General features: G+C 40.6%; 5 protein-coding genes across 8 annotated transcripts in view; 3 read left to right on the top strand and 2 right to left on the bottom strand.

The window, feature by feature from the left end:
* Positions 1–4,374, top strand: part of LOC118225472 (tripartite motif-containing protein 16-like) — a 5,258-nt gene extending 884 nt beyond the window's left edge. Inside the window, exons 1-6 of one of the 2 annotated variants that reach the window (XM_035413928.1) lie at positions 1–221; positions 691–786; positions 1,159–1,392; positions 1,538–1,678; positions 1,893–1,971; positions 2,281–4,374. The exon at positions 1–221 is cut by the window's left edge and continues 884 nt beyond it. In XM_035413928.1, the coding sequence (XP_035269819.1) occupies positions 1–221; positions 691–786; positions 1,159–1,392; positions 1,538–1,678; positions 1,893–1,971; positions 2,281–2,807 (1,298 nt within the window). In that variant the 3' untranslated portion in view covers positions 2,808–4,374. Of the gene's footprint in view, positions 222–690; positions 787–1,158; positions 1,393–1,537; positions 1,698–1,892; positions 1,972–2,280 lie in introns of both variants that reach the window. The other variant, XM_035413927.1, reaches the window with a different exon arrangement.
* gpx7 (glutathione peroxidase 7) lies at positions 3,850–7,935 on the top strand. Its single transcript, XM_035413970.1, has 3 exons — positions 3,850–4,144; positions 6,653–6,914; positions 7,385–7,935. Exons 1-3 carry the CDS (start codon positions 3,881–3,883, stop codon positions 7,546–7,548), a joined length of 690 nt encoding a protein of 229 aa, XP_035269861.1. The 5' UTR covers positions 3,850–3,880; the 3' UTR covers positions 7,549–7,935.
* A 2,004-nt stretch (positions 7,936–9,939) lies between these two features.
* On the bottom strand, positions 9,940–12,540 carry LOC118226440 (protein shisa-like-2A). Of its 2 annotated transcripts, XM_035416047.1 has the most exons (4): positions 12,213–12,540; positions 11,181–11,317; positions 10,670–10,805; positions 9,940–10,311 (listed from the first exon to the last, which is right to left on the bottom strand). In XM_035416047.1, exons 1-4 carry the CDS (start codon positions 12,392–12,394, stop codon positions 10,164–10,166), a joined length of 603 nt encoding a protein of 200 aa, XP_035271938.1. In that variant the 5' UTR covers positions 12,395–12,540; the 3' UTR covers positions 9,940–10,163. The 2 variants fall into 2 exon arrangements, with proteins under 2 accessions (XP_035271938.1, XP_035271939.1); XM_035416048.1 differs by having other exon boundaries at positions 10,215–10,805.
* A 10,450-nt stretch (positions 12,541–22,990) lies between these two features.
* LOC118226460 (excitatory amino acid transporter 5-like) lies at positions 22,991–50,412 on the top strand. The gene is made up of 11 exons (XM_035416088.1): positions 22,991–23,134; positions 29,867–29,946; positions 37,751–37,966; positions 42,986–43,028; positions 43,397–43,631; positions 43,891–43,990; positions 44,244–44,477; positions 45,946–46,140; positions 47,492–47,626; positions 48,015–48,114; positions 49,099–50,412. The coding sequence occupies exons 1-11, from the start codon at positions 22,991–22,993 to the stop codon at positions 49,357–49,359; spliced, it is 1,743 nt and encodes a 580-aa protein (XP_035271979.1). The 3' UTR covers positions 49,360–50,412.
* On the bottom strand, positions 50,063–62,080 carry podn (podocan). Of its 2 annotated transcripts, XM_035416087.1 has the most exons (11): positions 61,947–62,080; positions 59,997–60,031; positions 59,332–59,730; positions 59,075–59,168; positions 58,778–58,842; positions 58,134–58,243; positions 57,872–58,028; positions 57,401–57,516; positions 56,309–56,966; positions 55,333–55,481; positions 50,063–53,284 (listed from the first exon to the last, which is right to left on the bottom strand). In XM_035416087.1, exons 3-11 carry the CDS (start codon positions 59,599–59,601, stop codon positions 53,119–53,121), a joined length of 1,785 nt encoding a protein of 594 aa, XP_035271978.1. In that variant the 5' UTR covers positions 59,602–59,730; positions 59,997–60,031; positions 61,947–62,080; the 3' UTR covers positions 50,063–53,118. The 2 variants fall into 2 exon arrangements, with proteins under 2 accessions (XP_035271978.1, XP_035271977.1); XM_035416086.1 differs by lacking the exon at positions 59,997–60,031.
* Between the last annotated feature and the right edge of the window lie 8,407 nt (positions 62,081–70,487).

The following is a 70,487-nucleotide window of genomic DNA, read 5'->3' as shown; positions in this document are numbered from 1 at the left end:
GTGAAACTCACCTCCTGCCTCACTATGAATCTCCTGCCTTTGAGAAGCACAAACTGATAAATGTCACTGGAAACCTGCAGGAGAAGATCTGCTCTCATCATGGCAAACTGCTGGAATTTTTCTGTCGTACCGATGAGCAGTTTATCTGTCATCTGTGTGTGATGGATCAACACAAGGGCCATAGAAAAACCACTACTGAAGCAGAAAGAAATAAGAAACAGGTAAGGACTGAAACTCTTACACATGACACTCATGCTTTGTTACAGTTATGACAGAAAATTTGTTATAATTAGCTTATAACTGCAAAGTGAAGAATTATGGCCTGTGTTTTTTTGAATTTCCTATATTTATTGATTGCATTTTGAAATCTTTAATACATTTGAAAAAGTAATTTAAAAAGGCAGTGGTCCCCAGGTCCATAGAGATAAAGCAGTATGATCTGGAAATGAACCCAAGTCAGCTCGCTGTGGCAGCTCTGTTCACACCCCTCACCCCCCTGTTCACTTCCTTGAATGGGAATCAACATGGCTGGAGCAGCTAATTCACTCACTATCTGCAAGCCCAGTACACTTCTACACACTGACCTGGCTGTATATCAAAAAAGACAGAGTATTCAGTTTAATTTGTAACATGATAATAGTTGAAAACTTAATACATTGCAATGTGAAATAAAAAATTATCAATTTATAGAAGCAGCTGGGGGCGACCCAGAGCGAATTCCAGCAGAGCATACAGGAGAGAGAGAAGGAGCTGCAGGATCTGAGACAGGCTGTGCAGTCACTCAAGGTGGGTACCGACCAGAGGAAAATACAACAGCTGGCTGCTGGAAGAGCTGCGGGGGCGACATAGCTCAGGAGGTAAGACCAATTGTCTGGCAGTCGGAGGGTTGCCGGTTCAAACCCCGCCCTGGGCATGTCGAAGTGTCCTTGAGCAAGACACCTAACCCCTAACTGCTCTGGCGAATGAGAGGCATCAATTGTAAAGCGCTTTGGATAAAAGCTCTATATAAATGCAGTCCATTTACCAAGAGCCATTTCTGGGCTCAGCTCAATCCCACTGAGCCACACTGCCGGGGAATAGGTTGTGGAGTCCCAGTAAGAGCTGAGTGAACGGCCCAGTTAAAATGCACAGCCCTTCTTTTTCTGTGTCTCCTAACAGCGCTCTGCACAGGCAGCAGTGGAGGACAGCGAGAGGATCTTTACTGAGTTGATCCACTCCATTGAGAGAAGGTGCTCCGAGGTGAAAGAGCTGATCAGAGATCATGAGAGGGCTGAAGTGAGTCGAGCTGAAGGACTCCTGGAGCGACTGGAGCAGGAGATTGCTGAGCTGAGGAAGAGAGACGCTGAGCTGGAGCATCTTTCACACACAGAGGATCACATCCACTTCCTCCAGGTAACATCACTGGCTCTCTGTCAGTCTGCACTAGGTACTCTGTCCATACATGGTCAGACATGTACGTCATTTAAAATGATCTACTCCTGGCATCTGCACAATAATCTATATTGAGACTGTCCTCTGTCTGTCTGTCTGTCTGCAGAACTTTAAGTCTCTCTGTGTCCCTGCTGGACCTAGAGACTTACCCAGCTTCACTGTTAGTCCACACATCTCTTTTGAAGCTGTGAGTAAATCTGTCTCTGAACTGAAAGAGCGACTGGAGGACATCTGCAAAGTGGAATTGGTCAAAATTCCTGAATCAGGTTGTAACAAACTTCAAGGAGCAAAATCCATTTTCCAGTTCTTATTAAAAACAAATTCAATGGCCAGATACAGTGGAGTGAATATAATTGTCAGTTACACAATAAATACTCAGAATATTCGTAATCCATCTCAACGTCAACATTATCCTCCATCCTCATCATCAAATTTCTCTCCCTCTATAGTTATATTTATAGTTATTTTTGTCCCTTTCTGTCTCTGCAGTGAAAAAAGTCCATACTCTAGAGCCAATGACCAGAGAGGATTTCTTACAGTGTGAGTGCTCGCTCTGAAATTTCCAGCTGAGACACACAGACGCACAATAAAATCTCTCTGTAAAACATATAATATTTTTTAATGACTTTGGAACAAAAATAGAAAACTACTACTCCTTCATGAAAAAAAATAACTTCTTTTATTCTTTTGCTCCATAATTGTAAGTCTGTTTTATCTGAAACAATCAAAAACACACATGCAGATGAAAAAAAATCACACTGTATAGTATGTATGGAGAAAATAATGAATTATTGACAGACCTTAGTAGGACATGTACTCATAGTAAATCTTTACCTTGTCCTCCATCAGATTCCTGTCAACTCACTCTGGAACCCAACACAGTGAATCAGCGCCTCCGTCTGTCCGAGGGGAACAGAATGGTGACCCACGTGAGAGAGATCCAGTATTATCCTGATGATCCTGATAGATTTGACTGTTTCCAAGTGCTGTGCAGAGAGGGTCTTTCTGGACGCTGTTACTGGGAGGCTGAGTGGCATGGGGATGAAGGGGTTTATATAGCAGTCTCATATAAAGAGATCAGCAGGAAAGGTGAGGGTGATGGCTGTTTAATGGGACATAATGACAAGTCCTGGAGTTTGGACTGCTCTTCTTCCAGTTACTCTTTTTGTCACAACAACACAATCACTAAAATCCCTGTTCCCCCTTCCTCCAGAATAGGAGTGTACCTGGATCACAGGGCAGGAAGTCTGTCCTTCTACGGTGTCTCTGACACAATGACCCTGCTGCACAGAGTCCAGACCACATTCACTCAGCCCCTCTATCCTGGGTTTTGGGTTGGGCCAGTGGGATGTTCTGTAAAACTTTGTAATCTGTAATGAGAGAGAGAGGGAAGATGAGCTGTATTCAAAGTGATTTATGAAATGTATTCAAGCTCTTAAACATGTGATCAAGTAAATCTGTAACCTGCAAAACAGACAATATAGCAAGCTATAAATACTGGCATAAAACAATACAAAACCTTGGGGACTCAGTGAAATCCTCTTCACTTCAAGAGCAATCAGAGTGAACACAGAGCTCTAATCAATTATTATGAATGAACGAATGAATGAATGAATGAATGAATAAATAAATGAATGAATGAATGAATGAATGAATGATGAATGAATTCATTCATTCATTCATTCACTCACCAATTATTATAGTTACACTATCATAGTTCAGGTATTTTCATTTATCAAACTTAGGGTTTTTAATCCATGTTACTACTCGCTATACAGTGAGTAGTAACAGAACAGCTTATATCATAAACACAAAAATCATATCATATATTTCTTTCAGGGAAATAGGGTCATGTAATAATCTTTGTTATTGGCAGAGGTTCACTCAAATGAATTCACTCAAGTGAAGTGCTGAAAACAGTGTGAGTGGTAAAATAGCAGAGGCCAGTGTTTCACACATATTCTGAGAAAATGAACTCTGAACTAAAATTATTCTCTGTCACTTTGAGCAGTGAAATGGCACAAGAGGGGGTTGAATGAGGTGTGCTTTGTTTGGGTTCACGTGAAAACTTAAAACTTACAACGGTAAATCTCCAGGAACAGAGTTGGTAATCACTGACATACAAATATATAAATGTGGGATCTTATACTTAACTAGGCTACTTTGTCATGGTTTTTCCGCATAAGCCACTATTTTAGATACAATTTGTATAAGCCCGTATAAAGGTCTCCGGAATGCAACTCGTCTGGACGTTGCTATAGTTAATGAGAACCGTGAAAAAAACATTTTGGTAGGCTATATATTTCCATTCCTTATTACTGCAGTTTAGGAATGTGTTCAACGTTGCACACAGGACCCAACTTGAACTGGGCCCGTTTCTAGCTTCCTACTGGATTTAATCGGTATGGCTCGTCTATTGGCTCGCTGAATCTTTGTAGTCAGACCGGAAATGGGAAAGGCGGAGAAATGGTTCTGTTCCTTTGGCGTGTTGCTAACTAGTAACAGTGTGTCGTATGCACAAGAAAGCGGCATCATCTGGAGAAGGAATTCGGTCAGCCCCAGTACCACTAGCGCTTTTAAAATGCTTTTCGCTTTGCTCTCATTCATACCCTTCCTGTTTAGTTTCGCTGAAACCAAGCAAAAAGATTTTTATACTTTTAAAGTTGTAAACAGTAGAGGGAGATTAATATCCTTGGAAAAATACAGGGGTTCGGTAAGTTTGTAACTTTTCTAATGGGCGACAACTACAAACTTAAGAGAGCTGGTCATATAGCCCCAGCCTACAGTATACTGGGCATCCAACATCTGTGCACGGGTGTTGCATGTTCCTCTTGTCAGTTAAAATGTTGCATTTATTTTAACAACCATGCATGTCCAGTATTATATGTGCTATTTTATTAACGTCAATTTCTCTCTCAGTTTAATAAAATACTAATGATACCTTTTGTTCGTTGTGTCTGGATTCTTTGTCCCCGCCGTTTGTATACGTGGCAGGGATTTTGCAGCTATCAACGGACCGGCTGCATTACGCATGAATGAAATGTGATCGAGATTACGTTGATGGCGACTTAATATGTTCAACGTGGTAATGCCAGACTTAGCTGGACTGAAATATGTAAAAACTGCTCATTTAGTTATCGCGTAGGTTATGTCAATATTTTGAATGGGAAAGACTATGTTCGTATAGTTGCAGGCCACGTAATGCTATCTGTGCAGCCTTCTTGTTTTGAAAATCTAAGGCTGCATCCTACTTGAGAAACACTATTAGCATTATGTCAGTTTGGTATTTATTTAAAATAGTTATTGTTCACTATTGACAAAATATTTTTTTTCCAGTGATCTATATACAGATGGCTATCGCAGAAAAATATTTTTTAGACACCCTGCAATTTCAGTGATTGTACACTTGATGTCATGATTGGATAACACTGCCTGAATCATTTTCAAATCGTACAGTCACTTCGCTCCTTAACGCAATATCTTTTCTATTTTTGTAATTATAAATAAATGAATAAACTCGTGCTTTACTATGACCCAGTTTCCTCCTTCAATTTTTACAATTTCACACTTTCCATTTGCATGTGTTCTTTGCATGTATTCTAATCAACTAACAATGCCAACTGTCTGGCGAGAAAATGCTATACTTAAGGCAAAGTTCTTGCACAAATGCACTTGAATTAATGAATATGTGTTTGCATTTTGTTTTTAAAGGAAAGCTGTCAGATTAAATGAACTTCAGTAGAATGTTATAGTTCAGGTTGTAATAGCTAAATTTGTTCCACCCACACGAGATGTAACGTTCAGCACTAGTCAGGGTTTCCCTGCTGATGCTCAACTGCACTTGTGAATGCAAAATGATATTATTTAAGGCATCACCTTGTGCTAAACAAGTACATTTTTCAAATGGAAAAATCTGAGGCCTTGAAGAAGATCAAGTGCACAGTGTTAGTGAAGGGTAAGCTATTCTGGGTAAGAGCCTCCTTTTTTGTATTTACGAATGAATCAGTAAACCGGCATAACAACAGTGCAATGCAGCAGTCAAAGCACTCTCAACCTCCGTAATGATTGGGCCAGTGGGATGTTCAATGTAAACCATCTTCAATGTAAACAAGATGGTCAAATATAGCCGTCAGTCTTAATCATTTGCTTGAAAAAAAGATAATGACATCTACAGTAAGCTCCATAATGCTTGGGACAAATACATTTTTGTTTTGATTTGCTTCTGTACTCCACAATTTTAGATTCTCGGCTTTCTATTAAGGGTATTTTTAATACACGTTGGTTTCACCAGAAATGACAGCACTTTTTATAAATGCCCCCCCCCCCCCCCCCTTTTTTTTTCTTTTTTCTTTTTTTTTTGGGCACTATAACGTTTGGGACAGGCTAATTTTATGTAAATGAAAGTCTCGTTTAGTATTTTGTCACATATCCTCTGCACGTACCGACTGCTTGAAATCTGTGATTACTCTCTGCAGATGCTCTGCCAGGCCTGTACTGCAGCTAGTACCTGTTTGGGAGCTCGTTGCCTGCCGTTTTCTCTTCAGCATGTGCAACATATGTTCATTTGGATTCAGACTGGGTGACCGACTTGGCCAGTCAAGAATTCTCCAGACTATTTTTCAGACTATAGTCTTGCTGTATGACAAAGCACTGTCCAATGTGTTTGGAGGCATTTGCTTGCACTTTAGCAGATAAGATGCTTTTGTACACCTTACTATAAATTCAGCTGCTTTAAGCTTGTACAGTAGCATGTGTTAGAATAGACAGATACTGTAAATTTGGATTAGATGTTTTATGTCGGTATTACTAAAAAATGTGTTTTTATTTTTGGCCCAAAGCAATAACATCTGTGTCAAGCTCATATTCTGTCGCGCATGTTCTCTTGGAGAGGTATCAATATTGAGCCATATCCTAGTGCAGTAGCATGTAATTCTAGATATTCAGGTCTCAATTCCCACAGGTTTTTATAACCTCAGTAAATTATTTGAGTAAATAAAACAAGAAGGTTATAAAGACTTCAGTACATCAAGGAAATTAGCTGTAACAAACAAATTCGTATGTTCGTCTCGCTCAGGATGTGCATATCACATCGGCAGAGTCCTCTCGCTGAGTCTGTATGTTAGAAACAAAATCAACACGAAAAAAACACCAGAGAAAGGGGATTAGATTCGATATTTGTTCGTGAGTGAGTGAGCATCCTATGGTCGTTCCCTTTGTGTAGGTGTCGCTGGTGGTGAACGTGGCGAGCGAGTGTGGCTTTACCGAGCAGCACTACACGGATCTGCAGCAGCTGCAGAGGGACTTCGGACCCTACCACTTCAACGTCCTAGCGTTCCCCTGCAACCAGTTTGGGCAGCAGGAGCCCGGCAGCGACCAGGAGATCGACAGCTTCGTGCGCCGGGTCTACGGGGTGTCCTTCCCTCTCTTCAGCAAAATCGCCGTCACCGGAAACGGGGCTAATAATGTCTACAAGTACCTGTATGGTGAGTGAAAGCGAGGTGGACAAATAAAAGGGAGAATACACACACACGAATACACACGAGCATACAGTTATTGACACCAAGGTTGACTGACAGCATTTATTGCCGCGGTGTAATCTTCCAGACCTGGAAAAAATACGAAAAGGCCGATTGGATAAGATTGGAATTTTACTCAATCGATACAGTTTAATGAGGTGGCCCTCTTATATAGCGTCCTTTTCATATTTTTTATGACAATTGACTATTATCTATTATTTGTGTTTCAAGAAATTAACCTGGGGTTATTTTAATATTATAACAGTGTATGTGCTGTAAGGGTCCGTGCAAAGACTGAATTTTGCAAAAGAGCAAGACTAATGCAAACGGTCAACACAGCCACACATCTAAAATGAACTCAGTGATACATCTGCCATCTAACACCTCACCCAAACTGTTCTTTTGTTTGTTTGTTTGTTTGTTTGTTTTTTTACCAGAGTCTTCTGGGAAGGAACCTGACTGGAATTTCTGGAAGTACCTGATAGATGTGAGTGGGAAAGTGGTGGATGCTTGGGGGCCCACAGTTCCCGTTAAAGAGATCCGACCTCTCATCTCTGACATGGTCCGGCAGATTATCCTGAAGAAGAAAGATGAGCTTTAGTGTGGAACACCTGGAAGCCCAAACCTGGAAGACCCCACGAAAGCCCCTAAATTTCACACCTAAACCCCAGCCAATGGAAAGGGCATTTTTTTTGCCTGGGCAAGGAAATAAAACTTTAAAGTGTGTATTACAGTTCTGGTAAGCCAAATTGGGACCCAGAATATGGGGTAAGGTCCAAGAGCTCCCTTGAGGATTGGGATAATTTCAGATATTAAAGTTTGTAATATTTGGATTTAAGAGCGATCACAGGGTGTTGTCTTGCTTATGCCACTGAAAAGACTTGTGTTAGCCACTTAATTTGCTTTGTAAATGGTTCTATCCATAGTCTGCAAACTCCGGGTACATTTATGAAAAGAAAATAAAGAGGCTTCAAGTCACCTCATTCAATGGCATAGAGTTATTTCTTTACACAACTGCAACAGACTACAAATGCAAATCCCACACCCAGAATCAACTCCAGACTATGACTGAAAGGACTGTAATTCCTCAAATAGATAGCCCTATATGAATGTAAATACCCTCAAATTGAGCTGACAGTCTGTACTTTAAAGACAGGATTTAATGCAGGATTTTTAAAATAATATTTTTTAATTACTATGCTAAGGCATATCTATGATGTTCGGGATGTTTCTCAGTATGGCACTCTTTTCAGTGTGTGTGTGTGTGTGTGTGTGTGTTGGTGTGGCTACAGAGCCTATGGGTGGTTTGGGATCAGATTCCAATGAAGGGTTTGTTGCTAGTTTGCTGCAATGGCAGATGCCAAAAAGCTTATAGACAGCAAAGCAAAAAGACAAGCCAGCAGGGCTTGTTAGAAAACTAGAGTCAACCTTGGAATTACTTTTCTATGGTGGCGTCAGCTGACGTTTGCGAAGGGGATGAAAAGCAATGTGGAGTTGGCCAGTTTTCTGTTGGAACTGTAAGTAAACTTTTTATCTAGTTACCTTATACAGCTAGATGCTCAATGTTGGTTAGCTTTTGTATCAAATTCTGTTCTTCTATCAAGATGTCTTCCCCTCAACAGGTACTGCTTTTACTGTTTATATTTGCAAGTTAGCTAGCTAGGGTTTAGACAGGTTTAAATGACAGGATCATATATGAAATTAATGGCAGCTAATTTATATAAACTTAATTAAATCACCAAAAATTGATATATACTCAGTCACAAACTTGTAGTGTGTCCTATATCCAGGAGGCAAATATGAGTGTAGATGCTTGTTTCAAATTAAGAAGAGCTATGGATGATTTTGAGTTAGATTTGATACCATATTCAAACTGAGTTTTCATCACTCGTAGTATTCTTTGATGTTCTTCCAGATGGCAATGGAACCAGATGGTTCAACATCAAAGGTTACCAAAGTGATTTTGTTTATTATATGATTTTAGTTTATTTCTTGCTTATTTCAGTGATCAAACAAAGATGATTAAAATGGCAGCACCAGAACATCAGAATGAGGTTGTTTCTAGTTGGATCCAAGTCCACATAAAATTTTACAGGCTTGTGGAATATGGACATGCTTCACACAGGCAGAATTACAGTTAGGGTTAGAATTACAGTAGGTTTTGGGTTAGAATTAGGGTTTGGGTTAGGATCAGAGTTTGGGTCAGGGTTGGTGTTAGGGTTAGAAGTGGGGGCCCCTTGGGAAAGATGAGTGTACCGGAGCCTTTAAGAAAGAAGAATTTGGTCCGTTTATGTGGTGGCATTTATTTAGTACTTCTGGGAATCTGGTGTTAAATTTTATGAATCCAGCGTCTTTCTGTCCTGCATCTGTCCTCTCGTGTCCAGTTTACATTTGTTTGCTGATATTTGTAGAGCCTCAAGTCGACGTCGAAGGAAATGAGCCGCTAGGTCTGTGTCCGTGTCTCTTATTTTTAATGTTATATATGTGCTGTGCTAATCTAGTTCTAATCGTATTCCCTGTCTCTCCTAACATAATTTATGCCACGATAAAATATTTCAGATTAGCCTATTATTGATTATTCGACGCTGTCATTTGTAGGTATGGTGTTTTGTATGCAGGCACTGTAAACAGCCTGTGGTAGCCCACAGAATGAATGAATGAACATCTCCATGTCATGTTCTCAGTCCAGTACCCTGACTGAGAACATGACATGGAGATGTTCATTCATCCCCGGATATTCACCCTCCCAACCCTCCCACCCCCCCCCACCCCCCACATCTACCCCAGCTGTAGTATTTTGTGTATGCATGGTTCAATATATCAAAAGCTATATGCATATGCAAAGCAGGAACAGGAACAAGGATTTTTTTTTTTGCTTTGATTTTTTATTTATTTCACCCCATTTACATTGGATTGTTCAATTTATCAGGGCTTTTAATGCAATATAAATGGGCATACAGTATTTACATGCATACAGAAAGTACCCCCCAATCAATCATAGCATTTCAGTAGAAAACTGAAATCAAGTATCAGGAATGTGGTGCTAGCTGTATTAGAAAAATAGTGGTGTTTTTTTTTTTTTGTTTTTTGTTTTTTAAATCAAGAACTTATTTTAAATTCATAAATATCCAGCTGTCGACTGTACACAACAAACAAAACAAAACAACACATCAGTTATGAAAATGTTCTATTATCCTGAATGCTTCCTTAGCTGTATTAGAAAGTACAGCTAAGGAAGAATTCCTCCTTCGCTGTATCTGAGCAGCTTATTGCATGAAGATATAGCAAAATATTATGCTTACGCATGACATTGATTGTGCTGGAGAATGATGAAGGGCACTTCGACGTTGCCTGGCCATTAGCACTGGAATTTCAAACAAGTGAAACATTAATGCGAAAGCACATTTGTAAATCAGTTAACAAATTCAGCGAACACAGTGACTCACAGTGAGTGTATGTTGTAGAGGTAGAGGAAATGGACACAAATCGCATCAGCTGTGTGTTTAAAAAAAAAAAAAAAATTCTACTGTGGAATAGATGGAACACGCGTAAAGTAAAGCCTGATCAAGTGGTCTGATCATTTGATGAGACAGTGGTGAACATCCCTCAGACAGCTTGTCCTGTCTGCAGTGACTAAGAAGGTCCCTCAGACAGCTTGTCCTGTCTGCAGTGACTAAGAAGGCCCCTCCACGTCGACTGTGGTGACCGTGGCCATGAAGCACCTCTGAAAGAGCCGGTCCGGACCCGGGGGTTGGTTGTCACAGTCCAGCTTGTGGTTCAGGAAGTGTTTGCGGAACCCTTGCGGTCCAGCGAGGGCGGTCGAATTACTGGGTCCCTCCACAGCACCCAGATCGGAACCTGGAACACACGGGAAATCCATGCAACACAAGCTTTTTTTTTCTCGAGGCTGTCCCTGCCTGAATTATTTGTTTGCCACTTGGGTTTAAGAGATCAATGGCGCTCCCAGATGGTATGCACAGTCTGCCACAAGATACAAAAAGGTGACTTCATGCTTTTGATGTAGGAGGGCAAGTGATGGATCACACAACAGTACACTGGCAGTAATATGCTACGTTTAAAGTGCATGTTTGTGTCTTTCACAGAGGGTTAACTGCACAAATTGATCTAACTGAACATGAGAATGGTGAGTCACCACATCTTGGGCAAACCTAGACAGTATGTTGGTGGGTCTGTGTCTTGCAATGATCACTCTCTGAATGTGCGGCCACGTACCTGGAGTCCGCAATGGTAGACCGTTGTCCAGCCGACTGGGTTTAGTGGCAATGAACAGATAGCACAGGACACAAAGAGTGATGACGAAAGCCAACAGAACCACAGCTGCAATGGACAGCCCCACCAGCGCCCCCACGCTGTATGAGAGAGAGAGAGAGAGAGAGACACACTTTAGTTTGCAACTCAAACTCTGGAATCTGATTTCAGAATTTTTATGCAATCACTGCTTTTGCATTCACAAGATGATAATAAAACAGGAGTACTCTTGAACACATTTTCCCAAGTACAACTTGTATAGTAAATTAAACATGCCCCCGCCAAGGCGTAACTTGGCGGGATGGCGTACTTGCCACCCCAATTCATCAAAGTAGCCTATTTGATAAAAACTTTTAAAAATTGACCTCAATAAAGGGATTAGTAGACTAGATAGCTAATGCATTTAAGTTTTTACAATATTCCGGACCTGCTGCTGTAAGAGGTTGCAAGGGGAGAGAAATCATTTATTCTACAATATTAGCGTAATCTATTAATGCTGTATTGCAACAGACCACCAACAGATATTGACAAACATTGTGGCAACAATGAAACACCACTGCATCCCCAAACACGAACATGTTAGCTCAAAATTAAACATAATAATTAATATGTGTTGTTCAATATTTGCCTGGACGATTTAATCAACGCTCAAGTCCACAGGCAAGTGCTGTAACCACGTCACCATATATTGCCTCCAATACAATTAGGCAAAATGACACCAGGTTTCAGCTGCCTCTTTCCATGCCAAACACTTTTTCTCTCCTGAAACTTCCTGAATCATTTTTATTCTATACCTTTTTCTGCGCGCCGAATTTAGACGCTTGCTGCATCTTAAACACCCTAATCAACTAATGATCACTTTCACTATTCAGAAATTAACAGCACTTCCGACTTGTCAGCAAAGCAAAATAAAATTACAGAAAAAAGTACGTCGGACAATTAACGGTTAGAGTTTTGAGGAGAGTGCAATGAACATGGATTCACGGAAAGACTTACCTCAGCCACCACATGTACCCATATTCATACGGAAAGAAGCTATTGGGGTCATCACAGCAGTATTTCATATCGTTAAACCCACAACAAAAACCTGCTCTGGCATCGCTATCTTGTTTAGGACACGTAAATCCATTCACGAACACTTTCTCAGCGTTGTAGTAACTCGTGCAGTCCGCAGTCATAATTGATAATAAAACTGGCCAAGCAAGGCAAAGCAACGGCTCAAACAGTATTAATCTGTACTGCAGTTTTATTTCCCATAGCTCGCTGGAAAAAGTCTTAAGGTTGCATGGTTCCGGCTGCCATAGTCCAATAGTGTGTGTCAGAATATCTACACCATATGTTACTCGTATCTTGCAGAATTCCCACGCCGTTTTCTCTCTCTCTCTCTCTCTCTCTCTCTCTCTCTCTCGCTCTCTCTCTCTCTCTCTGTCTGTGTGAAAACCAAAAGAAAAGGACAGCTTAATCTAGATCGGATATTTTTCCTATTGTTTTTCGTTTCTTTTTGTGCTGTGTTTGTTATGAGTAAGTGATAATGGTAATGCATATATCAGACAATCAGACAATACAATATTGTGTATCAGACAATTATCAGACAAATCAGATGTTGTTGGCAGATGTTGCTAAATGTCCAATGGGGGTATTATTGATTGGCATGCATAGCTGTTTCTGACAATGTGGCTAAAGAGGGTAAATAATCCCTCTAAACATTAAAAAAGTAGTTCATAAAAAAATTCTTCAAAATTCTGGGATTGTCAAAATTCAGGGATTTCAATTGTGGTTAGAACAAAAACCAGCATCAACAGGGGAAACACTGGTCTAAACGATCATAATCACAATTTAATATTTGCATTATATATGCACTGTGCATAGGTGTAGGCTACATTGTCTATTATATCAATTCACTGTGTTGCTTTCAAGTTGAGTAATATATAAAAAATATATCAAAAGAGACATTGTCTACTTCAAGCTTGTCATTCCATTTCACTCTTTTGTGCACCTGCAGCTGTGATCATCAGATTGCTTTTCATATATGCAATTCCACAACCAAACCTTTAGAAGAATTAATTCATCAGGATGAATTATGCACAAGTTAACTAATTAATTTATGCCCCAGAGGAGATAAATACATACTTAATTAGTTGGACTCCTCTAATTGAATTCCGACTTGCCATTCTGCTCTCATCCTATGAGAATGCGTACTTACTTCTGTTGGCAATCTTCCTGCAATGTATATCTTATAAACAGGCTGTGAAGCTTGGGATACTTTCAAACAGCTTTAATGTCTGGCCTGTTTCTAAGCAGCTGTGAACGATGAGAGTTTTTCACCTGAAAAAGGTAGTCAATTGACCGTATTCGATAGAGCACTCCAGTAAAAAAAACTGTCAGATAGCGTTTTTCATAAATAATTTTATGTAAACCATTGAAACCATAGCTTCACTTTTAACATGGAGTATCAGGCATGCAGCAGTGCAATCATGTGCACGACCAAGATCCCTGACATTACTGAAGAAAGAAACATTCCTCTCTCAGTGTTCTAATGGTAACCATGCATACACTTGAAGAGCACTTAATCTGTTTTGGTAGCCAATGCACAGCAATGGCGCAAAGTAGATAGAGGTAACTGAACAAATGGTTGCAGATACAGTACTTCACTCCACTGATCCAGCGTAGAACAGGGCCTCCCTACCCCAGGGCTGACTGGGAATACTTTGTGTAGATCCATAGTAGGGTCACTATTGTGGAAATGGGACATTTTCACATCAATATTACAGTATAATGAGCAAACCCTTACAGTATAACCTGTAAACAGTATGTGGCTGTATCTGCAAAGGATTTTGTGCCACTGAAATAACCCTTTCCAGGCCTAGTGAAAATCCAATCTTCTAGCAGCAGGTGGCAGTAACATGAACAAAAGTTTGTTGTGTTATCACAACACATCACACATTACAGATTTATTATGGTCGCGTAATCCGGTCATATTTCAAATTAAAATGCAAATTGGTGCGCAATGTGCGATGTGCGCAAAAATCACAGCCTAATTCAAATTAAAATGCAAAAGTCCAGTTTGCGCTTTCATTTTCGTACGCACTATTTGCAAATTTAAATGCAAACATTTGACTTTTAATTTTCCATACCACACATGACACAACCTTAGCATATTTAAAATGCAAATGGAAACCAATCTGTACATTGTTTTCTTGTAATCACATGATTGATAACAAAAAGGAAATAATTCAATTGGTCATTTTACTTTCCTCGTTTGAAGGCCAGGCAACTTTACACAGTACAAGGCCGACATAAATAAATATCCCCTGTAGTTCAGCTGCTTGCAGTTTCACTTTTGTGCATCAACCCTGACAAAATTCAAATAAAATGTAAACCCTCCCTTTCATTTTCAAAATCAAAAGATCTATAGTCAAAGGACAGGGACATTACAGAAGCAGTTTAAATTCAACCCTACCAAGCAGTCCCCCGTACTGTAAATGTTACAGTGTTCCAATCACAGCGTAGCCTCTGAAACTAAAGTAACAGGAAAGTTCCTCTGCAGCACCAACCTATGGCAACATATCATGGATAAAAATGTGCACTACAGACTATAAACTTTTATAATGGTCAGGCTGGAGAGAGGCACTATACTTCAGATTTTAGGAATGTGTATCACTTACAGAAAGCCACTTTGGTTTAATGAAAAATTGTGCATTTTTTAAAAATGAGTACACTTGGACTTCATTTCCAAAAGTCATTACGGCTCTAAGATCAACAGAACCAGTACCTTCCCACACAAAGACTGCACAAAACACAGAATCAATGAGTTAGACCATGACTCATTCAAACAGTATTCAATTTATAAAGAATTCAAAGATAGCATTAAATAAAAAATAGTACACAGCAGTGCACATTAAATGAATTAATGCAAACATAAAAAATAGGATCGGGCAAAAGGCATTCATTTATTTAATCTTTTATTTAACCTGGGAAAGTCCATTGAGAATACGTTTCTCTTCTTCAAGGACACCCTGGGATAATTTAATGATGTGTGGTGGTTGCCATATACATTTTATTTGATGTATAATTCATATTTTGTATAAGTAAATCATTTGTATTACACCTTAGTGCACTCCCATTCACAACATTGGTGTCAATTACTGTATTTCTTTTATATTTTACTGTATTTTTACTGTAATTAGCACACGGCACCCATAATGATACATTTACCTCCCATCCAGTGATTTACTGTATTGCTGTTTTGGGGAAACATTAGTTGAAATTTCACGCTACCAACAATGCATGGTAAGAAATGTTGTAAAAGCTTATGTTCCATTGTTATCAGGAAGCAGGTGTTGCAAATTTAAGCAATATTAGTAACGTGATATATAATAATATTTGTGTATCTTCCTTTTTTACGCAGGCTTCACTATATTTTATGTTAATTTATTTTACGTGTGTGCTAGAAAAATGTTTTAAATGTCCTTGGTAAGATGGTTTCGCCATTTTTTTAAAAATTAACCAAAAAGTGTGAGGATAATTGTGTTTCTGGTCCCCTGTGCACCTCCAGCTGTCTCTTGCAAATCTTGTCTAAGACTATCCACTGATTGTCTGAATTATATTCCTCATATTACTCTCAGCGAAAAAATTCCTGGTATTCCCTCTAGAACACCCAGTGGAAGAGCGGCATCTTCAAGTGGACAGAACCCCGGGGATGAGGAGTGTCCGAGGTATTCTCATGTTTTATTGATTCAAACTTGTAAAACAGATTGCTAGGTTAGCCTCGGCCAGCTTCTGGCACCCAATGCAGTGTGTGTGTGTGTGTGTGTGCGTGTGCGTGTGCGTGTGTGTGCGTGTGCGTGCGTGTGCGTGTGCGTGTGTGTGCGTGGCACACACACGGAGTGTGGCACAGTGGGTAAGGAACTGGGCTTGTAACCGAAAGGTCGCAGGTTCGATTCCCGGGTAAGGACACTGCCGTTGTACCCTTGAGCAAGGTACTTAACCTGCATTGCTTCAGTATATATCCAGCTGTATAAATGGATACAATGTAAAGTGCCATGTAAAAAGTTGTGTAAGTCGCTCTGGATAAGAGCGTCTGCTAAATGCCTGTAATGTAATGTAATGTAATGCGTGTGCGTGTGTGTGTGTGTGTGTGCGTGTGTGGTAGAAACAGAAGGGTTCCCTTTTAGAAAGCGGTGAGGTGGAGGTGTGGGGGAGATCACCGACTGTGCTGTAAGGTTTGTGTGTGAGCTTGTTTTTTTTTTTTCTTTTCTGAGAAACTGATGCAACGGTGTAATAATCAGTATGCTGAACACGTCGGCTCACCTGCAGGCCACCTGGCGATGGGGAGCAGTTGGGTTTCGAACCTGATGGAAGGGAGGACGGAGCAGCATAGTGGGACATCAGTACGCAGTGTCACAATCAACCCTGTATCACGGCAAGATGTGAAATAGTTCCGTGGCTGTCAATATACCCTGTGTGCCATGTCCCAATTTACTTGTATTACAGCTATCTTGGGAAGCTACCCAGCTGTATACAGCATCGTAATAATAACTCATTCAGAACGTCGCAAAAGATCCCTGGAAAATCCAAAGAACTGCAGGCCTCTGTGTCCTCAGCCAAGGTCAGTGTCCATGACTCCACAATAAGAAAGAGACGGGGCAAAAATGGGATTCATGGGAGAGTAGCAAGGTGGAAACCACTGCTAACTAAGAGAAACATTAATGCACGTATCACATTTGCCAAAAAAAAAAAAGCTCCTGGTTGCCTTTTGGGATAATGCTCTATAGACAGTCAAAAGGTGAACTTTTTGGGTCCCAGTATGTTTGGGTAAAGTAAAGACAGCATTTCATAGTAATGTTTGAAACTCAGTATCGACGTTGGCTTACCTGTATTGATTTGATTGTGAAAGAAAAATGGCTGATTTTTGACTAAGCGACTAAGGGTTACATTTGACCATTAACCGTATGATTGTCAGGGGCGAATTCCCCTTTGTCTTGACTTGACCCATTTGTCCCGCACCATCCCAAGTTAAAAAGAACGTTGCTCAACAGTTTCTCCCAGGACACTCCCGTCAATAGCCGATTAGCCCATACACATGCTGGTGCTAAGCAACTCACTCTTCACCCCAGGAGTACTCTCGCTCTGCTGCGGTCACACTGCTTCATTTTTTTTTTTTTTTAAACCCTCTGGGCATATTAATTTGTTGCCTGGACATACGTCAAACAGTAATCCCGCCTCCTCTTCACAGTGATTGGATTGTACTCTTTGGGGGGCGTGGTCTGCCTCACAGGTAGCACCTGCCTGGAAGTCAATGTTGAGGGTTCGAGACACCAAACGCCACTGCAGTGCCAATTATCTCTAACTGGCTACAGGTGTTCCCCATTTCCTCTACCCCTGTAAAACTCCAACCAATTATAGTCTCTCCGGTGCTGCAGACCTTTCACTCCTGACATAATTAGTCAGGTGGCTGTGACAGTCCAACGCCTGCTGAAGCCCCACCGGGATTAAGATGCTAATGCAAATTGAAATGATTTCGGGTCACATGCGCTAGATTAACCAGAGTCCCAGTAGCAGCTGGGGAATGGTTGTCATAACATTGTGTATGAAGAAGGGTCTGCACCCTACCCAACTGGAAGTCTTGATTTGTGCATCATGCCTTGTCAATCAGAGCAAAATAAACCAGCTAACTGAATTGAATGAATCTCATACATATGTTATATTAAATATTTAACAATTAAATTGTGTCATTCCTACAGCAATGCACATTTAAGATAATAAATTAGCCTCATTGGATTATTTTTTTAACATTTTGTAACACACCATTCTTTTGTATGGTTTAGGTAAGATGGCAGGTGGTGGTCTAAAGGTATAGAAGTTTATTTTACACTTGCAAAGCTCACTAGTCGGTCAGAATAACAGAAAAAATATTGCAATATTGACTTTAGAGCATAATTATATTCAGAGTCGGCTGCTGGCCGTCGTTTAAGTTCACAACCATCCACGGGCTACAAACTTAAAGTTTAAAGAAATATGTATATTTCATAAGGCATTTTAATTTCACGGTATTATTATTAATGTGTCCTGTGGTGATCGGTTCCCCAGTCAACAAATGCTTCCATCGCCAATCCCCCCACCCATTTGCCATTTTGCTTCATAAATGTCAGCTTTCCTATTATCACTTATGCAGTGATCCTCTATATAGCAACGCAAACACAAAATATCTGTTTGAAATTAAGCAGATCTGAGCAATACCTACAGTAAAATAAATTATAAAGGTGTTACAATCATACATGCTTTGTGCTTGTTATTATTTTATTTTTTTTGTCTTTTTTATTTATGTTGTTTCAAGTTAAATGTATTAATCATAAGCCGGTTGTAAAAAAAAATCACTGTGAAATATATATATTTCAAATATGCAGGTATGTGGAAAAAAATGAATACTGAATGTTTGAAAATACAAACATCTTATCCTGTTCATGATTTTTTAGCACATCGTGAAACGTCATGAACTTTTACAGCCTGTGTTTAATTTCTCTGCAGTCTGCCAACATTTTAAAAGGATGGGTAAGTTCAATTTAATAATTTTGAAAGAGCTCTACTAATGAAGCGAGCACCAATCCGGATCAGCCTTGCTCTGCCGGAAAAAATAGGCTACGTGCCAATATTGCAGAGTGAAGGCGATGGATAATCCCACTACTGTCACTCTATTGTTACTCTTGTCATATTTTTTTTTTCTCCCCGGTTGATTTATTTGAGACTGAAATGAGGCTTTCGACCACCTCCATTTCTCCATGGAACTGACTGCCTGCCAAATCGCAGAGCTTTGTCTCTCCTCAGAGAGAAAAGCCATCCGGTTTATTAATATGCTTCAAAACAGCTGACCCCGTCGTGACATAGTGAGACACAACTAGCATTTCAAGATTGCTTTGGCTATTTCACAATTTGAAAAAATAATAATTCAAAATGAATGTAGGATGTTTTGATCCTGACTCAAAAACTCAAAAATCTGCTGTTGTCTGGGCACTGAAGATAGCTTTTAAAACTTTTAAAGTCACTAAAGATACCTGATACCAGTAAGGAAACTACCTAACACCACACTATCCTTGTCAAACTGCATGTGTGTTTGTGTGTGTGTGTGCGTGTGTGTGTGAATGTGAAAGGGCATCAACATGAATGCACAACACATCAAACCTTGAAGCAACAGCAGCAGAAGACCACACGGGGTTCTATTCTTGTCAGTTAAGAACTGGAAAATTAGACTACAGTGGGCTTGTGATCACCATAACTGGACAATGAAAGATTGGAAAAACATTGCCTGCTCTAAACAATCATGATTTCCGGTGTGACATACAGATGGTGGGTTCAGAATTTGGAGTAAAAAAACAGTGGAAACCTTCAGACAAACTTACTGATCATTGGGTGCATTTATTTTTAGGCATATTTTTATTATGTCTAAAAAAACTGACCTTGGACAGTTGAACTGCCTTAATAATAACTGCCACCAGGGGGAGATTTAAATTATTGTTTCATGAATTTCTCACCAAAAAAAATACATGATGGTAAATTATTGGTTTAAATGTGTCCATACATGTCAACTGGAGCCAGGCTTGTGCTCACAAAACATGATTTGAATGAAATTGTGCAGCAATGTAAAATACTGATTATTTATACTAGAATGACATGTTTGAGCAGAGCCCTGTTGAGGACAGTCACTCATTTCACTAATACTGACACCTTGCAGAAGGAATACTATGAAATACCATTAGATATTTAGGTCTTTATGCCTACACCATGCAAAATATATCCTCTTTCTGGTTTCTTTTGACGAAAAAGTATAAACTTATTCTCCGTCTTATTTATGTCTTTTTTCAAAAGTAAATTTACAAGTACATGTCGTGTTTCATGCATTTTATGCGTTTTGCTCATGCGAATAATAGGTACATAAAGTAGACATTATCATTATTAATGAATGATGCATGCTAGCTTCTAGAGGTTTGTCTAATCCCAGATAATCCCAGCCTGATGAATCCAAAAGGAGAAGATACATTGGCCAAAGAGAGGGATTAGTGATGATGGGAAATGGGGATGCATGTGATGACAAGGAAGACATACACGCACACACACACACACACAGAGAGAGAGAGAGAGAGAGAGACATGCAGGCACATCTTTCATTCATTCATGAAACTAGCATGACAAAAACAAGATTAACTGCAAGATGTCCTCAGACTTCTTTGCTGAGTGAGATCTCTCTGAAGTGGTAAACATCCGACTGTATTGTGTGTGTGTGTGTGTGTTTGGATTACACTGTTGAACAGCTCATAGTGAAAGTTAAGTGAAAACAAAAATCATAGTCACACCTTCTGCGAGCGCCTCAATATTGACCTTGCATTGGTTCTCATTCATGACAAAAATCTCTCAAGAAAAGGAAAATCTGACAAACTATATGCGTAATTATGGACCGCGAGAGCTGATTGTTCGCTCTATGGATCACCCAATGAGAACATTGGGATTGCTGTGAGAGGATTTTCGGGCTCTCATCAACCAAATATTGCTATTAGTTTCTCATTTTCCAGTCTCTAATATTGTGGCATTTTTCTGTGTATCTGATTCCTCTTTCGCAGTCCAGTTGAATGATTTAATAACAAATTATTCAAAACTTCAAAATGCTTACAACAATCAGATTTATAATTTATGACCAAATCCAATTTTCTTGAAAAAACAAAATTCTTTATAATTATATGCCCAATATCTGTTGGTAGACCTTTTTCACCTATCATACATGCAGAGATAGAAGTAAGTAATTATTTGAAATACGAAAATAAAAAATTGATTCTCTTCAGAATGGCCACAGAGAAAATGTCCCTTCTTCATGACAGGCAAAGCCTGTGCATTTAGTTTTGGTTCAGACGTGTATTAAATCTCACAACTGAACACACAATGCACAGTAATAATGCTGAATAAAAAGGGAGCCTCCTCATACACTGCATGAAGATACTATGAGACAGGTAGTGTGACTTCAGTCTACAAGTGGTAAACACATCACATTAAGCTTCCCGCGGGAAATTAAGTCTGCGATATTAAATGGATGGTGTTTAAATATAAAATATTACACGCCGAAGGTCAGGATTATGGTTTGTGTGCAAAAGTTTTTGGAAATCTACTCTGCAGCCACCCACAATGGGTGTTTTTAAATTCCTATCACAGCTACAAAATCTAAGGACAACCACAATATGTAACCTGCTGCAGTTCTTCTAGCATTTCCTGTTTTAAAGTAAGAAAATTTTCGAAGTGAACGTGGACTCACTCAGAAGGAATGCACCCTGTAATTTGTTCTTTGCTGTTATCATTCTGATTGTACAGCCATTTCGTATTACCGCTAATCCACTGGAAGCTTTCACGGGCTTGACAATCATTTAGACATACATTGCAGGAATAATTACAAATGCTAAATCCCCGGCACATCTAATGTGCACTTCATTGCAACAAGGTACAGCGCTGCGTGGTTCTTCTTACATTTGTTATGCGCAGATGTGTTTTGACTGAATCAAGATATTCACCCTTCCGAATCACAAAGTCTAGTGCTAATAACGATGTCATATTTCAAGGATTCCAAACAGCAGAGGAATTTCTATTCCCATATCAATGTATATCTTGTGTTAAATTATACATTTAATGTGAAAACGTCCTTGAATGTGAATGTTTAATTGAATTTTAAAATAAGTATAAAAAATAAGAACGTACGTGTTGGGAAATGTTACACAAACGCTATCTTGAATTATTGTAGATTCGAGTAGTAGTGTATGCCTTTAGTTAGGAGAGAATAACCAGAGATAAATGAATGTAACCTTCAGTTTTGGAGAGCGAAATACCTATTCTGGTAGTCACGCAGCCCAGTGAAATGAGTAGAAATTCTTGAGAAGTACCAAGGACACTGGCAGCCAGATAACAAGGGCCTTGTGACATCACCAATTTAATTCTGCTTCTTATTGTGTTCCGACAAATGGTCACTCCAGTATATTAGTTGAAAGCATCACGTCTTCAGTTCTGGCACATCACAACTGCCCATTTAATGTTTTTTCAATGATTCACAATGGTTTTTAAAGACTACTGACTGTACACACAATGTGGATTAATATTTACTAAATGAATGAATCCTTCCCCTTTTGTGTGTATGTACGTATATGATGTCATTGCACCTTCCAGTTCTCAAGTCAAAGCCATTTAATTAAAAGAGTGACTTCCTGTCTACTGTCACCACTTCCCATCTTCCGCCACTCTACTGGCATTGACTTACTTTCACACTGCTTTTTTCACCTTTTCATTGCTCATCCGTGCTTTCTTTTATTGTTTGAAGCAATCCTCTGTTCAATTGAGCTGAGATGCTTAATCCAGCCTCAGACCCCTTTAATGCGGAGTCCCCTAATAGGATTGCTGGTGTTAGGGCCCGCGGACAATACCGCCAGCTGTCACGGGCCCTCTGCTGGTGAGGCAACCGAGCTGGGCGTGGCCCGCTTGTGGGCGGGGTCGACGGAGATGCTTGGAAAGTGTGATGATCTCCTCAGTCCAGTTCAGATAGAGAGCTGTCCGGTTCAAAAGCCAAAAGTGCTTTACACAGAGGGGGAATCTAAGATTGCCGCCTCCACTCGTGCCGGAACTCTACTTTGACCCTCTTTGTTGCCGTTTTCTGTTTTGTTTTTGTTTTTTTCTCCCACCATTTGGATTGTCCTTTTTTTTTATATACATGGGGTATTGATTTTTTTGTTGTTGTCCAGACTGGGTTTTCCATGATGGCGGTGGCACTGGATGCCGTGTGGGGCCGGGTGAAGAACGTGTGCAAGCAGAACGGACTCCTGATCCTCTCCGTGCTCGCCGTGGTCATAGGGTGCCTGCTGGGCTTCTTCCTGCGGACACGGCGTCTGTCTGAGCAGGTCAGTCTGCCCTTGCTTCCTCGGTCCGGTTGCGCCACACACCACCTCTGTTTCTAAAGCTTCCATCGTCCGTCCTCCTAAAAACTCGCCCCTTGCCTTGTTGAGTGGCATTCCTTTCTTTTTCCATTATACTTCCCACTGCATCAACTCAAATTATTATTATTATTATTATTATTATTGTTGTTGTTGTTGTTGTTTTGGTCACTATGGTTTTCCATGAGAGATTACCTTTGGAAGTCGGCACTGAGAGGGCATTCCTGAGGGCTGGGTGTTGTTTTTCCGGCTCTGTCACCCGCAGATTATTTGCATTTATCTTTCTGTGCCCGAGCGTCGGCAGATTGGTGATGACAGCGTGGCACTGGCCTGATTGGAAGCAGGTCATACGTAACACGGAGGCCAGCACAGGCGATGCTGTAACGTCAGCGGTGAAAAAACAGTGCGCTGGTGGAAGATGGACACAGATGTCCGTAGCGAGTGTGACACAGTGCAACTAAGACCCGTTCTCCATGATTTCCAGTGGAGTCGAGCGGTGTGTGTTTTCCTGAGATCTGCTGTGTTCGATGAGCACCTCAAAAAAAAGTGGCTTTTAAATGTTTGCGCCAAAACTTTCATGTTCCAGAATATTTCTAAAAATAAAGAGTAGCCCTTTACTCTAAGTGCCAGGGATTAGCATTCAATCACACAAATGCTCTTAGTAATTGTATATTAACCAAGAGTGGTGCTTAGCCTTAAGCATTTAAAATACATTGAAAATAAAAGGCCTATGTTTTTAAATAAATTGAAATGCCCATTTTTTTATTTTATTTTTTTCGGGCTGGGGGGTGGAGAAAGGAGGGATATTGAGAAAGGAAACAATGCGAAAGGTCAAGGATATTTGTGACACCTGTCTAGTTGACTATCAGTCGAGGAACCAATGGGAACCAAACACTCTTCAGCGCTTTTCATGTCAATCATTCTCATGCTCATTGTAATTATATAATTGTAACAATAATCCCATTACATTCCATTACATTGCGACCATTTGGCAGGTGCTCTCATCCAGAGAGATGGACAGTAGTGGAGAACATCAGCGTTACTTTCAGAAACATAAAATGGATGTCATGGATGACACTGGAAAGCTGCCAGCCTTACTTCCAAATCTCAGGATGAAGATACATGTTGATTTTTTGGACACGGCACAAACAGACAGCAGACTTGGCATAGTCCCACGCTGTCTGGATTAAAGCTGTGACCTACCCACCTATAGTAAAAAAAAATGTTTTTAAAAATATTTTCTTACAAGTGTTCAAATCTTTGCCAAAGTATTCAAGGTAAATTTTTATCCTCAGACCTTGCTGAGGGCACAAGGCCTAGCATTGAATTCATCATTTTCTTGAAGTTGTCCTTCAACGAAAATACTTTTTACAAACTCTGGATATGTGTTCTTAAAAGCACAGGTATTATTTAAGTCTATAATCCATCCATTCATCATCTATACCCAATTATTTGTGGTCAGGCTCGCGGGGGGTGCGGGAGACAATCCCAGCATGCATTGGGCGAGAGGCAGGAATTCACCCTGGACAGTTCGCCGGTTCATCGCAGGGCACACGCACACCATTCACTCACACACTCAAACCTATGGGCAATTTACACTCTCCAAATTAACCAAACCTGCATGTCTTTGGACTGTGGGAGGAAATTTCATGTTGTGTGGCAACAGCGCTACGCACTGCACCACCGTGATGACACTAAGTCAGTAACTTGAATTACTTGAACAATATTTTTTAATAGACATCAGGTCAAGCAGCACTCTTCAGTGCAATTGCTCCACTAGGTGGCAGGGTCACTAACTTTAAAAATCTCTGGGTACTCACAGAAAGTTTCAGTTACTGCGTATTAAACGGTGTCAGATTCACTGTTTCACGTTCAAAACAAGCTTTACGCTCATAGCCTTAGTATAACACTATGACCCAGCGATGCATTTTTTCAAGACCATGTGCCTCTAGTCTTAATCTCAAGAACTGTGTATTCTACTGTGCTGAAACCTGCACCACCTGGGACATTCAATACAATTAAAATAAATCATATTTTTGAAAAGGTTTTCGCTGTAACATATGTTTGTCATCTGAGCTGCAGACGTATTTGATCATAATAACACAATAATCCCTAACTCAGCTATTGCCCATTGTTCTGTGTTCACCCTGGGTGTGTACTGCTAAGGATGTTTTTCAGGCTTGTCTAATGCAGTAATATTAATCTATTCAAACAAAGGATTATGTTCAGTTCTGAATGATATATGACACTACATTCTGTGTTAAGAGTGTGGTGGTTAAATTATGCCTGTGGTACCACTTGCAGTTTATATCTCAAGGTATGGTTTGGTTCATTTTTAATACCCACATACTGGCTAAAGTGTAGATTGCATACAATATTTCAAGTCCCACTGCAGCTACAGTGTCCTTGAAAAAGTACTCCCCCCTTCCTGATTTCGTCTACAATTGCATATTTGTCATACTGAATGTTTTAGGCAAAATGTAATCTTAGAGAAAGGAAACCTGATTACACACAAAACGCATTTTTTTAAATATATATTATTTCAGTTATTGTATAAAAAAGTTATCAAACGCCCATATCACCCAAGTGAAAAAGTAATTGCTCCATTAAACTTAATAACTGGTCGGCACCACCTACAGCAGCAATAACTGCAACCCTTCCTATAATTTGATACTAATTTGATATCAGTCTTTCACATCAGTGGAGGAATTTTCATCTGCTCTTCTTTGCAGAACTGATTTAATTCAAACAAATTGTTTTTTGAGAAGCACTAACACTGCTCATTTCAGGTCCCGCCACAGCATCACAATTGGGTTCAAGTCAGGACATCGACTATGTCACTCAAAAACTTCCATTTTGTTTCTTTTCAGTCATTCAAACGCGGACTTGCTTTTGTTCTTTCGGTCATTGTCTTGCTGCATAACTCAATTATGTTTCAGTGTCAGCTCGTTGCCAGGATGACTGTACATCTGCACACCTCTCTTCCACAGTGGGGGATGTAGGCCTACACATCTCTGCTTCTGTTCATTTGTGAAGGACCGTGAATCTCTACAGCTTCAAGATCACTGGGCACTCCAGTGAAAATGGGAAATAGCTGGCAGAAAATTTGGCTATTTTATCCGATTTAGCCGTCCAAAATCATTTGAATACGTCTTGTTTGTGAACCTGCTCTCTTCTTCTCCATCTCATACCCCTGCTACCTAAATATTTAATGGGGTACAACGTCTAAAGATAATTTTGTTTGGGGAGTCTCACGTGTGGCTCACGGGCACATATACTCCATGTACATTTGTACGTAAGTTTGGTTTCTGTTTGTTTCATTTACCGTAAATGTTTTTGTCAATTTACTGTAAAGGTTTTGCTACTTTTTTTTTTTTACTGCCGCAGTTGTTCATTTTAGACATCCATACCTCCGTGAAACCAAAATATAATCCTTACATTGCTGGCTCGCTTGAAGTGCTTCACATGCTTGTTTGAAGCGAGCGCCCTATGATTGCTTGCCCTATTGACTTGTCGTTGACTTTGGCTCCCACACCAGCTGCAGCCGCCACTCCTGCTATACGCACTTCCTCTTACACACCCGCCAGCCTTCTGCTAGCTGTGATCCTGCTCTTAAACTGCTGTCTAAGCCGTACCTCCATAATGCAGTACAGAAAAAAGCTCTTTATCATGCTTCTGTTTTGTTTTATCTTTCGCTCTCTTTTTCTCTGTTTTTTTTTTCTTCTTCTTTTCCCCTTGGTCTCCCTTTGCTTATTTTTCCTTAAGTCTCCACTATCACGGGGGAAATTCAGACTGGAAACTCTATTAGGACAAGATCTGATAGGTTTCTCCTATTTTTTTCCCCCTTGTGGCGTTTCAGTCCTGCCGCAATATGAAGCAGAGCTTATCTGTGGAGGACTGAGCATGACACGCAGAAATGAGAGCACTGGAAAGAAATTACTCTTGAGACGTGAGCTGCACAAACACAATTGAACCTGCTAGGTTGTAGTCACAACCTGTAGTGACAGGTTGCTTGACACACTGCTGTGAATACCCATGTTTTTAAGCCCCATGATGACGATGATGTAGTGAGCTTCAAAATGATTGGCACCCTTGACAAAGATGAGCAAGAAAAAGGGCTTTATGAAATAAGCAACTCATTTATGCAAATACAGCTGTTCAGAGAAAATTTCATTTAACAAGAAATAATTTCATTTCCACTAGAACTGTCGTCTGTTATTGTTTTCAATACTTTTTGCACCCCTCCCTACACAACAATAGTACGACAAACTGACCTGTCACTGCGTTTTATGGCACTGGTGAACACTGGTGAACACTGGTGAGCGTAATCTGAAAGCGTTTTGACGGCCTCACACCTTGATCTGTGCCCGTGCTTCATCTTAGGAGACGTTTCAGTGCAACAGACGGAATGACATCCATCTGCCGCAGTCGCTGCAGAAGAGTCTATTTTTTTTTTGTAGTAAGCTCGTCCAAGTGGTGCAAGTAGAGGCAACATGTTCTACCTTTAACGTGGACGAAGGTATGGTCGAAAATCCAAATTCTGAACATGTTGCACTAGCTAATTGTTCATCAGACAATTACGAGGATGTTGTCGAGCCTCTTGACTTTGACAGCTGACTATGTTTCAACGGTAGTTCACAGCCAATTCACTCACAGCCACAAGTTGGCTATGAGTGAATTCAGCCCCAACACACACACTGATAATGTATTCATATATTCATAATCCAGCCCATTTTTGAGCTTTTTCTTGAGCTGTGCCCTCCTTGCCTCGCCTCGCCAACATTCAATAGCCATGCTTAGCGCACATATACGCCATGCCATTAGCTGTGCCCGTGCACCCTGCTACATTGCTTCTGGAAAATAGTGCCCATCATTGTAACGGAGAGTTCAATGTAACCTTTCCGGCATAACAAGAGGACACAACTTTCTTGGAAAGACTACCTACGTACAATCTACCATTAGTCACAGCATCAGCATCGGGGCTCAATGTATGGAGTCAGTAGCCATGATTTTAACAAATGCCTGTCTGACACTATTTAATGGGTGTAGAGCCGGTCTCCCACCTTCTTTTGGTCTCTCATTCTAGTAGCGTACACTATAAACTCCGTACAGATGTCAAATAGTCAAAATAAAATAAACAAAATGTTTCTTGCATCTCTTTTGTTAATGCACTTATAAAGCATTCATAATGCCGCCAAAATAGTACAGTGTTTGAGTTACAACCTAATCTGGGTTGGTTTAAATGCATTATTCAACACCAAACTTGCACAGTGCTGACTGTTTCTACTGACACACCCCCTGTTGTGCTGCCCAAACCACGATGGCTCGAACAAGTTAATTGCGGACCATGGACTTACCAAACCTGGCTCAGGCCAAAAGTAGTCTTGTGTTCTGTTTTGTGCCCAGGTGCGTTTTAACTTGTGTTCTCACCAAAACAGGGCCTTAAATGTCTGCAGCTGCTGAACTAACCTGGTGTGTAACCCCCCCTTCCCCAGATTACAATGTTTTCTCATCCAAAGTGCATTCACGTGTAAATGCTCCCTCCCTCTCTGCTCTGCTCCCTCTCTCAAACGTGGCTGATTCTGTTTGCCATCAGCAGGTGTGTTGACTCTGGCCTGAGTCCTGAGGAAAGAAACATGCCAGAAGCTTTCTCACCCTGCAGGGCTGTGCTGTGCAGCATGATATTTCCATTTCTGCAGCCAGAACTTATCTCAATATTTCTCCGCTCTTTGCAAAGGGAGTAGAGAGGGAGAGGGAAAAGGGAATGGGGCCATTTTCATGGGGGAGGCACTAGTATTGCAAAACCTTTTGTTGCGCAATGTTTTTGTTCTTACAGTCCATGCTGAAAATTTTTGTATAATGCAAAAATCAGCCCAGCTCAAAGAAGAACTGTGGAATACCGTACCCATATCAATATAGTGTCATTTTATTCTACACACTTAACAAAGTGAGGACAGGTTTTCAGAGGTTGTTTCCTAGTTCCTTTATACAACACCAAAATGTTCTTAATAAACTAAAGCAAAACAAATTTATTACCCAGTGTTACCCCGTAAAAACAGCGCATGTCGAATCAGTTGATTAATGTGGCATAATGAGTCATCCAAGATTTATTCAGCTAGTCAGATCTGTATCTTGTTTCGGCAAGGTTCTCAGGGCAAATGCTTCGATCCATTTCTATCCATTTGTACTGCCAATGTATTCGTTAGCCATTTCAAGTCTTTGATTTTATTATTAGCTTGTCTAATTCAGAATGCCACAGCATCAAATAATAGCAAAAACAGCCACAAACAGGGAACATGGGAATCAAAACACTATACCAACGCTAGATATGGAATTCTTTTGTATGCGTTCCTTGTCATGAAGCACCATCCTTTCCCTACTGGCATTCCATCACTACCATAGATCTCCCTCTGACCTCAAAGTGTTGCATAGCCAATCCAAGGGGAGGTCAAAGGTCACCAGAGAAAAGCACTGACTCCATTATGATTATTTGACGCTACACATACTGGTCTGAGGTCAGTCAGTATTAAAGCCATCTCTGGCATTGCGGAGGTTTACTCTCGGCTATTCTTTGATCTCGTTGTCATGGATATCACAGATGACTGTAGTCAGCCATTCAATCTTTTTTTAAAAAGTGCATTTTGTTTGTGTTGCTTGCCTCTCGTCCTGTCTGATTTCTTTGTTTGTTCTCTTTTGTAGGAGGTGAAATATTTCCAGTTCCCAGGAGAGCTGCTAATGAGGATGCTGAAGATGCTCATTCTACCGCTTGTCGTGTCCAGGTAATCCACACTCTTGGTGGTTGGCAGTTGAAGTCTCTCTTTTCAAATGATTTTTTCAAATTCAACTCATACAAACTCACAGCATCCTAACAGTAGAGTAGTTTGACTCTTCAAGAGTGAAAGGTGATATTGGACAGAAGTACAGTACGTGGTCCTTTGATGCAGAATATAGTGCTTTTTATGGTTTAGGAATAGGAAGGAAAGCAAGTGTCTTAAGAGCAAATGAGCGGTTTTCCTTAGGGGGGAAGAATAGTGTGGACACAGGAAGCTGTGCTGATTGGGGAGCAGCTGTAGTCACCATCAGTAATCATGTTATAGGTCTGTGTTATGGATCAAAGGATCGCAGATACAATAGCTCTTCATCTTGTTGTATTGAGCCTTTCTTCTTCCACTGTTTTTCTTGTGGCTCTAGAGGATAGCTTATCAGAAACCACTGCAGAAATATTATGTGGCAAAATGCTCATTTTGTAAATTTGCTCTTCTCAGCTCTTTCCACATGCTTGACTTGTGAAACCTGACGCTGAACGTTATTGGCAATTTTCAGATTTGCTTAAACTGAATTGAAACTGAAAATGTGCATGCAAGATAAATGTGGTAGAAAACCATTTAAAATGAGAAGATCACTCTTATTGCTGCAGTCTATGGTTTCATATATCTCTCTCTCTCTCTCTCGCATACACACACACACACACACAAATCTGTAATATTTAAAATATGGGCTACATTAACACATTTACTATTTCCAAAATACTGAATAAATAAAGTATAATGATATTCCGCAATCCACTATTTCATTTTTTATATTCCTTCTTTGTTTATGTTATATTTCCTTAATCATATAAAAAAAGTGAGTATCGCAAAGTATGGTAAAGATACAGGCAAACAAGTTCTTTGCAACGAGCGAACGCACTTGCTCAAACAAAAACACTCCTGCCTCCAGTCCAGCAGACACCACACTTTTCAGGCCACACTTTTCTCTGTTTGTGGTTTTTTAAGCGTTACGGTTTATTTTGTGTGTTGAGGACTGTGTGCGACGTCTCTCTGCGTGTTTTGGTGTACACTCTGATGATGTAACAGTCACATTGGAATGCGTGGCACCTGGGAGGAGACACTTCAGCAGGTATAACAGGAGTACCTGTGGCTTTCAAAGATGACAACGTGGCGAACACCGTTTCTCAAGTAGTTCTATGGATTTTAGACTTGTTTTCCACTGTTTTCAATTACAATTCCATTTGGTGACTGAACGACTGGTGCTGGAAAATTCTTCATGCGGTTACTCACAGACATAAACTCAATATATTTCTATCTCTGTTTCCAGTAACCACAGCTGCAGAAGTTTACCATTTCATCTCTGCAGCAAACACATGACCACGGTGCTGGACCTGGCCAAGGTTCTGTACAGGCGTACATACATCGATCCCTTAAAGAAATGATCAATGAATGTTTCTACATTTCATTTTAAAATGTGCAGTTTGCTCTAACAGGAGTACCCTGTATTCACAGGTGCAAAAATAGGACAACTTTTCAAAAAGAGATTGATGCAAAATGAATAGCTACATCACATTTTTTTTCAGTTTTTTTCACTTTTGGACATTTAATCATTTTAAAGGCCCCACTTAGTTAAATGCATGTGTTGTTACTTGTGTCTATTATGGTAGTGATATATTCAAAATATATTCCAAACACAGCTTGATTCATTGTCATTGCCTCTACATAACCTTTGCCGCGTGAAATATGTTTCTATATTTTATATCACTCATGTTGCACATTAAGTGATGCATTTTTATTTGTTATATATAAAGCTACACAGTATATCATTTTCAAATAAAATTGGATATCTTAATCCAGTTTCCACCGGGAGATGGAACACATCTCCAGGACTGAAGCACTGGTCTTTGCATAAGCATGGAGCATGGATACAAATCCAAAAGAAACATTTGTGGTTTTTAAACTCTCATGCTTGTCATGAAATTAAAGATATATGACACCTTATCCACAGCACCAGAGTGAACAAAATGATACATTTATTTGCCTGTGGTTTTGTCTGAGCTTGAAAAAGTATATCATTAGTGTTTTTTTTTATCCTGCATTTATAGTTTACAGACATATATTTCGTATTTCATATTACAAACATGATAAATAGCGCTTACTTGGCTTTGCAAGGGACTTAACGGAGATTAGCATGCGCTGCAGGAAATGTCTGCATTCTGAGATTATCGGGCAAAACTCAAATCCGCGTTGCCCTCAACCAGGGGTGATTTCGCCTTTAGCTGACGGGTAATGCGTTTGTTTTTAGGAGTCTTTGGGCGTGCGAGAGGCAGGGGTTCAAATCTCAAATCGAGTGCTTCTGACTCGTTACATAAACCGCAGCCAAAGTCATGTTTATGAAATGGCTTAATACGGACTCGCTGCTTTGAGGGTAGTTTGACAAAATGTAAATACGTGAGCGCGTGGCACTGCCACAAAATTGAAAAGTTGCACTCTTCTTGTCTAGGATGGAATTTTCTTTCATAAAGCAATGTAGGTTGTATCTTAAATTAGTGTATTTAGATAAGTGATTTGGATAAGGTTTGGATTTTTCGTAGTCGTAGTATATTTTGCGGTATAATTTTGCTGAATTAAGCACTGGGCTGTTCTCTACATTTTGTGTGATCTGTTTGAATCATTCGCAACATATTTTCATTTTTATGTCATTCTCACCATCATCAGGGAGAATTAAATTATCATTCGTTCATCATCCTTCAGATTTTTTCAGGGTTGTATCTTAATGAGGACTTTAAAGGCACGTTTTTTTTTTTTTTTTTTTTTTTGAAGCCTTTATGAATAAAAAGTGCTGTAATTTCCATGAGATGAAAGCAAAATGTACAAACACATACCCTTTAATGAAAGCTGAGACTGTGCGCTTTAAACCACGTGTGAGTCGTTTGATTGCAAGTCCACTATATAATGATAGGTATATAGTAATAGTACCCTGTATTGGACTTGACCTGAGCAAAAATATGCAATATTACACTACAAAAGCTATATCTCTAGCTTAATTTGGATCCGTACACTAGCACAGCATAGGACACATATTACATCAGTGCAACACTTACTTCATGTAGGTTTTTTTGTCTTAATTTTTCTGCAAATTTGGCATGCCAGATCATGTCATCATTGCAAAATGTCCCCCTTCAGTGCAGACTAGCACCATCAGACTAGATAAAAACCATCCCAGTGTGTAATATTACAACAACCTATTTAGCATATTAACGATGGTCCCCAAGAATGAATTTGCTCATATACTTGTAGTCAGCCTCAATAGTCACAGCACAGAAACAAAATCTGATTCAAGTTCTGATTCCCTTTGAAGAGTTCAATCATTAATTAAAATACCAAAACAATTCACTTTCATCTTTTGCCTGATGCACTGAATTATTGAAAAATTAACTAATCAGTTTTTTCTTTCTATAGGAAATAAAGAGACAGTCCATAGGTTAATGCACAGCAGCTGTTGCCTATTGTGTTTCAGCTTCGTACTTTCCAGGAATTGGCTATGAACTGTTATCCCAAATGCCACGCCAACAACTTCACACATTTACAAAGATGAGTGATCTTTAAAGTCTTGTCAATATAATATATTTATATTCCTGCTTTTGATGTTAAATTATATTCGATAAATTAATGGTTTTGTCAATAACGGTGTGGAAGCACTTGAATGGCCTGCACAGAGCCCTGACCTCAACTCCATCCAACACCTTTGGGATCAATTGGAAAGCCAACTGCGAGCCAGGCCTATGCTCTTTTAGCTGAATGGAAGCAAATCCCTGCAGCATTGCTGCGACATCTAGTATAAAGCCTTCCCAGTAGAGTAGAGGTTGTTATAGCTGTAAAGTGTAGGCAAACTCCATATAAATGCTCATAATTTTGGATGAGATGTTGGATGTCAGGGGTCCACATACTTTTGGCCATGTAGTGTATGTCAAATCAGGCACATGCAAATAATTAATGCTATTGATTTAAAAACAGAATGTGCAAGTTAATATTTTTTGTTATTTTCTATGGTCTGTAGCACTACAGTATAGTAGCCTAACTATAAGGCAATTACAAATATACAAATGTATTAATTCTGGACTGAACAGGATGCTTTTATGTTTAATGGGGCCTTTCAGGCAGTGTATCTGGCTAAAGCACTAACTGATGACGTCCTTCACTGACATCAGTTCATTCCTGGCCATGCTACTGCTGTCAGTGACTGGCAGACCACCAGACTGGTGCCCATATAAGTGGTTGACCATGTATTCACCCAGGGAGGAAGGTTTTTCTGACCTCATCATGTACTAGCAACTACTTTTGTCTATCTGACGTGCGTTCAAGATGACAAACGTTTGTGGCGAACTATGTTTGCGGCCAACAGATACTGTTGAACGATTTTAAATGAGCATTCCATTTAGTTCGCCACCAACGCATTTGAAATAAAAATGGATGTGACTAAACGAAGAAAAGCAACTTGGCCAATGTTAACAGAAGTGCCAAAAAAGCAAGCTAGATTAGGTCTAACAATGCTAGCCAGCTGATTTTCTGCTTAGGCCTACATGGGTTTTTTGTTTTTGTTTTTTTTTATTTTTTGTTTTTTAAAGGTCAGAAGAAATATTACATTGATCAAAGTCAATTATAACAGCCAAATGATTGTCAACTTATTTGTTCTGTCAGTGTCTTACCTGTTAGCAGCCATTTTTGTTCGGGGCACACTACCTTTTCAGACTGTTAGGTAACGTTAGCTAACATTCGCGGCGAACAGAAAGAAGTTTGAATATGTTTCAATATGTTCGCGAACGTTAGCAAACGGTCGCCGTCTTGAACGCAAGTCTAGCGCCTGCAGTCTGCCTGCGCCAGCTGTGCATGAAACACGGCACAGTGGAGCTCAGCTGGTGGGCTGGAGAGTGGAAAAGGGCGGCAGATGGTTGCATGTTCATTAGAGGACAGCGGTTGGTTCACTACAGCTTAGATTGCACTGCCCGTGTAATTTGAGTGTCGCCTCGTCTGCAGTATGATTTATTGCTGGAGCATGATTTTGGACTCTAACACTGAGGAGACTTGATGACAGGTATAGTTTACTACTACACCTACTGAAGATACACATGGATTCCAGTAAAGAGAGCTGTACCATGGCATTTCCTCAAAACTGGTTTCTGATATTTGATTTTGATATTATCTTACATCTTTGTGACTTGTGAGCAGCTTAACAATAGATTGGCAGAGTTTTCTGTATGCAGCTGGTTATTTGCTTTGCACAGTAAATGAATCAAAATCACTAGGCCTATTTGTTATTTTCTGTGTAGTTTGACCTATCACCTGTATTGCTACAAAGTTTTTAGCACATTTCTTCAAATGCCCCCCAAAATGAGCATATAGCAGGCTGTAATATGGCAATCAAATTGCTAGGGAGCTGCATTATTAGCGCAGAGATTTTTGTTGTGTGTTTTTGTTTGGCTTAGTCATATTTGATTATTTCTGAGTAATTTGGTTAAAAACAAATCCCCAACATGTCAATGCAATTCAGCCAGTTTATTAATGGCATGAAGTAAAAATGTAAACAAGTCCCTTCTTTTGCTGTTGATTGTTGATGGAGCAAAAGCTCATGATAAATCACCTTTCACATTGAAAATGGCATTTGGAGTCTTGAACATATTCTGTTCTTGCATTCTTCTGACACCAAGCACTTAGCGAAATACACAGAAAAAGTAGGCTCCTGAGAGTTAATTGTCAAGAAGACAAATAGTCTGGTTCTTAAAGGATTTGTATTTTGAAACTGAGAATTACTTTTGGATATGTCAGCATTAGTTTCACAGTCAATTAAGCCATATAATTATAGCTGAGAACTGAGCTTTGAGCATCATACTGCTGAAAAGAATGTTTTCGCAACAGAATGTTCTTGACAATGTCTACACAGCTTTTGTAGGGATGTTACAGTAGTTGTGGAACTAGGATAACATGGTGCCTTCCTCACATCCACACATTCTACCCCAAGACTTCTGTTTCTCTCTAACTGCCTGTGCACATTGGCCGTGGTGTAACATCGACTGCTTGTGGATGTGTGTGTGTGTGTGTGTGTGTGTGAAGATCAGACTGTAATCCCTTAGAGCTTCCAGAGCCACTGTGTTCATACAGGAGGAACAGGCAAACTGTGAACTGATGCTCCTGAGCAACCAATGGGGTTATGAACCTCCCTGAACCATAGCCACTGGTGCACACTGTGTCATCCATCTTGTGCCTTTGAAATAAAAGTAACAGTGCTGACACAGTATTAATTCATGGCTAGCCTAGAAACTATACCCTTGTGTTTCTATGGAAACCTCTTACGGTGGAAACCTGTCAATCACAATGCTGTTGGCGTGAGTGGACTCATTAAGGGCAAAATCATGGTTTGTTTTCAGTTCACTTTTCAGTGTTACATTTCATGGTGTACTACAGGATTGTGATGTATACATGCAATGCATTTTTGATTGTGTTTGCTCCTGTAATATTTATTGCTTTACACATGCAAAGACTATACATCTATGGCGTTAAGGGTATCCTAAACTGATAATAATGTGTCTGAGTCACTGTAAACTGGTTGGGCTGTAGCTTAATGAAGGGTTATGAGAGACTGGCCATATGCTGACTCTAGACTGAAGGCATGAGTTCTTCTCCTTGCGGTTGTCACAGGAATATTTCTGCTGGACAAAAGCCAGATTAAACAGAGAGCTGGAATTTTCTTAATGAATCCTTCCACATGACAGATCCTAATACTGCGCCATAATTGGCAGTGAACGATTGCCCATGTGACTTCCTGTCTGAACTGCCCATGTGACTCACTGGAGGCTTAGCTTTCAGAAGTGTATGTACAGTCCTCCTAATTCAGTTATTTTTCAGTCTTGTTACTTTTCTTTTGTTAATCAAACACATATTTGAATGTGATAAAATGCATTTTTGAAAGTACTTTGCCGTTCTCACCATTCTGCCTGCGATCAAGTACCACTCAGTTTTTAGATTTACCTTCAAATCATTGAGAGAATTTCACATATTCATAGATGAGTCATAGATGCCTCATCTCCCAATACACAGATGTCTGGTTTTGGTTTTCTTTTTATAAATTTCTAATCCATCTGTGTGGCCCTACATTTCACAGAGTGCTTTCTGAACCACTGCATTAATGAACAATCACTGCCTCAGTTAGCAATGCTGTGCTAATTCATTATTGTTTTCTAATTTCGGTCAACAGAAACAGGGTTCTGTCAGGACCACTGTCATCAAAGTAAGATCTTTATTAACATTAAAGGCAATGCAGTTCTGTTTGGCGGTATGGCTCTGTTCTGGAAGCTCTCCCGCCAACCACGCAGCCCGCGTGGATAAGGCCAGGAGGCCAGCAGCCAAACCCCCCTAGAGGGGTACACACAGAACAGATCCAGCAGCAATGCAAAAAAAAAATTTAACACATAGGGATGGAGCAATGAAATTCCTAACACATAGGGATGGAGCTGGGGTGGTGGAGGGGATTTACAAAGCAACGTGCAGCAAGCTTGCATGCAGGAGGAGCAGCCGAATGAGTAGAGGGAGGCTGTTTAAGTAGACCGCCCTGTTATGTGAATGTACTGTGGTAGGTGAACATCACTCAGCTGAGCCATCAGCTGATTCTGTCAGAGCAGCATGACTCTCGTGGCCTGCCAGAACTAACGCGACGCTCCATTTGGAAAAACGCATCACGGTAAACTGCCGTTGCTGTTTCTCGGCCTTGCCTGTCTGGTGCTGTTGCTTGACTCGTGCGCCATTTTGTCTCACTCAGCTTGATGTCGGGACTGGCGGCCCTCGACGCCAAGTGCTCGAGTCGGCTGGGGCTGATCACCATCTCCTACTACCTGTGGACGACCTTCGTTGCCGTGGTGGTGGGCATCGTCATGGTGTCCATAATTCACCCGGGGGGCGCCGCGCAGAAGGAGGACTCCGAGGACAGCGGGAAGGCAATCATGAGCTCTGCCGATGCCCTGCTTGACCTCATCCGGTAAGGAGCAACCGCAACACGCACAGCCTTGGATTGGCATTCGAGCTCCGGTGTCGTTGCTTTGTCAATAGCAGACAACCGGGATGTCGTCAGGCTCTGAAAAACGTGCTGAGCTTATCGCTTGTACATACTGTATAGTCGTTGGCTGTGGAAAGGGTTTTATAAACTGGTTATAGGAACTGAGCCCATTGCTTTGTATAGCAATATCAGTGTATATGCAAGGTCTACATTCAAGCTACTCCATTTATTGGTTACAATACGATGATGCAATGCATATGACTGCAGTGGCATTATCAAGAATAAAAAAGAGTGCCATATATAGTACCAAAATATATGAATCTGTGCAGTGTGCTGTCCGAATTTTTTGGGGCAGCAATGGTATAGTAGTCCCCAGCAAAAGCAGTGGTGTCTGAAGCAGGCCTGTTGTCTCTGTCTTATGAGAAGAAAACGTGCATGAAAAATGGGAAACTGCATGAATTGCTCAGCATGTTTCTTTTTTTTTTTTTAATTCTTAAAAAAATAAAAATAAAAATTGGCATCCACCTTGTGGCTGAGCATGTCTAATTCCCTCCCAGACTTAAAACGGCTGCAACCACAGCCGCTTTCCCATGGAAACCCCCCCCCCTCCCCCCGGCTTATTTAGGAAAGTGTAGACAACCGCGATTCTCTTCTCAAAACGCATGTTGTTGCTAGCTGCTTCTTTTAAGCTCGCATGGAGTGTAATTCACGGACGACTTTAGTAAGCGGTTCGCGAGCGCCCGATCGACCCGGCAGGGGTCCTCGATAGCAATGAAACACAGACCCCCTAACCGACTGAATCCTCCGTATCCAGGGCGACACGATTGCGCATCCCCCTGTTGAGCTAACAGCCACAGTTGGCACAGGCACTGGCGCCGTCCGACTTCAGTCTGAGTCTCCTGTATCTTAAGCAATGAACCTCACAGTGTTGCGGTCTGAAGCTGTACCAATGTGGAATGTTAACTGAGCTACAGCTGACACAGGAACTGTACTATGGGCCTGATCCCTCTTACCATTTGCCTAGCTTCTGGCTGCTGTCCCTTCCTTTGCATGCTTTGTGCTTTCATGCCTCTGAAGTCCCAGAGCCTCACATGTACTCCATTAACCCCGCCTTTTCTGCCTGCCTTGTTTTGTGAAAATGATTTTTGTAACTGTTTGCTACATTTGCAAGCATTTTCGCAGTATATAGTAAATCGAAAATTACTTATTTAAAATTGCTGCTCATGCCATTATCTATCTGTCCTTAATGTGTCTTATTATACAGGAATTTTCACAGATGAAAAAGCTAAAAAAAAAAAAAAATGTTCTGTTATTATAAACAAGTGTACCCTGCTAATGTTGAATACATAATTTGTAAAACCAGATGAAATTCGATAACTGTGCGCTAGGCTATGTGGTACAGTTCAGTCTGATTTGGGTCCTTTTTTCTTTTCTTCTTTTGCCAAATTACATAACAGAGTTGTTTTGTTTGTATTATTCTCTGTTGCTAAGTGAGGACTGGTAGCCAAAAAATCTTAACTAATGACACAACTTTCCCTGTCTCATGTATGTCACAGTCCACCATAGGAAATTTCAGCAGAAATCACTTGTTGTTAGCTTGGCCGGTTCTTAAAAGAACTAGTTAGGACCCTGGGAATTTTGTAACATGCATTTATATTCAATATTTGTTCTTTTTCACACTGGAGAATTAATGCCTCTGGGAGAGAATGGCGTGAGATCATCGTCAGTCGATGTTCTAGTCGGAAGAGTGAATTACGATTTCCCTGTGACGCAGACATCCGATTCTCCTCCAATACAACATCAGAACTTTAATTTGACTGAATTTGAAATCGAAAATTTGAAGTTTGAATTAATCAGCCGGAATAATCTGAGGAATAAGCAAACAGGGTTTTGAAGCTATGAATGGGGCTGGTTATCTTGTCCGGTAAATGTTAGCCATTGCCTTTTCACTCCGCATTTGATATCACTGGTCAATATCCTGTTCTAGAAAGCCAACTTTATTTACATATAGTTATTCAATTGGAAAATATGAGGGTGGATAAGCCTTGAGCAGACACTTTTCAGTTGAACAGAATCAATGAAAAGGACACCTGCGTGTTTGTTTTTTTTTCTCTTTCGGAGTAGACTGTCTGGGTTAGGTCCAAATCCATCATTCGCTTCTTTTAAATCATTGCATGGGTGATACCCCTGAAGTGAACCGTCAGACAGGAGTCTGCCAATTTTACACCCCAACGATCGGGGCTGCTGTGTGGACTTTCTCTGCATTCGCAGAGGTGTAAAAACATTTGTGAAAATGGGGGGAATCAAGCAGACCTGGGTCAAATATGTATTTGTTTTGGATTCAAATGCTTTTCTATGCTTTACTGATCTTGTTTGGTGTATTGTAACCATGAATTAAATACTCTCAAAAAGTGCAAACCCTGCCTTCTGGTGATATTTGCAGGCTCAAATACACCAGGCAAGATCAATAGAGTACAGAAAAGTATTTTAATCCAAAACAAATACATATTTGACCCAGGTCTGCTCAACACAAAAACAGCTGTTGGTGTAAAATGATTTTTTTTTTTAAACATGAGCATGTAAATACGATGATATAAAAGCTGATTTATCTGTAATTTTGTGTCATATTCAGCTTTTGATCTCAAATCCAAATGCCTTAAGAACATAACAAAAATAATTAATTTCACTCTCCCATTCCCATACTTTCGCAAGGCACTGTAGTCTTTGGCATATCTATGCCTACATCCTCCAGAATATTCTTTATCTGTTTGGCGGTTTAAAAGGTGTTTTTCTTCACAAGGTATTCTTCGGTCGTCCGCTACAATGGTCTTCTGTGGTGTACCAGTTCATTTGTTATTGCTAAGCTCAACAGTGTGTGATTTCCTAACAATGTATCAAACCGTTTATTATGACACATCCAGTGTTTTGTCTATGGCTCATCATGTTTATATCATCAGTTTATTCTGATTTCTCCTCCCCATGATGGCTGGCAGCAAACCTGGCCAATAAACAGCTGAGCAGCCAACTCTCCAATTACTTTTGCTCCCCCAAAAATGAGGGGAATATGTATCAAAAAGGGCTGTTATCCCAACACAGATAACCAAATATGGATGCAAATACCCTCAAATTAAAGCTGACATTATGCACTTTGACCTCACGTTGTTTTGTTTAAAATCCAGTGTACAGAGCACAGCGCCAAAAAATAATAATAATTGTATAGAACTCAAATAAACTTTAAATTCGACCCTTGTGAATGCGCTTTTGTAATGACTCCATCCTGTCAATAAGGCCATTCACAACATATTCATTGCTCTTGATTCTTTCACTCTTCATGCCTAAAATTGATTATCGATTAAATTTCATCCTTAAAGCACGCACACAGCCCACTTAAGGGATACAGCCACAGCCCTCAAAAAATGCAGCACCTCCACATGACCATCCGGTTATTAAGTGGCATCTTAATGTAAACTTTACATAGATACGTACAGTCACATCCATGTCAATGTGGGGTTTTATAAATAACTGCTTAGCTGTGGGTTTCCTGCATAAGCCCCTATTTAAGATACAATTTGATCATGAGACCATGATCACAAATTAAGCCACTGGACTTTGGCTAGGGACAGTGCTACCAGTGGAGTTAACCTTACTGGCAGTATTAAAAATTGCATAGATTCTTCCCTGGTCCCACTGACTCTTGTGATTAAAATGTGCTGTATTGGTCTGATAAGAAAGTGGTGAGGGACACCTGGAGAGACACTGAGGTCATCTCTGTGTAAATGGCACCATCTTTTCAGATGGAATGCAATATTTGTCTGTGTGAAGAGGAGCACCCGTGCAGAGTTTTTCCCCAGCAGAATCTCAGTCCGTCTCAATCAGTTCTGACTCCACTGCTACTGTAAGAAATCCCAGTAGCTTTCAGCGATTACAATTTACCTCAACATTTTTAAATCGGAGATAATGAATGATGCATTAGTGCGTTTCAATTATATGTCGCCAATTTTGTAATAAGGTATTGCACGGCTAATTTCTCATGACAAAGAGATGGAGATCGACCCTGCTGAACAGACAGCAGAGGAGATGCTTGTGTGGGATGCAGCTCAGTTACTCTACATTTCCCATTCTTTGTGAAAAACGTGGTATATACAGTACACCTTGGGTGAATATGATTATATATTGTGTGTGCGATCATATGTGTGTCCGATGTCAGACAAAAGCACAGGGACATTTGTAAATGCTGAAAGGAAAATAGTCCAATTATACAAAATCCAGTTCCAGGGCGCGGTGTTTCATTCTGGTTCGCTACAAAGGTTTGTGGGGGATGTATTCACCGCAAGAATAATTACATTCGGAAACCAAACTGAACATGTGAATAATAAAAGAGTACTTAGGTTAAAGCATCAGACTGGAAATGGTGCAGCTCCAGAACAAGGTTGAAAACTTATTTTCTGAAGTAGATTTAAAAATTCAAGATACATGAACAACCTGTCCAATGTTGTCTTACATTCCTTTTAGCAGGCAATGACAACTTTACAATGCATTATAATTGGTTAATATATCTATATGTCTAAACATATTTTTTATCAGTTTGAGTATTCAACGATCACTTAGGGTGGCTAATGAACATAATAAAGCCCATAATGCAAATTATTATAACGCTGTGCATTTCATTACCTAAAATTCTCATAATGTATTGCATTATGTTGCCATTAAATATGTTAGTGACCAGTAGTTTTCAAGAATTATGTTATTTAACCTTGTCATTATTACTTTGCATTGTTTTCTGAGTATTAATATAGGGCATTATGTGTAACCCTTTGCAAGGCATGTGTTTTTATGTCTATACTTACACTACTATGAATACTACATTACACTACATTATAACTAATTAAGATGCCATACTATTTATAATTTCTTAAGTATATGCTCTTCAAAGAAAGTTTAAAACCAAATTTTGTGTCATTGTTGCTTGCATTAATTACTGCTTCTTTCCCTTCCATCCAGCAACATGTTTCCATCTAACCTGGTTCAAGCAACTTTTCAACAGGTTAGTTGAAATATGATTTCAATTGACTGCACTATGACCTTTGGATGATCCATGCATAATTTTGCTGAAAATCTTTGATGGCACATGCTCTACCATGTACATTAATTTTCATATTACAGCACTGATGGATAAGGGAATATAAACCAGGGTTTTTGCAATAATGAGTGATGGTGCACTTTTGCTCACCTAGTGATATCGTTAATTCATGGGAATCTAGTTCAAAATGTGGTTGCTGGTGGAAATTGACAAGCCAACTGGACTATGGAATATGCAATTTACAAGACCCAGGTTAATCTCTTCAAAATTATGTAACTTTCAGTCACTGTTTCTCAAAATACAACCACTTTTCACCTTTCCTTCGCTCTCAGTATCGGACAAAGAGCACACCGATCATGAAGACGCCAAAGCCCACGGTCAGTCAGGGCCTCACGGGCACCACGACCCGACGGGCCCTCATCTACGGCATTCAGGATGACAACGGAACCGACGTACAGAACTTCTCTCTGGACCTGACTCCGCCCCCCGACGTCATATTCCGCACCAGCCCAGGCACCAGCGAGGGAATGAACGTCCTGGGAATCGTCATCTTCTCTGCCACGATGGGTAAACATTTAGCGTCAGGGGAGGGGGGGAAAAAAACACTGTTCCCTGAAGCGATAACTTTCCTGAACACAAATGTTTTTTTTTCTATTCTGGTTTCATCTGGGGAACATTTCCCCCTCATTTGTCAACAACAAACACTCCTGAAGCAGACTTTCTGTCTTTTGTTTGGGAAAAAAAAAAAAGTCCCATAAAATGGTCTTATACTGTATGAGTCATTGAACTCTTACAGAAGCTAAATGTGGCCCGTGTTCCTTCGCAGGGATAATGCTAGGCAGAATGGGGCCTAATGGCACTGCTCTGGTCAATTTCTGCCAGAGCCTGAACGAAGCTGTCCTGAAAATTGTCGCCATCGTCATCTGGTAAGTGGCTGCTTCTCTTTTGCTAGCTTTCAAAATCTCTGGAGAGCTTTTAGTACTACTACTACTAACTACCACGCTCCTAATTAGTACCCCAGCAGGGCCGGCCCATGGCATAAATGCTCTATGCGGTTGTTTAGGGCCGCAACCGCTGTTTATCTTGGGCCACCAAAATCCTAGGGCCGGCCCTGTACCCGAGTGTGTTATTGCTAAATCTTAATAGGAATGAAATTTGCTTCTTGTCGGCTCAACGCAGGTACTTCCCCTTCGGCATCGTGTTCCTGGTTGCCGGGAAGATTCTGGAGATGAGCGACCCGTCGGCCATGGGTAAAAAGCTCGGGTTCTACGCCGTGACTGTGGTCATGGGGCTGGTGCTGCACGGGCTTTTCATCCTGCCCAGCATGTACTTCTTCATCACCAAGAAGAGCCCCATCGTGTACATCCGTGGCATCCTGCAGGCCCTGCTCATCGCGCTTGCCACCTCGTCCAGGTACAGCCCCCCCCCCCCCCCAACCCCCACCCGCACCCCCGCCCGTCATACCCACCAAGAGCTGCAGTTTAGTCATAGTGTCACCTTACATTACACTTAATGGGTGCTCCTATCCGGGGTGACTCGTGAAAACAAAACACGTGTGGGTATGCGGTATGTTTATAAGAGCAACAAGACATGAACAAAATTACATTTAAAACTTACAGAGCCAGCAATGGCGCAACAAAAAGTTCAATAATCACTTATAGTGTTCATACTGTTCATACAACATCATTGATTCTGACAAACTTTCTCGAGTCTATCTTTGACACTAATGGCCTACATTATCTCTACATGATTCTGGAAAATAGTGGTCTTGGTTTGTCAACACTTTTGCTGAAACCATATGTGGCATCACAAGGTTTTACCCCATTTTCCATTAACACTGAAAATATTTGGTTGTTTAATGTCATTTTGACCACCCAGAATTGTTACATGCCATACATATTATTTTGGACTAATTCTGAAAGACAGTGAACGAGGTGAGGAGATCAGGCAACATCTGTTTTCTGTTAGTGGAAATGGGAGGTTGTGAGAAATATGTGGCTTCAGAGACTGCCCTACTGTGTGTGCCAGGGCCTTGACCTCCCAAATCTGGCCAGTTGGATGAGAGATACAGGATAAAAACAACTGCATTACTTTGCAAAGAACTGTTCATTTGTAACAGATGCAGATATTTGAGTTGCCTCTTATTTATGACTCGTATCATTTCTTCATTTTTCATATTGAGATGTACAGTAATCAATCATGTATGAATGAATGCATGAGTATACCTTAATTAATTGCCATCTAGAGATTAAGAAGTCAATACAACTGAGAAAGTATCTGATTTAATTTTTATTTTAGATCGGAGCTGAATTACATGGGATTAATACAGTTTTAAATGGCTTCAGAGATGGCAAGTTACGTTGCCTGTAGCTATAGTGTAGCTTTGCAGTTTTCAGTTTATGGTGTACCTACTGTACATCCACCTGGTATAGCACTGAATTTTAAAATACTCCTCACAGGCATTATTACTCAAAGGACATTGTTTTCCATCGTATAATCCGTGGGAGTCATTTGCCAGTTAACCTTTTTTTACACATCACCTTTTTTTGCGGTATTTAAGAAAGTGATGGCTGGCTTTTTGGAATTTTGGTTGCAACTGATGTTACATTTTAAGCAGCAGAGTTTAGTCAAAGAGCTCTTTCAATCAGTTTGACTGCCCCCTATAGGGGGGAGGAGCAGTGTCAGGCAAAAAGGTCTTCTATCAGTTTGGCTGCACCCTAAAGGGGGAGAAGCAGAGTCAGGCAAAGAGGCCTTCCATCAGTTTGACTGCCCCCTAGAGGAGGGAGGAGCAGAGTCAGGCAAGGAGGCCTTCCATCAGTTTGACTGCCCCCTAGAGGGGGGTAGGGGATTTAAGTCTAAGCGTCGCCCCTTTATTTCACAGCTCCGCCACGCTGCCTATCACCTTCAAATGCCTCCTGGAGAACAACCACATCGACCGGCGCATCATCCGCTTCGTGCTGCCCGTCGGCGCCACCATCAACATGGACGGCACGGCGTTGTACGAAGCGGTGGCCGCCATCTTCATCGCCCAGGTCAACAACTACGAGCTGGACTTCGGCCAGATCATTACCATCAGGTAACTGTTTTGACAGTCGGACCTTTTTGGAGAGAGTAGAGAGAGAGAATAATGGGCACCTCTTCAAACACTTCTCCATATGTGACCTTGCATTCTCCAGGTCTAGATCGTTATGATACATGGTAGTGTATGACATGGCAGTGTCATGACAGCTGAACTTAAATCTTTATTGAAAGGGAACATTTAGAAGAAATGCGAATATTTGATGAGTTGCCAGTTATTCAGGTTAAACCAACAAAATGGTTTAAAATTTCTATGAGATGGTTTCTGCCCTGTCTAGCTAGATGACTTTTCTAAGTCATATCACTGCTCCAGTAATGACACTTTGAATAGCAGAGATAACTTTTTGATCTTCACATTACTCATTAAATCAAGCTGTACAATATAGTGTGTTATGTTGACTCTCAGGGACACGCCCACTCTCCTTATCGCCATGTCAAAATGCAGTTAAAGCAGAGAACGCAGTGAGCGATGACGGCCGTTTTGTGAAGGTCCGCTGTGCTGTGCAGCTGCACACAGCGAGCTGCGCGTTAGTAACAGATTCATTCCAGGAGTCCAAGGGAGTGCAGGAACGAAACTGCAACCATGTGATTTTAATCATTCCGACTACTGAAACGCGTCCAGCAAGAATCTGTCCAGCGAAAATATTTGAACAGACGATCATGTCCAAGAGATGCGCCGAGATGTACTCTGAAAACCGCTCGATGAAAAACTGCGCCGGACCAAACAAGGCCCTTTAACTTGGAGATGTGCCCGTTGTCCAAAATTCAACGGCGTCGACATATTTACAGTTATGGCAGCGTTCAAGCACAGCGTCCTCACAAACCGAAGCTGTCCTGTAATCCCTCTGTGAAAGGATCCATGTGACCCGAATAAATCATCTCTCCTAGTCACGGCAGATTCATCTGTTCTCCCCCCCCCCCCCCCCCCCCCCCATCTGACGTTGTTTGCGGTGCGGTTCCATCTGTGCCTTTTTCCCCCTCAGTCCAGGACAGTACGAATGCCACGGAGCAATGAAATGGCCTCTGGCAGAGAGAAGCCTGGATTTCACAAGGCTTGTTTGTTTGTTTCAGAGGCCGGTTTTTTTTTTTTTTTTTGCAACCCTTTCGATCTGTATTAAGTGACTCTTTGCCACCACCGTTCACGCCCATCGCAGGCATACAGTGGCATCACAGGTAAACAGTTCAATGGGAACTGTGGAGTCGAATAATTTTTAACATTGCTTTATTTAGGTGTGCTAATTGCTTGGGAGATGTATCTATGGGAATAATCTGGGCTTTACAGGAAAAGGAACTGGTTTGTAAAAACTGAGTGGTGTTGATTTATTTATTTATTTTTTCAACATTCCCAGTATTACAGCCACTGCAGCCAGTATTGGTGCTGCAGGGATTCCACAGGCTGGATTGGTTACTATGGTGATTGTATTAACATCTGTCGGATTACCAACTGATGACATCACTCTCATCATTGCCGTGGACTGGGCACTGTAAGTAAATTCAAAATGGTTCATCACACAGACTCATTTTATTGGCAGGATACCACTGTCGCAGTAAACATCACTTCTGTCTGACTTTCTTTAATCAGGATTTCTTACTTAAAGTGAGTCTGGGTTGCTGTTAGCTTTTGCATTGCGCTATGACATTTTTTAAAGCAAATGCAACCCAATAAAAATGCAAAGACACAATAAATAATGTGTCCTTTAGCCCTGACGCATAATGGCAGTAAACATCTTTCTGCAAGCACTGCACACAGCTATGGTTGGTGAGTGTTGCTGTTAGTTTATGGAGGTCTCAGCCAAATGACCTAGAAATGCACCTAAAAACTGAGCAGAAATACTGGATATATGACAAGCAATTTATTTGTGTCTGATCCAGAGATAGATTCAGGACCATGGTCAATGTGATGGGGGATGCCTTGGCCACAGGCATCATGGCCCATATCTGCAGAAAGGACTTTGTCAAGGAAGGAGAAGGGGTGAGTAGTCTTACTGTACCTTCCATAGCAATGGATACCTTGCAAGACCATCCAATATTCAAAAATTCTATGTCATTTTTTAAAATTATTATTCAGTTTGCCTCGATTATTCACACAAGCGTGTTGACAAGGACTAAGGTAATTAATAAATTATTGTTTGGTAAACAAAATATTACTAATTATCTTAGTCCAGTATTATATACTATACAGGTTCTCGTGTGTTCCATTTGTCTTTTAATATAATGTTATTTTATTGTACAGCTAATTAATGTGTGTTGATAATGTATTGATTTATGTATTTATATATTGGTTTTTTTTATATTTTGTGCTGTATGTGAGTCATTATCTCAAGGACTAACAATGAAAAGTAGCTTATTGGCTAACTTAGATGTTATGCAGTGCATGATTCTTGTAAATGATGTGAATTGTTAACTGTCTCAGAAAAACAATCCAAAAACCATTCTGTCAAGGACCAGAGCATGTTTACGACCAGTTTTGTCTGGACTACATAATATAAAAGGGAAAGAATGTCTGGCCGTGAGGTTAGAATTCACTTAATGAAGCCCTGTAATAATAGACTGAAAAGAACAGGACACGTCTAATTCTTGGCAAATATGTTTGGAATTGCAGCGCGAAGTTAGTTCAAGAGCCTTTTCCTACCACATAAAGGAATTCTGCTGAACACAGATGATCTAGACCGGGGATCTGAAACTCAAATCCTGGAGGGCCGCTGTGTCTGCTGGTTTTTGACGTGTTCCTGCACTTCAGTGCTTAGTTTAAGTCATTGATTGGCTAAAGAGTCTTGCGCACCAAGGCCATGATTGGCTGCTGATTGCAAGGAAATCACGAAAACCAGCAGAGATTGCGGCCCCCTGGGACTGGAGTTTGAGATCCCTGATCCAGACAGTCATGAAGCTATGCCTGGAGCCCAGTGCCCGGCTTCTCCTGAGTTTGTGCCGTGCGTCACCCTCGCTCCTCCCCCAGGTGCCCCTGATCTGCGAAACCAAGCCCATGATCAACATCCAGCAGATCATGGCCTACCAGAACAACGGCGGCTTCCAGCCCCCCCCGCCAGACATAAAGGCGGACAACATCCCCCCCGATGTGCGACGGCTGATGCAGCTGGAGGAGGGCCTGAGGTCGTCTGAGAAGAAGAGGCCCCCGGCTTCGCACAAGCGCGCTGACAAGGACAAGCACAAAGACCACTGCAGCATCGACATGAACGGCCTAGAGACTAATGTGTAGACTGCTCAAGGAGGGCTGGACTACAGCTGATCATGCCGGAGTTAAGATTATACCCCCATGGGAGAAGATTGGTAAGGTCAAGAAGGACGTTGGTAAAGTTTTTTTTTTTTTTTTTTTTACAGGGAAGGTTTTGATTCAGATGTGTGAAAAAGTGAATTGTGAGTTTTCGTGGTTTTATGCTGGAATGTGTGCGGTCAGCACATGTGGGTAAATGTCAGCAGAGAGCATCCTGGGAAGGATGGACTCCGCCATGTTTGTGAGAGTAGTTGGCAGCACCAGCCAAGAGACTGATGTGCGTCGGCTAACTTCCTGTTTGGACTCAATAGGAGGTGACGAAAGGATGGGTTTCCTGCCAGTGTACAATCTGTGGCCTTAGGGGGGCGCAAAGAACGGATATTCATTCCACTGCAGCCACAGCTGGATGCTATCACTTGCTTTCTCCAGATGCTGCCTGCAGCACCATGTCTTAGGGTCACTGGAACAAATGACCTCCAGTGGCATTGTGGGAGATGTTCCATTCATGCACGCCAGTGGTAAGCATTTGAGCACAAAAGCACAGACACACACATACACACACATGCACCCACGCACACACACACACACACACACACACACACACATGCACGCGCACACACACACCCGTATATTGATTATTGATTCTTTGGGGAAACTTTGTATAAATCTAGGCACCAGGAGTCTGGACAACAGTTCTCATTTTTTAATCAAACAATGATGTATTCAAGTGGAATACCTGCTCTGTTTTTTTTTACTCTTGCTTATTTAATTTGATACATGTGAATTTTATAAGCTTTCTTCAGTCAAGTGTTACTCTTTTGGAACAACATTCCTGTAATATGAGGCAAAGTGCATTGTGAATCACTAACTCATTGTCAGTTAATGGCTTTCTTGGTAATGGAGGTGGTGTATTGTCTTTGCCATTATATTGCACTGCTGGTTTTTCTTGATTATATGCTTTCTCCTCATTTCAACATATGGGGCCCATAGTCAGGCTTCCATCCATGTCTGTACGCAAAAAAAAAAAAAAAACATTTAGCCATGTATGTCAGAAGCAACTTATACAAATCCACAGATGCTGCTGACCAGCATCTGGTTGAAAAAAAACATAATCCATCAGCATACAGCAAAGATGCGTGGCACATGCCGAGATATGACATCACCCAGTCAATGGCTCTGAAGCTGTATCATTCATTTGCTGCTACCACCACTTACTACTGCTTAAATAATTAAAGGCGTGATCTGTAATTCAGATGATATAATTTAAACTACTATCATTTCATTTGCTAAGGGGAGGGGTGTATGAGCCCCTGAACATCCCCTTATGCATTCTTCTGCCTTAAAGAATAAAAGGGAGGGCAGTGGCATTACTGGGGACCCCTGGTATCAGGGTACCCCACGAGTGCAGAAAAGGAATATGAATATGAAGATAGTTGTGCCATGCCCACTCTGTACAGCCAGCGGTGTACACAGTATATACATTTATATGAAGCAAAGGTACGTTGTTGCTCTTTTTTCAATGCTAATTATTGCATTATTTACTTTGCTACATTTGTCAACTAAGAATACTTTTTTCCAATTAAATTTCAAAATACGTACTTGTACGTAAAATTGTATCTGTTAAAATAAATTACTTGTGATGGAAATGCACTGTGTATGGAACTGTGGTGTATGCATTTTTTTTACATGTATCAATGGCCTGGTTGCTGTATTGAGTTATGTTGCTATATCTCCTTGAAGAAAGCTATCATGTAAGCATTGGACATAGACATGCAGTAATCTGGGAACTTTAGCTGTACCATGGAATTAAAGCATTACAATACAACGATCATTTGGCCGGTCTCTACCCTAGTTTTTGCATTCATTTACACTGTCATTTTTGTCCCAATTATGTTATTTTGTAGATAAGAAAGCGCTATCCTGTCATAGAAAAAAAAGAGATGATTCTGTTTCTTTTCTGTCCCCAGCCTTGACTTCCATCGCTCAAATTAATATACTGCTGTAAGCAAAAAATTGAAGGGAAACCTTTGAGGTTTTTTTTTTTTATGTTGATCTTATTAAAATGAAATGACTGTGAAAGGTGGGAATGAAAGGCCTAGCGGCGAACGGATTTGTGTCAGGTTGACTTAGCAAGATCAAAACTGAATGACGTTCTAAACAAAGTAATCCCGTCGCTGCAAACTAAATTGAAAAACACAATACATGGAACTCAAAAGGACTGAACAAATCGCATTAACAGTTCCAATAACAATTGCAAAAAAAAAGCAAAGCTCCAAAAGACTGCAAAAAAAAAAAAAACTCAAAATCCATTGACCTTGACACTTCAGGACAAGGGTGCTTGTACAGACTGAAATTATCCGGTGCCACTTAGAGTTTTGAACACTGACCAAACTATGTGGAAAGATTTATTGTAAAAGGACAGGAATGTATCCCATGAGGGGAAATGCTTTGTGCTTGACTCACCACTGTCCCAAATTATTTATTTTTTTTGTTTACCACCCCAAATCTATTTTTCCATTTATAAAATAATTTTATATTTATAATTTATCATGAAGATTTTAGCAACCTTTTCTTAATTAAACGTTTGGGATTCATGTTATTTTAATTATTTGAACATCTCACCAGATTGATATTCCAAATATTCATTGCTGTGCAACAGATTTTACTAGTAATTGCAATGGCGCAATACACAAAAATAAATTTGTCTGGTGCATTATTGTGACTTTTGCAGCATGAGTATTTACAAATTGCATTAAAATGCACATAAACTTTATCTTGCTTTGTAAAAAATTAGACTGAACACAGAATATGAAATTTGCAACACAGAAGAAGCTCCTGAGAAGGGTTGAAAAAGAGTTTGTTGCCTCACAAGCAGTTTGTCTGCCAAGTAGACTGAAGCCAAAATGAAAAAGCAGACAGGCCAGCAGTAATATGTTGCTCTTTTTACATGGGTTCTGTCGTGGCGTGGAGAGAATGACATCAAAGATATCTCTATATGTATAAGACATCAGTCCTCAGAGACGTCCCTCAGCAGCAGTCCCCAATTGTCCAATCGTTATCTGACGTCTCAGGCTGTGAAACACAGTGGGATCCCAGGGGTCAGACTCTTTGAGGCATCCACACATCACTCATTTTCCCTACCCCAGGTCATGTGACATCAGCTGTCTTGTTCTTCCTCCTTTGATTGTCATAGTTCTGACTTGGCTTTGATGAGCTCCAGGGTTCCATTCAAGCATCTGAGTTCCGCTGTGCTCTGGAACCCAGTGACCGGGCAGTGGTGTTTTTCAAGCTGGCTTGTGGAAACACGCAGTTATGCGAGCACGAAGACATTTAATAGCAGCTGTAAGCCAAGAAAACACTTATCTGGTATCCCGCACCAAATAGATTTCTGACTTTCACTTCACAAATGCATTCCCTTAAGTGTGCTTAGTGGGCTCATTTGATTCTGCCTTCATAGACAAACTCACATCACCAACAAAAAAAAAAGATGTTACATTCCTTTTCAGTTCTGAATTTCATCACATTTCCATCTTGAATTTCAAAATAAGTAGCAAAAATCTCAAATTTTTGCATGTGTAAACAAATGGGGTAAGGGTTTTAAATATAAGGGGTTTGTTTTCTTGTTTGTTTGTTTGTTTGTTTCCGAAACCATTCACAGAGAAAGGATGAGCAGGTCTGGGGCAGTGAGTGCAACAGGTTGTTTGGCCACCGGTCACTTTAATAGCTCTGGTTCTTTTGATGGTCTTACTGACCATCTTCCTCTATTTCTTCCTCTTCCTCATCCGTCTCCTCCTCCAAGTCATCTTCATGGGTGGGTCTGGTGGAAGTTGGACCAACATCTAGCACTTGCAGGTTCATTAAGTGAGAGAAGGCGCTCTCTACTACTGCATTCGCAGACAGCCGGTTATACCTGTTGCAGGGAGAGACGGCACAATCAACTCAATCTGAATATAAACATGATGAGGTAACATAGCCCCCAGAGCCTAATGCTGCCCAGCACAGTATCTACTACAGCACAAAACCAATATCATCATGTCAGAGGGGATGTCAATGTGCTATACCCACAAATCATCCAGGTTGGCCTTTTGATAAAATCAAGTGAGAAAATTAAATGAAACATACTCCCACGATGGCATATTCATTGCCCATGGTGGCCTATTCATTTCCTAATAGCCTGACATGTTCAAAACTGTGAGCTTATCAGGGTCTTTGCAAATTGGAAAAGTGCATCGTTTCAATTCACTGCCCACCTCTAGAATTAATTTGCAGACCTGTCTTGACTCTTCCCAAAGTAGAATATCTGAGAAACAAAATTTGTAAAACGATGCAGCAGCTAAATGGCACCACAGTTTGATTAGTGCCATTACCCCATGCTCCCCCAGCCAAGAGGATAGGTTCTTTCCTTTTGCACAAAAGAACAAAAAAGCTTCTAATACTTCACTGGCCCATAGCCAGAAGTTGTAGTTTAACAAAATACATTTTTCAGATAACACCACAGCTGTATGAGAGAGCCCATGATAAGAAACTAATAGCACTATTTGCCATGCAAGTGCTGTGAGTTAACCCAAAACAGAGCCAAGTAAATTCATAAGCAAAACAAAGATAATTATTCTCCAATAATAGCAACCAAAAAGTAAATAATCCTTTGAACATCAAAAAGTCTACTTTTAAACACAGTATAACAGATTGCAGAGGCCATACTTAGCCTCGCCACCAACACCAACAATAAAGGAAAAGTCTCAGTACTTGTATCTCACATACCACAGGCCTAGCATAATACACCAGGAATTGGCCCAGAGAGACCCTTATCTTCCCAAAAAGAAACAGAAGTTTGCCAGAAGTTCTGAATCTAGAGTCCAAAAATGATGTTCGTTTCAAGGCCCACTTTGTCTGGCAAATCGAGGCCTATTGGAATGGCCTTAGTAGTTGCACATTGGGAAGACGATGCCAGTATAATTCAAGACTTCTCAGTATAAAATAAAACTGACAAAGGTATACATTCTTTCCTTAGATTCGCCCTTGAGTATGACTTAAAGAGTACCATGTTTTTGACATCACCATCAGACTGGACGAGTCGTAAATTCCATCCACAGAAAACCTATGGAATGCAGCACAATACTGCATTCCAACAGCAACCATCCACAAATTTTACAATAAAACAAAACAAAGGGTACATTTTTAAAGCTATGAAGGAACTAAATGAAGAACAACTGTGAACTGACTGGGGACATAAAGCAACAAGTTAAAAGAATTTACCATTTCAAAATTCCTGAGATGGCCTATCAGCCTGCAAAAAAAATTCAAAACACTGCCGTGGTTTTCAAGTGAAATCATATACTGTTATAGTTTACCATAACCACATTTCAGTCTGGAGAGCTCACATTATTGAAGACATGTTTGTGCGATCATACAAAAACCAGTCACAACAATACTTCTGACATAAATGAAAATTACAGGTGTGCAAGTTTTTTTTACACACCCCCATTCCAGCAAGAAATAATGTTATCGTCAGTACATAAATGCGCTGTGTCTGCAATTCATATGTTGCATGCCAAAACAAAAAAACTTATATACTAAGTACTAAGTAAATTATACTAAGTACTAAGTACTAACAACCAGCCGCTGTATGAGTTCCTGACATAGAAATGCACTTATTAAAACTCCAGGCAAAAACACATTAGCTTATCTGTATATGTAATTTTTTTGTTTCCTTAGTAAAAAGCTATCATTTGTTGATTTAATCAACCGAATTCTTTTATCTAAACCTAATACCTTGTTAGTAGATTGCACTGCGGATTGTCTCAAAGTAATAACAAGCATTAAAAAAACAAACAGAAGAGTTCAGGAGTTCAGTTTAATTTATCAAAAAAAAAAACTAAACAAATTTAAGAAGGAGTGTTGTCTTTATGACCATATCGGGCCTTTGGTGAGAGGACACAGGCGTTGTGCGGAACTGACCTGAGGAAGATCCCCTTAATGTTGGGTGTGCTCTCAAATGCGCTTGCTGGGACACTGCTGATACGGTTACTCTGCAGGTAAAGATACTCCAAGGTCTCCGGCAGGTCGACGGGCACGTGAGACAGCTGATTCCCCGAGAGATCCAACACCTGTATGGACAAACAGCCTTTAGCAGGGAGGAATATAGAGATCCAACACCTGTATGAACAAACAACCTTTAACAGGGAGGAACACAGAGATCCAACACCTGTATGACCAAACAACCTTTAACAGGGAGGAACATAGAGATCCAACACCTGTATGAACAAACAACCTTTAACAGGGAGGAACACAGAGATCCAACACCTGTATGAACAAACAACCTTTAACAGGGAGGAACACAGAGATCCAACACCTGTATGAACAAACAAAGAGGAACATAGAGATCCAACATCTGTATGGACAAACAGCCTTTTAGCAGGGAGACAAAACAATAACACACTTTATTGCTGATCAGACTCTTTGATATTGAGCCCTACCATGACCAAAACATGGATAAGGGCCGAGCACAGCTGGGCTCCTTATTTCGCCACACGCCATACACCAGCCAGAGAACAGTCCCATGTTCAACTGGATATGAGCATGTGGTATGTTACACCTAATATAAATGATAAAAGTTTTCTAAGATGAATATGGTCAAACTGAAATGCTTTATAATCTCCCCTAAGATTTATTTAATTTTTTTCCTAAAATTATTTATTGCTACGTTTTTCAGAGGGACGGGTTTGAATAATGAAAGAGATAATATCCTGGACACAGTTTTGCATTCCCAAGTTAAATTTATAGGCTGCATGACAAAGAGAATATCATCACCAGGTGAACCATAAAAGCTTTCGTCCTCAGCAGCCGTGTTGACTTCTGAATGTGCATGAGACACCTCTTTATGCTATGAGCGATTCTAAATAAACAAATTGGAGCCAGACCTCATCCCACTTACGGTAAGAGAACTTAGCCCCTGCCAGGCGCCCTGGTAGAAGGAGCTGAGTTTCAGTTGGTTGTTGCTGAGGTTGATCTCGCGCAGCTTGCTCATGCTCCCCAGTGCGCCGTCGGAGATGGAGTTCAGCTGGTTGTCCTTCACCTTGAGCACCTGGAGGCTCTTTGGCAGGCCCACGGGAAGGACGTGCAGGCTGTTTCCGGACAGGTCCAGGGACTCCAGCAGGCGGAGTTTACGGAAGGCCTCCTTGTGCATGCGGGGGCTGGTGATCTTGTTGTAGCTGAGGTTGAGCTCAGTCAGGGTGTAAAGCAAGGCCAGGTCGTTGCGGTTGATCTCGGAGATGAGGTTGTGCAGGAGCATGAGGGTCTTGGCGCGACGCGGCAGCCCCCGTGGGACCCTCTCCAGCAGGTTGTTGTACATGTGCAGGGTGTGCAGTTTCTTCAGGCCCTGGAATGCCATGTGGTGGATGTTACGCGAGCGCAGCTTGTTGTTGTGCAGAAGCAGATACTCCAGGTTCCTTACGGGGGTGAGGACATCCGCCGCGATGCTGTGGATGGAGTTCTTCTCCAGGTGGAGCAGCACCAGGCCGCGGGGGAGGCCCTTGGGCACCGCGCTGAGGTTGTTGTTGGACAAATCCAGGTATTCCAGGCTACTCAGGTGGCTAAGGAGGGGGGGGGGAGAAGAGTGAGAGTGAGGGCAACACCCCAGAACTGAAAAAGCACAAGAGGATCTATCAGCAAATTTGTTGGCTTTGAGTGGGCTTCCCCTTGTCCTCTCCCTTGACATCACTCTTTGCTACTCTTTCTGATTACTCAATGGCTTAGTAAGCCATTGTGCACTTTGGAAAAATGAGCATTGCGTTCACCTTCATAAACTTCTAAACTGTGATAGATCTTTGGTCATACTAATTCTTGTTTCCTTTCCTATTGATTATTTGGGGCATTCGTTTAAAATCTGAAAACCTTTATGATAATTCATCATGATTGATGTGATAATAATCACATCAATCAGAAGGAAACACTAAATAGAATAATGTCACATCAGCTCGATGGTTGACGATGAGTAACAATGTTGAATGCTTTTGATAAGTCCCACCTGAAGGTCTCATTGTCCATGCCGTCATTGCTAAGAAGGTTGTTCTGCAGGTACAGTTCTCGCAGCTGGGAAAGACTGCTAAAAGCCTGGTGGGGAATCTTCTCCAGTTTGTTATTCTGCCCACAAGAAGACACCATCAGCAAAGAGTGTGCAGAAACCTTGACTTGTTTGATACACATTTTCTAGCACCATCAAAGTGGTAAGTTTATATTTTATAAAATGCTCTATGTACTGTACACATATTCCCAGTTTTTTTTTTTCATTTTCTCCCGAGATTTGGAATCACCTCAGGTGAGTTCCCAGTGTGCCACTCACGCACACACCGCAGGAGCACTGAAAATGAAGGGTGCACACCTGCAACCCTGCGATCTTCACACAGCCTCGAAAGGAGAGGTATATCTCTCACTGGCACGTGCTTGAACGCACTTACCCCACGCAACCTTCCTAAACTTGTCTTATTGACTAAAATACCTTGAAGTGGAGTCGATAGATAGACGAGGGGAGGTTCTTGGGCACATATCGGAGGAAGTTGCTGGACATGATCAGGATCTCCACGGAGTCAGAGCCATTGAACATGTTCTCAGGGAGCCCAGCGTCCGTCAGTTTGTTGTTATGAAGATATACTGACCTACATTAAGGTGAGAGATTGAGGAAGGCAGGCTGAACATTACTGGCAGAGGAGCAAAGGGGACTCCTTCAAATCGTTCTAAATCGAGGAAAATACTGTCCTTACTTCAGACGTGGCTTCTGACCAAAAGTGTTGGGATAGACTTTGGTGAGCTGATTGGCCGCAAAGTCTGCGCTAACCAGAGATGAAGGTAGGAGCCGGGGAGCCGCAGTGAGCTGGGGACACAGCAGAGAGCAGGAACGTGAGGTCACGTTTTTAACGCTCTCCTATGGAACATTATTACGAGCATGAAAACATTATGACAAGGACAGGCCATTCAGCCCCTAATCGGGTCCATAATTTTCTCTAGAATCTAAAGAATCACTGTTAACAAGAAGGTTTCACTGACACGCACAGGGTGAGCTTTCAAGACTACCGACAATGCTGAGAGGTTCAAGCAATACCGTCGATTCATAATAATCTTTTATCTTGAATCCAGGAAAGCAACATCCAATAGGCTAAACTGAAAAAAATGTCAAATTAGTTTAGTTAAATGGTTATAAATATCTGGCCATAGGCTGCCGGCACTGCAGCCTTGCTTTAGTAGGTGTGGCCAAAATCAATCCACATGGTAAATGGATTGAAGTGGTAAGTTCACAGTTTAGTGCAAAAGTAATACCAACCATACAGCTCTGGAGGTAGATATGTGTAGATTTGCAGTCTCTGTGCCATGTAATCTGTGAATGGAAATTTGTGACAGAAGAACTCACCTTGTTGTTCGCCAAGTATAAGTAACTCAGTCGATCTAGCATTTCAAATCCCTCGTCCTCAAGCCCTGTTAAATAATACATTTTACAGTTATAATAAATACGAAAGGGGGATAAAATGTATTCTGGTAGCTTGCTGTGGGCATAGTCAGCCAAAATTGTTCAGGGGGTACATCAACTGCACTACAATAACAATTGCCCACTCTTTACACCCTTCATACTCAGTTTCCACTCCCTTTTTAATCTTAGTTCACTTCTAATCTCTCTGTCAGTCTGTCTTATTCTCCCCCTTCAATTCACCTTGCGAAGTTAGACGGTTGTTCTGCAGGTTGAGTGTCTCCAGCACGTGGAGTCTGGACAGTTGCTCTACAGTCACTTCCCTGATTTGGTTATTCTGAAACAATGACCAGAGACAATCAGAGTCAAGCAATCGGTAAAATATGATTAGGGTGACACAAATTGCACACTAATGTATTGACTGTCTATGTACTGCACAGGCTCAACTGCAAGAAAGCACATAAAGTGGTTTGAGCTGTGGTGTGGCCTACGATGTGTACCTGCAAAGACAGTTGCCGGGTGTTTTCGGACAGATCACCGGGGAACTCGGAGAGATCCACCCCAGCACAGTCCACCGCGCCTTCTGCCTTACAGCTGCAGTCCTCCGGACAGTGAGTCATCTCTGGCTCCACCGTAGAGGGTGTTCTCTCTTCCTCCTCTTCCACCCCGTCTTCCTCCACTTCCTCTTCTCTCCCCACCTGGCAATGCACCAGCGCCCAGCCTACCATTAGCACGCAGAGGGCCTGCAGGAGCCCCGGGGGTCTGGCCATGCTGAGTGGTGGTTCCGCTGATTCGCAACCTTCCCGACCCGATAGGCCCTGTGCCCTATGGTTTCACTGGGATTTCCACTTCCAAAACCTTGAGCTCTAGAGCGAGGGCTCCTCTATGCCTGCAGAGGCCTGGAGTGAACAAGAATGAAAAAAAAAAAATTTCCCATGCAGTCAAATAATTGTAATGTCTTCTGCGATTTGCTCTGTGAGTAGTCAGTTTGAACTGGTTAATTGGGTTAAATACGTTTAAACGGAAATGTTAGAAACATGTTTATAGTATACTTCTTAGCAACCAGATGTTTGTTAGACAAATTCCTATTGTAATGATTTGGTATTTTTAGCTGTTTGAAATATCCTTGTGATGTCAGCTGACTATAAACCATTTTAATTATTACCTGTGATGGTAGGTCTCAATTAATGGAAAGCAGAACTGTATAAAAAAAAGAGAGCAAATTTATTAGTATTGCAAAAAAGGTCTTGCCCATGTTGGGATTATGGTCCCACATGCTTGATGTTTCCACTCCATGATGACTCATTGAGTGTGTGCAGTAACAATTCTTGGAGCTGTCGCTCCAGATTGAGGTTTTATTATACCTCCACATGCAGAAAACTGGAACTATTGTACTCTGGGAATGAGAAGAGAGACTTCAGTTCAATATGCCCTTCTGTCTGTCATCTTTTTCCACAGTTGAGAGTTAAGCTATTCAGCTATTTAGTCAGCCAATGTTTAAAACTTGCCACATTAATTTATTTCAAAACATTCTGCTTTATATAAAAAAATTCAGCTAACCAACCAATAAAAGTAACCAATTAAAGGAAAATTCTATAATTTACTACGTTTTTCATAAACATCATTCCAGGGTTTATTATCTAATATGTGTAATACATTTGGCTTTATCACTATTCACAATTGTTCACTTGCTATCCTGTCAGACTTCTTCTGGATCTGGTCCAGTGTTATTTTCCTACAGTACCCAGAACTACTTTCGCCACCCCCCTTTCTTGAGAGATTGACATTGTGACCAGCCAACTAGTAGTACTTACAGTAGCTGAAATGCTAAACGCAATGTCAGCAAGGCAAAAACTCTGACTTGTTGTCCCCAAGGGGCTGAATAAAAATATATTATACTTAGAGTTGGTTGCTATAGTGAGTTAAGTGAGCCGTGGCAATGTCATCACATGATGTCACGGTGCCTACGGAGTTAAGCAGCGGAAAAGTGAAATACTGCACAAAACAGGTCAGAGTGCTTTTAGGCAGGAATTTTCTTTTAAACCTCACACAGCCCACAGACAAGCCTCAAAACAACACGCTGCATACACAAGCACAGCAGTTTGCTTCTCTGCAGGAGTTGGCGAACTAGGATCACATTATCACATCCATCATTTTATGTATTAATGTCACAAAGCAGCACTTTCAGATCTGTGTAACTGGTGTGACAGCAGTACTTACACGGACAAAAAGCAGGAGACTTATCTGTATCTGTTATCACTAGCTATCATTAGCAGAAACATAATATACATTGGTAGAATCCTAAATCTAGTGCCAACTATTGAGCGCCAAATAAGTTTAATTATAAGTGATTATAAATTTAGTAAGCCTATATGATTAAAAGTTTGTTAACAGAACGTTAAAGGAGAGCAATGTTTTCTCTGAGATTCTCCCGCAGCAGCAGGGGAAACATTAAAAACAGACTGTTTACTTGTCCCAAATTCTTCAGTCAAAGCTGCTCCCCACATATCCTTCAGTGTTCCACCGCTGAACTAAGTGCTTGTGACGATGCGCGACTATCATCTGTCCCCTTCAGTGACCTCGCTGAGGCATGCACACAGAACATACATGCACACATAATCACGTCAGAGCTCCCCACCACACGCTGACCGCCTACAGCACACATGCCTTTACTCTAGCCCTCTTTTGACCCATCTCACAACTGCGTAACTGCGTGACTGCCGTCACGTGCCGTAAGCCAAGGGATCGAATGAACAACAACTGAAGCAGGAGCTTTAAATTTAATGTTATGTTTTCACCCACCGTTCAAGCATGTGAGTGTGTGTGTGTGTGTGTGTGTGTGTGTGTGAGCGAATCTATTGCCAAAAATGGAATGGAATCAACTAGAGGACCAATTTGTGCATTATGTTGTGTGACTTGGAACATAACAAGATCAAAGCTCATATTAAATTGCTGTATTGTCCAATTTCCAAAAGCAGTCATATCCATGTCCTGTGTAGTAATAAGTCAATCACATGTTTTCCACACAGGGTGAAACAGAAAGTGTCATAATGCTGAAGCAGTTGTGAAGTTATATATAAATCAAATCTTAAATAAAGAAAGCATTTTTTTTTACCTTCTATGAGGTTGGTGCTGAGTAGGAAGATAAAATGTGACCTCCAATCTCATGAAAAACAATCCCATTACTGGAGAGGAATAAGTGGTTAAGTATCACTACGACAGCAAGAATCCTTCCAGATGTAAGAGTGGGTGGGAGAACTACAGCACTGTGTGTGTGTGTGTTTGTGTGTGTGTGCACGTGTGGGAGAGAGAGAGACAGAGAGAGCAAGAGAGAGACAGAGAGAGAGAGAGAGAGAGAGCAAGTGATGGGGTGTGTGTGTGGGGAAGGGGGGGGGGCCTGACCAGAGTTCCCAGCCAAATTTCCTGTTTTTTATCCTTTTCCTTGCAGCAGGTCTTTTCCAGTCCCCATATGGAAATGTAGTCAGTTCACAAACGCAGATTAATATGGGCTTGAAAAAATCCATTGAATCTTTGGAAACAATCCTGTCTTCCTTCTAGGATTCACCGGGGTTCACTTACAACGAGGGCAATGTGGTTGTGACCTACTGTGCATGTTTAATAATACGTGTACTTCTGACAGTCATCTCCTTTTAATATTATATGCACATAATACACAAAACTGTGTTCACTCTAGTGTTTCTTTTGCACCTTTGCACCTTGAACTAATGCACTTGTTGTACGTCGCTCTGGATAAGAGCGTCTGCTAAATGCCTGTAATGTAATGTAATGTAATGTACACAAAAACTATCTGCACAAAAACTGACTACCTCTTTCTTCCTTATTTGTCCTCTATCTTTAATACCTAACTTGCCTGTGGTCATGTTCCCTCTGACTTCAAGATGGCTCGTGTTACACCACTCCTTAAGAAACTTACCTTAGGTCCCTCTGATGTCAAGAATTATCAACCTGTATCGCTTTTACCTTTTCTGTCCAAAACTCCTGAACGAGCCATGCACCTGCCAGACCCTCACCAGTCTGGCTTTCAAACTGAGCACTCAACTGAGACTGCCCTCCTGCGATGGAGGCACTTGCCACTATAAGAGCCTCCTCCCTCTTCTCTGTCCTGATCTTCTTGGATTTGACTGGGCTTGTCTATTCTAAGCTAGTTTTGTACTCTTTTGTGTCCTCGCCTACTAGTATTACAAATAGTCCAGACTAAAGGAAACAAATTCCACAAAAGCTCATACTCTCTTCGTAATACCAGTTACAAACACACTACAACACTGCACAAATAGGTATGACACATATATGTATATCTGTGGTTACCACTTAAAGTAATTGGTTCATGAAGACTGCATTCAGCGCCACCCTGCCCTGGATTCCACTTGGGCTTGGAACGGCCCTCGATTTACCCCTGAAACTGGCCCGAAGCAGAAAACTGTTCCAGAAGTCTGCTTTTTAATGAACCCTACTGATTGTCATTATTAATTAATTTGCCCTCGTATTTATCTGGGAGGCCTGGATATAGGGCCACCCTCATAATACAAAATTGAATTAGTGTTTATGATTTTGCTGTGGCATTCCATCCAGATGTGTATGTTTTCACAACTGTCTCACATGCCATTCCCCACAGGAAGGCAGTCAATTGCAGTATGCTTGCAACACCCTTGCGAGTTTCTAACCTTTCAATGATTTAGCTCCTGGCCTTCAACCAAAGTATTATAATTCAGTTTCAATCTTGACACAGTGCAATAGACAAAGTCCCTCACATTCCATCACACAGATATATTATAACAAAGAGCATAAGACCTCTTTCTTTGGAGTGCTAGCTCAATATAAAAATGTATTCTGTTTCAATAAATATTTTTTAAACAAAGGCGCACTTGTAAAAGATTGTAACTGTTGAATTTCATTTTTGTTGTGCATCTAAGAGCTTCACCTTGAACAGAAACCCATAAGGGCCCTCTTATACTGTAATCTAAAATCATTCATCTGAAAAGGGGTTGTGATTAACCATTTTTGGAGTAAATAGTAACTAGTGTTATTTCTAATAAAGTTTTCGGTATTAAATATATGGCAGGAATCAAACAAACTACACAACTTTAAAGTTTGAAGTGACAATATGAGCCATAAATTTTATATAACAACAAAGGTCCCTCAACTGATATCACTAATAATTCTTATATATACAATTCCAACTATTACATAGAACTTGTGTGTTCATGATGAGCCACAGGACTTTTGAAAAAGTGATTTCACTTTGAACACACAGGAGAATATCTCTGGGCTATGAACTTCATAATTTACAATTTACTACTCCGAAAGTTTCCTTTTTGGAATATTTTCAATAATGCATGGCATCAGGTCAAATTTTAAAGAATATTAGGTCCTTGGTTCTGGGCAACGCCCACCATAAGCTCTGTGACGTGACCAGACTTTTTTGGCTGTTCCCCTCAGCTGAATGCACTTCAGGGAAAAGGCTGTTGAGGCACATGTGCTGCAGCTGACTAGGCCCTGAAACACAAAACAGTTTACTTTCAATCACTGTAAATGTGACATCAGATCACTGGCATCATTTATTTATACAATTAAAGCTTTACATTTTGTACCAAAAAACTTTATAGAAATAAAAAAACGGACTCACGGTGACCGTGTTTTATTTTAGTCAAACAATTTGAGCATGCTCAACTTTTAACAACATTCTGTTAAATTAAAGGCAAAAATGCTCTTGAATTATTTCTGTGATGGACCGAATTAAGTGAGTAAATGCACCAGCCTGTCAATGTATTTCACTCTTAGGCTGCTCCTAGCAGCCAGCAACTACCCATAGATTTTTTTTCTTTTTTTTTCAGGCACTTGTTACTGTGGCTACATTTGCACATGTACATGTAATTTCAATCATTTCCCACTGCTGTGCATGAGATCTATAAATTATTGTTAAAAAAAACAGATTTCTTCAGTTTTATGTGATTTTCAACAACTTTGCCATGACCTCTCTGTGACTACAACCAATGTTTTCCGTGACAAACACCCAGCCTTACTGATCAGCAATCTGTAGCTTTTTCTCTATAGAATTCACTGGGAAATAATAATTTCACTGCTTTTAAAAAAAAAAAAAAAACATTCATTCTGGGGCAAGCCCCCAGACCCCCTTAGAGAGTTCCAGGTCTCGGGGTCTATGCATTTCCCCCTCTTGTATTATTGTGTATCATTACACAGCAGAGAGATGATAAACAATAATACATGGGGAAGAGGATGAGAGGATAGTGGCTAATTTCATCTGAAGTGTCATCTTATGTGGCCTAAACTGCTATTCGGTGTACCAATAAATTACTTGGTAATATTCTGGTAACACATGACACATTCTCATGACAGTGGCATGATGTGAATATTTACTCGTGTCATGACACAGCAGTGTCCATGATAGACGAAATCAATAACAAAATACAGTTTAACTGAAAATGCAGCTTGTTTATAAAAGCTCAGGATGAGTTTATGTTTTGGTCTTGGGAGGTCTTTAGAAAACAGAACTTGGGTTCTTGAGCTATGACTATTGCAAATGCAGCTGAAGGGCTACAGGGCAGCCCAGGTTGCATGCCATTAGCAGATGTATGTGCACCTCACAGTTATGTTTTCAAAGGTGAAACAAAATAGGGCTTCTGGGAAAACTCTCACTGGAATTTGTTGTAAGTAAAACAGTAGTTTCCTGCCCTTGGGCCTCCAAAATGGCACTTATCTGTCACTCTCTTCAAAATATTACTTCAGGATGTTTTTAACCTTTTTTCAGCGGCTACTACCAAAAGAAAAAAGCAGATGGATACCCTTTCCATTTACAACAGGTGTTGTTGTGCTTGCTGGAGTTCACAGTTGACAAGACTGAGACAACAGACTCAGATGTAGACCACAATGTGAATGTCAAAGATGCATGTGCACATACATATTTAAAAAAAATGTATTTCAAAATCGGAACACTGCATTCCAAAAGCACTGATAATGCTTTGCAGACAGAACAGGCAGAAAGGAAGCACAAGAGACATGCTACAGATCCAGCTGGAAGCTGCCTGAGATGGCCACTGCCAAGTTCAAGTAGATGCATCAATGCAACCGTCGTTGAATGTTGAAGTGACATCCAATCAGTGACATCCAATTTTTCCCACCCAGCCACGGTGGCTAATGGTTTTCTGCCAAAGTCACTGGGCACTCACCATTTTCACAACCCCCCGACCCCCAACAAAAAAGTCTAAATATATAGGTAAATATATAAATATATAGGTAATTGGACAATGTAACTGCATATAACATGTTTGGACATAACATTTTCTTTAAATAGAAACCAGTTCATCCATCCAATCTGAGTAAACTGTGTGTGTGTGTGTGTGTATGTGTGTTTGTGTGTGTGTGTGTGCGTGAGGAGAACTAGCAATATCTGATGGTACTGTGCATTATGTGAATATAATGTGTTTATATTCACTTAATGAGGCCACGGTTGAAGCTCTGCTGATGCGTTTTTATTAACTGATTGATTATACCAGTATTGGACAATGGCAAATTGTTCCTGCTAGTACAGTAATTCATACAAAATAAAAGGAATGACTAAAGAAAATGAATTTCATTGTGAATAACAAGCCCTGTTTTGTTTATGCAATCGCAATACAACTATGGGGTAAAAAAAAAAGCCATACAGATCTCTGTGGTAACAGATAATAATATGTATACAGTACTATACCATATAATTTATACCAATTATACAAACAAATGTTAATGTAAATTTATTAATAAATTGTATATGCATAAAATAATGCTTGAAAATGTGGGCTACGGGCAAGAAGCCTCTGTGAATTTTGAGTGTTGGGTTTGGCTTCAGTTGGTATGGTAAATCCCCCCCTCCCCCCTTCAATAGAACACACTGGATGGATAAATAAAAAAAATTAAATGAGAATAATTTCCATTCTATATTCCAGCGTATGTGCTTGGCTTAAAGGGTTAAGTTTGCCCAGTTGGCAGATTAAGCTGGACTGGAAACTGGGACACCAACATCAGCTCCATCAGCTTACAGGAAGGCACAGGCCTCCTACAACACAACAGTAGCATTTAAAGGTTGTCAGTATGCACAAATGCTACCCAGGAGAAAAACCAGTGTCCATTTAAGGACACCATTGTCAAGTGAGCCAGAATCAATTCAGAAGCGGGCTGACCAATCATTGAGAAAAGCAGATTTTTTGAAAACGTACTGTAATGTAAAGTAACAAATATAATAAAAATGTACTGGAGACGGGTACAATTACTGGTCTCATTCCCAACTTATCATATATTGATCAGAAGCCCTGGTGTCACTTTACAGCACACAGACTCCTTCAGAACCACATACGGATGCCCTAGGTATGCCCATAAACCTCAGGAGAAACCCTCAGCAATAATAGCCTGATGCATAGTTGGTAATAGCATGATCCAGGGTGAGAGAGGGCTGGTAGCAGGTAGAGACAGAACATCCTGCCATTGGCAACAGGACTTTCGCGTGCCTGGTGAGACAGATCAAGCCAGCAGCCCACGCCACAGTAAATACAGCCTATATGATCCATTTATAAAATTATTGTGTTTTCCACCCCACCGTCACAGGCCCAACAACAGAGACCCACTGGGAATATTCCCAATTACCCACCCCAGGATCGCTCGCCGTTATACACCACCACTGCCCCCATGACCCGTTCCCCACATGTCAGAGACAAGCAAGGGAACAGGGATTATCCCATTCGTCAGATGCAGCCTTGCAACAGAACACAGTGTCATTTCTGCAGCAAATAACGGCCAATGAAATCATTACCATCCCACCATAATTCCATTTCAGCATTGCATTTTACATCCGATGGCAGGAGCTTATATTTTTGGTCTCTCCTCAGTTTTGTCAGCTACCTGTTGCTAGAGATATTTCTAAAGCTTTGTAAATCAACAAATAAAAGATAATTGTGCTGTCAATTTTCTTCCCTACAGAAATAAGGAAGAAGCCAATGAGGAAGTCTTCCTTTTTTATGTAAATATTAATTTTTTTGTCGACAAAATTAATTTCAGTTACAGCAGCAGAGAAGTAAAAAAAACATGATATAAAACATTTGTTTTGTCCAGATGAGTAGGAATATTCACATAATCCCAGGATAAACAGATACATTGCACTGGAATAACATAATGACAAATTGAGAACTCTTAATAGAAAACAGATAAATTATGCTGCCAGTATCAACATTGTTATGTAAAAGTAGAAAAAAACACTAAACCCTCTACATTGTAAGAAATATACACAGACACACAAAATAACTTGAAAAACCGAAGAATCCAAACAGACAGACACAAGATTATGTCTATTGTCTGTAGTCATTCAAAATGTAAGCCTGGGAATTTCAATTTCAAAATACCTGCAAGTTATTCCTCATTTATTACATATTTACATCAAGCTGGATGCAGTGCAGGATATGTAGAATACCTGAGGTCTCTAATTTAAGGATGCCACAATAGAAATACATTTGATTTTTTTAAAAAGAACTCAAACTGTATTTTGACTGACCAAACAATACAATTTATTTAATATTCCTGCCAGTCAAACTGGAGTCTGCTTCTGCCCAGGCACTAGAGAGACGGTGTGAATTCCTGACCAATCTCGTACAGTCACAGGAAAACTTACATGAACAGACAGGTAAAACAGCACAAGGGGTTGAGCTACCAGCAAGAGTACGAGTCAATAAGAGAACATTAATACTGAAATGATAACCTTTGGCCGTGCTATAGGATGAGCATAGCAACGATTTTATTTTGATTCTTGGAAATCTGTGAAAACTTTACCTCACAGTGTTTTCTACCTTGGTTCCACATATGCAACCGCAGGCACATGCGGGCGAACAGGGAAAATATTTTTGTGGCCATGTTAGCACAACACTCATATTTTATGGTGGTTGGAGATAAACTGAAACTGTAGTCTGCATATATTTTCACCAAACACAACTGCTCCTCATGTCTTTGACAGCACCGTTTAAATACTCCCACACATTTGCAAGCACTTAAAAAATGACAGCTGACAATGTAACCACAGGTACCATGGTTGAATGACCTTTGACTGCACAAAGTGCACGAAGAGAACAGGCATGGCCTCCATCCCATTATAATGTCTGCACAAACGTATGAATGTTATGTGTGACATAATTGCACGTCAGCTCAGGTTCTCTATAAATAAAAACGATTCGCTGCAGGTTCAAGTTTACATTTTTTTTACTGTTCTAAAATGTGTTTAAAGTATTGAGGGTTATATCAGCAGGGATATGAGAGAGTACAGAGTAACAAAAAAGTGAGTTAATTACTTCCAGCTTTCCAAAATATGGAAAGACGCTGGGGAGACAATTCCTAAGACAGATGCAGCAGTTCCAGTTTAAGAGGATATGTTTTTTTAAAGAGATGTCCTCCAGGGTTCATGCTAGCGTTCGTATACATTGGAAACCATGTACTATGCTTTAGTGTAGTCCAACTGAGGATTGGGAAGTACATTTGCTGCAAAAAATAAAATACTAATTATTAGAAAACTGCTAGAAACAAATCCGAAAATGACTACCGGCAATACTTGTAGAATGATTCATATCAATTTACTTCCACTTTCCTGGATTAACAAGGCATTTATATACTGAAGCAGCCAGCTGGATTTTCCAGAGGCAGACAGCTTGTCTCCAGGAAAATAAAATGTGTGCACTTGTAGCTACCTAAAAAGCAGTTGAGCACTATCAAATTTGGCTGACACTTTGCTGGCTAGCTTGTGTGAACAGTGGCTATTAGCACTATTTTTCTTACTCTTGTATGCCACTGCCTCTTTTGACAAGAGCTTCAAACGTGAATGACAGAATTTCACAACTGAGCTGAAAATGGAAGGGGGTAAAATTTGCGCATTACTCATTTGTTCTTTTTTCTTGCAGCTAGAAATGTTCCCTCCTTCTGTAGTCCTGTGTTGCATCTTCAACCTCTTTATATTGTGCTTACGCATAAAGTTGAAGTGCTGCTTGGTATCAGCAGACTATAATGGGAAAAAAGTGGTTTTACGGTTGCCTGAGCAAAGGAGAATAACGTTGTTATACCAGCAGTTACACATACAGCACGTAAAAACTAAAATGGAAATAATGACAGTTCACATGAATACTACTATTGTAGACATCCATGTGCTAGATGGAAAAATGCACACAAATTGTAAAAGATGTTGACACTGAGGTTAAACAAAGCAGGCACTGAGAACAAAAATGCTCCAGAAAGATTCCATTGCATGCCCAGTACTCTATGTGGGGCATATACACAGAGGTGGAAATTCCAGATTCAGAAAGTAAAAGTCCTCCCCAGTTTTTTGGTCCAATCACCTGGATTTGCTAAATAGCAAAATTCTTCAGCCAGGATGTACAACTAATTAGAGAAATCAACTGGCTGAGTTCATGGGCAGAAGAAACGCATGGCGTGTCTTTTTCTTTCTGACTCGAACTGGATTTTCAACCTCTTCACATACACTTCAAAGGGTTTCTGGGAGTATTGGATTATGGGAGGTGGATGCCTGATTTTAAACATACTGTAGATTGTACGCCTCAACACATGCATATGCACTGAGAGAGAGAGAGAGAGAGAGAGAGGGAGAGAGAGAGAG

Source organism: Anguilla anguilla, chromosome 4, assembly GCF_013347855.1.
Source record: "Anguilla anguilla isolate fAngAng1 chromosome 4, fAngAng1.pri, whole genome shotgun sequence".
NCBI classification, from domain to species: Eukaryota; Metazoa; Chordata; class Actinopteri; order Anguilliformes; family Anguillidae; genus Anguilla; species Anguilla anguilla.
Note: the sequence above shows the minus strand (reverse complement) of the source record. Positions and strands in the feature narration are given on the sequence as shown.

What these genes read in the sequence shown, in the direction of transcription:
- gpx7 (XM_035413970.1), top strand. Translation starts at nt 3,881, where the DNA reads ATGGGAAAGGCGGAGAAATGGTTCTGTTCCTTTGGCGTGTTGCTAACT. An exon ending in TGGAAAAATACAGGGGTTCG is followed by an intron (nt 4,145 to 6,652) that starts GTAAGTTTGTAA and finishes CCCTTTGTGTAG; the next exon opens with GTGTCGCTGGTGGTGAACGT. An exon ending in TGTCTACAAGTACCTGTATG is followed by an intron (nt 6,915 to 7,384) that starts GTGAGTGAAAGC and finishes TTTTTTTACCAG; the next exon opens with AGTCTTCTGGGAAGGAACCT.
- LOC118226440 (XM_035416047.1), bottom strand. Translation starts at nt 12,394, where the DNA reads ATGACTGCGGACTGCACGAGTTACTACAACGCTGAGAAAGTGTTCGTG. An exon ending in GGGTACATGTGGTGGCTGAG is followed by an intron (nt 11,318 to 12,212) that starts GTAAGTCTTTCC and finishes TCTCTCATACAG; the next exon opens with CGTGGGGGCGCTGGTGGGGC. An exon ending in CCGGACCGGCTCTTTCAGAG is followed by an intron (nt 10,312 to 10,669) that starts GTGCTTCATGGC and finishes TTGAAATTCCAG; the next exon opens with TGCTAATGGCCAGGCAACGT.
- LOC118226460 (XM_035416088.1), top strand. Translation starts at nt 22,991, where the DNA reads ATGATGGCGGTGGCACTGGATGCCGTGTGGGGCCGGGTGAAGAACGTG. An exon ending in GCCCTGCTTGACCTCATCCG is followed by an intron (nt 37,967 to 42,985) that starts GTAAGGAGCAAC and finishes CCTTCCATCCAG; the next exon opens with CAACATGTTTCCATCTAACC. An exon ending in TTCAAGCAACTTTTCAACAG is followed by an intron (nt 43,029 to 43,396) that starts GTTAGTTGAAAT and finishes CTTCGCTCTCAG; the next exon opens with TATCGGACAAAGAGCACACC.
- podn (XM_035416087.1), bottom strand. Translation starts at nt 59,601, where the DNA reads ATGGCCAGACCCCCGGGGCTCCTGCAGGCCCTCTGCGTGCTAATGGTA. An exon ending in CCCGGCAACTGTCTTTGCAG is followed by an intron (nt 59,169 to 59,331) that starts GTACACATCGTA and finishes TCATTGTTTCAG; the next exon opens with AATAACCAAATCAGGGAAGT. An exon ending in ATTAAGGGGATCTTCCTCAG is followed by an intron (nt 53,285 to 55,332) that starts GTCAGTTCCGCA and finishes TCCCTGCAACAG; the next exon opens with GTATAACCGGCTGTCTGCGA.